The sequence below is a fragment of the Molothrus aeneus genome, chromosome 10 (genome assembly GCF_037042795.1).
Source record: "Molothrus aeneus isolate 106 chromosome 10, BPBGC_Maene_1.0, whole genome shotgun sequence".
Lineage (NCBI taxonomy): Eukaryota > Metazoa > Chordata > Aves > Passeriformes > Icteridae > Molothrus > Molothrus aeneus.
Window position 1 is genome coordinate 1,166,669 of NC_089655.1, and position 72,089 is coordinate 1,238,757.

Here is a 72,089-nt window from a genome sequence, read left to right on the forward strand (position 1 = left end):
CCAATTTTCATCCAGATATGTAAATAATCACATTTGGAGCACCACACTTGAGGCATCAAGTGAGAAGTTTTATTTCTTTCCAACACCAGTTCTGCTTTTCTTCAACACAAAACATCAGGAGGACAAAAAAAATACAGCACCTTCTTAGATTTCTGTAATAATGAGACACTTTCTAGGAAGAGCTTCAAATATTCCAGAGTGCACAAGAAGTGATTTGTTCTCAGTTATCTTCTTACAGGTTCTTAATCCACCCTGTGTACTCTGTTAGTCATGCAGGATTTCAGTCAAATTTTTGAAGCTAATCATAAGTTACAATTCAGCAAGGAAGTTCTGCTCTGATTCATGAGCTGCAGTGCTGCAGAAGCCTGCAGGTGTGATACAGGAACTGGGCTTGAATGAACAGCATAAAGAAGATAATGCAGGTCTGATTGATAGTGGTTTTTGAGAAAGGCAGTTACACTGAAAAGCAGTTATTGAACACATTCTCCCATGTAAAAGAAGGTGTGATAATTTTAAAAGAATGAGGTTGTAAAAAAGGGATGTGGCTGGATTTTCCAACAATCATTCCCCAGGTTTATAAAGAATGTTTTGAAATCATTCTGCACATCAGCCTTTCACAGCCTGCACTGTGAACACACTGCTTGTAGCTCAGAGCTGGATCCAGGAGATGGCCTGATGAATATTAAAGATACTGGAAAAATTTCAATTCCTGCCTTTTTGCAGAGGGGAAAGGAAGAAGTCAAAGTCCCCAGCACATGCTGAATGGTTGACACTGCCCATAAAGAGCTGAATCTCTGCCCAGAATGAGAAACCAAGCTGAACTGAGCTTGTTGTCAGGTTCAATACATTCCAATTTTCTCTCTGATGTTTTCCATTTTCACTGCTTTGTCTCTCTACCCCACTTAGCTCTCCCCAGAACTGCAAGTACTATTCCAATATAAAACAGATTGCTTAAATATTTCTGGCCCAAAGGAACCCAGAAAATTAGAGGATAAATTAAAGGAAAACAGATTCAGAAATATTACTCCTAAACAAAACAAGCCCCATAGAACAGCTTATGATGTTTTAGGAGTTAAGTGTATCTAATCAGACTGTTTGCCCTCAGAGCCTGACCCTGAATAAAATATTGGGAGTTTTGACCAAATGAGTGAAAGGAGGTTGATTTTTCTGGCTGAAAGCTTAAAAAGTCAGTGTTCCAAAGGGGAGGGAAGGGAATGTTTAAAGCTTTCTGCAAAACATCCCTCTTTAGTTGTCTCAAGTTGCACTCCTTAAAGCCACTTCTTGGCTTTTACTCTGAGGACTGAAGACAAACAGTAGGCTTCAGTGGAGTTCCATTAATAGCCAAACAAAAAACACTTTACTGAGAAAACATGCATTTCTGCAAGCAGCTGACCCAACAGCATCCTCTTTCCTACAGCTCTGCAGTTCTCCAGTGTGGAAATGGAATCTTTTTACAAAATTTCTGATGTTTAATAAGGGACAGTTTTATGAAGGACCCTTTCCCCCTGGAGGAGCATTGGGTAAGTCTATTTTCACCCCCTGACTACCTACTTGTGAACTCTGTTAACTTCTGCCTCACTCAAATTTTGCTGAGATTGGCCAGAATGTTCAAAAGTTATTGGGAAGGAGTTAGAGATGTAGCAAGAACATGTAAGTATATCAAATAATAAAAACAAACAAAACTAAAACCAACAACAACAAAACAAAACAAAACAAACCAAAACCAACCAAACAAACAAAACCACACCCACCTTGTAATTTCCAACAAACACTTAAGGTAGCTGGAAAATAGCTATGAAGGGAGTCAGCCAGGTCCCCTCACAGAATTCTTGGTCCACTGGTTAAACCCCTGTCTCAGACTCTGTGTATCAAGGTCCAGTCCCTTCCTCTGTCAAAATTTTCCTGTGACCATAATAAGTCATGTGGAAAAAGAACTCAAAAAGACAGAGGAACCTCAAATTTGGTTTTCCAGACTGAACGTTCTCATGCTTAAAACAGTAATTACATGTTGTCACAGAGTACATGGAGAGTGTTAGAACCTGAGTAGCAGCATGTTTGGCAGGCAACAAGTGCATCTAACCACTTCAAAATTGTTACAAGAAGATTTATCTGATAATCTTCTCCCCCTTACTGGACCGTTTCCTTAGGGGCTGTACTTTGGAATCCAGAGAAAACCCTCTCCTGAAGAAACCACCCATGTCTTAGAGCTTCCAACCTGTTGGTATGAAAACACAAGTGTCACCTCCAGAAGTGGCCACACTTTCACTGAAGATTTTTAGAAGTCTGCACCTAAGAAAGATGTAATAATTGACTCCCTGCACCCATTTTTTCCTCAAAGGGGTGGCAAAAGAAGGCAGATAGTGCCCCTACACTTCCTTGTGAGCACCGGCTAATGGCTAGAAAATTCATTCATGTTATAGCAAAACCAGATTTCCTCTTTTCCCTGAGAAAGGATTCATCCCATACTGTTGCACAGGCTGACCATTGCCCCTCATTACAGGAAGATAGTCCACCCCTACAATGTTTATAATCAGGAGAAAAAAAAATCAAAATAAATTAAGAAATAAAATCAAACTAATTTCCTATTCCCTTTACAGGCAATGAGCTGAGCCAAGGACATCAAGATTATGAACACAGAGTGATACATCTATTGAATAGCAAAGATTTAAGCCCCTGTGCCCTAAACTATAGGAAAGTGATTTAATCTTTCACTTGGGATCCATTCTCATGCATTACATGGCATTTAGAAGTTCATAGCAAGAGCAGTTGGAAGCTCTGTAGAACCCAGCACTCAAAAATACAGAGACAATAAATTGAATTACAGATTTGTTTCACCATTGTTTTGCCTTTTGTATAGATTTCAGACTGTTTAAAAAATACCATGTGAGCTGACAGAAAATGCTTGAGGTATAATAAATAACAGGGAAATCACCAGCTGGTTTTGATATTCAAAGGTACAGAATATTACTGAAATATGGCAAATGATTGAAACAGAATCAATTCAACTAAATTTCTGTTAATTCTGAATTAAAGAAAGATTTGAAGTCTCTTCCCTCAACCCCACAAGTCATGGTGACCTCTGAAAATGGAAGCCTCCCTCAGGGAAACAGGAGTGGGAAATTTCCCAGATGTCAGTCTACAAAGATGCTTCCTGAACTCTGACAGGCTTATTGCACATGTTCCCATGACACATTGGTGGAATTTGATTATTTTGTAACTAACTTCATGTCAAACTGCAGGAAAGCCCACTCAGATTGGTTTCTCACCTGCTAAACACAGTCTCTCCTCCTTCTGTCCATGTTAATTTACAGAGGGGTGAGCTCCCCTGACACAAAGGACATGGAATTCTGTCTGGGGGAGCACTGATAAGGAGTTCTAGGGAGTCACTGATATTTTCCAAGTCATGAGCACCTGGGGCCCTGTCTGTAGCCAAGAGCTGGAAACATTTGGATGTATGAGGGATGCACACAAGCTGTTACAAAGGGTGCCTCTGTAACACAGCAGCACCATTCCAGTGCTGCTGGCCTTCCCTCCCCTCCCACTACAGCAGCATTGCTGGGTTCTGCCAAGATGCAGAACCTGAGAAAAAGCAACACTGTGCTGTTTTTGTTCTTGTGAAGGGGAAGGAGAAAAAAATTAGCACTTTTTGAATGGATTAGGACTTGGAAGAGATTTAAGTCATGGAAGAGTGTCAGGAAATAAGAAAGTGGGGTCTCAAATCTAAACAGTCTTTAAGAAAGCTCAGCAAGAAAGAAGCATTAATAAATTAGAGTTTTAGTTATCCTCTTGGCATTGTAAGATTCTCAGAAAGCTTTCTGAAGAAATTTGTGATTTCAACAAAAGCTACATTACCTCTCCTCACTCTGCTTTATAGTAGGATGAGTTGTTTCTGCCTAACTTGAAACACTTAAATGCACTGTGCAAATGTAAGGCTGTATGTAAGCACATAAAATCACAGACAGAAATATGTTTTTTAGCCTATGTACTTTAAAAATTCTTCCTGTTGTCCAAGAAACTATCCACAAAGAAATGGAACAACCATTTAGCCTACAGGATAACTCATGCATGTTGTGCAAAGCCATTGTGTGCAGACCACTCAACATTTTGTGTATACTTCACAATTAATATACAAAAAAAATCTCTGCACAGGCAATGAGTCCTGGGGACTCATTGTGTGCAGACCACTCAACATTTTGTGCACACTTCACTATTAATATACAAAATATCTCTGCATAGGCAATGAGTTCTGGGGACTGAAGCTGTTGCACAACCCAGAGCAACTGCTCGGTTTGTAGCCACAAACGAGATTCTGCCTCTTTTTGTAATATAAGCATGGCTCTTAAAACCTACAAACTCAATGGTTGTAAATAGTTCAAACCACAAGAGAACCAATCAAATGCATCAGCAACCAGACAAGGTGCAACCTTCCCCAGCCTGGATCAGCACTCCTCAAAGCCATCAGGAAGTGTGTCTTGACCAGGACTCTGCCTCACAAGTTGGCTCTGGCATCTGCACTAGGGCTGTTCACTCCTCCCCCAGAGCTGTGTGGATGCCTACCCCTTTTCAGTCAGCCTCACAAAAGATCCCTGCAGAAAAAATACCAGAAAAAGTCCTATGAAAGGGTCTCTATCTGCCCCCTAATGCAAGTAATTGGCACCACAGGATAAATGCTACATACAGACAAGAGCAGAGACACTACAAATATGGAATATGTGTGGAAACAAAGCTCTCTAGCAATCCAACACATAACACAGTTAGTAGTGTTCAGTTTACATTTTGATGTTATATTTTTGTATAGCTATGCTGTCAAAAAACCTGATGTAGCTACTGCCCCAAATCTGCACATAGAAGAGAGGGCTTGCTGCTGCTGAGGCACCACCTGGTCCCATCATCATCATGGATCTCCTCTCTTTCTTCTTCAGAAGTCATATACTTCTGAAGAAAAACCAGCCAGTAAATATTGCCTTGACATTTGTTTTGATCTGTATGATCTGCCCATCAACTAAATGCCTACCATAGTAAGATTTGAATGCAGAAACAGAGAAACAAAGACTTATTGCACATTCTAAATTAACTAATACAGCCTTGTTACACCATTGGAACCAGCAGCATTTGAAGCTCAAATGTCTCAGTGCTTCCCTGCTTAAACCTAAAACCTTAAATCATATCACTTCTGCAGAATTCAATGTTTCTCTGCTTGGATCTGAACATTACAGTAGCTTTCTGCAAGGAATTAAATGGAAGGAACTATAGTTTTTATACCTGTTCTATTGTCTTGTTCCTATCCAGTAATACATTAGGCAAAAATATTTTTATTAGATGTGGCCAGATCAAATTTAAAATAAGTTCCACAACAACTTCAAAAACTCCATTATATTTGAAAAATGTTCCAAACCCCTACCCAATTCTTTACTTTTATAAAGTTCACATTTTCAGAGTTAAAATACATTCCAGTGCTCATCCAACACAAAAGATTAATGCAAGTCAGCGAAGAACAAGACAAGAAATTGCACCTGGAAATTAATCTAAAATAATTTTGAAACACTTGCAATTATCTAAAAGTGTACAGAGATAAACTGGCTAGCAATTACTAATGTATTGCTTCATGTAGTACTCCATGAGTAGCCCCTATAAATTTTCCCTTGTTGGATCTCCTGTTTTGGGGTACAACATCAATATTTACAAAGCTCCTGCTGCTAATAAACTATGAAAGAAACTGCATGGTACATAGCAGTGAATTCTCAAATCCTTCAGGAGAGATTTTGATCAATTTGTATTTTAAGCACATAAGAAGTTAACTAAAAATATCACAGACTTGTACTGAAATTTCTTACCTTGCAGAGTTCCAACAGCAGCCAGCATATCAGGTACACTGTCCGAGTGAGTTTCACTCTCATATACTGCTCAGGCAAACAGGTGAGGTACATTTGTCCCAAATCCAGCTCTTCACGGACAGCACAACTGCCAGCATTATTAGTATCTTCTTCCCCACCCTCTTGTCCTCCTTTCTCTTCTGCTGATGCACCCAAACATCTATTGAACTCCATTTTAAAAACGTCCGTCGTGTCACACCCCCAGGCCCCCTCCTTCTCCACAAAGCCCTGATCTTTCCAGAGACAACTCAGGAAAGTTTTCATTTCATATCAATAATGATATTCCCTGATCCTCCACAAGTATGTAGCCTTGTATTTAAGCCAACCCAGAAAGTTCAGGCTGTGGTAGAATAAACTTTCTTTAAACTGTATTGGCTTTTTGCCTTTCTCTTATTAAACAACCTCTTGCAAATGTGTGTACAGCTACAAGACAAATATAGCACCAGCTAGCCTTGTCATACAGCACAAGAATACTCCTGCTGCTGCCAAGAGAGAAGAGAAAGATCCCATTTATTTAAAGAGCAAGTCCTCAGCATCAGGACTTCAGTTCATTTCTTCATCAAAAGATGAAAAATCTGTTATCTTAGAAAACTTTTTTTTGTCAACTGTGTTTCCTCAGAACAAATTCCAATTCTGTAAAAGAAATTATGTTCTTACGGAGGAGGGGTTTTTAATTCCAGAGACTTGCAGCCACAGTAATTCATTGTTTGTGATATCACAGATGCCAAGCTTGTGAAGACTACAAATTTCAAAAGAAAAATGAGGTCTTGCAGATGGACTGGAGCCAAGACATTCTGAAATAATGAGCAGGCCTTCCATAGGCCAAAACATGAAGAAAATATGCAAGTGATCAACTAAGTAATTTTTAGTTAGACATTAAGCAGCTCATCTCTTCCTTGTGACAGCTCAAACTTGCACATTAAGAAAAATTTCAAAGACCTTTAGCCTACTCTTAGTTAAAAGACCTAAAAATTTAGGTTTAGCTGTTTCAATTATCAAAATTCAACAGCAGCAACAGCTAAAAGGCATGATTTTAATGAATTGGATTAACTTGACTGGTAACTTAATGCAAAAACTTACACTTTCTACAAATTATTTCTCCCACCATAGAGAGGAGTAAAGGAAGATATCAGTGTGGTTTGCTGAAGAATTAATCAAGAGTTCCAGAATCTTGGAACATTGCCCTTTTTAACACATAGAGGATCTAACACCCAAAGATTCCATCATCTTGGACCACCTTCAAGCATCTCATGGCAGTTATTCAGTAAATGCTTACAGTCTTTAATCAAATTAAACACCACCTTGACCTAATCTCAGTGTCTTTAATTGGGCTTCCTGGGTCATACATTTTATTATTAGAATGGGTGTTTCAGAAAACAAAAGGTAAAAACAAAATTGCTAGACACCCATATACAGTCTGTCCACAGGAAAAGGCAAATGAACTGCAGAAATCATGCATGTTTCTTTTGTCTGATATATTTTGCAAGGTATCTGGCTCACCTGGTTCCTCTGATGGGTACAGCTGCCACTCTTTCCCTCTTCATGCTCACACAAATTTGAGAAGGAGAAAATACAACGAATTGGAGAGCCAAACCTCCCTGAGATAGATTGCTAGGGCAAAGTGGAACATTGTTTCTCTTCCTGCAGGCAACCTTGAGTACAGGTGTTGAAGGCAAGCTGGCTCTAGCAACTGCAAAGGAGCTGGACAGCATCCCAGTGCTCACTCCTCCTGGCCACATCCCTCTGCTGTCAACAACATGAGCCTGCAATTCCCACACGGCGCTTACTCTGGTAACACAACTTGTGAGTAATCCTCAGCAGCACTCCCCACGTTTTCCCACCTGCAGGGGATTAGAGTTCCACTCCTGGACCCAAATGTCAGCAGGCAGGTTCCTTGTGTCCCTGCACAGGGACAAGCCAGCACTCCTCACCCCTAAGCCTGGAAGCAGAGTAGTTCAAGGGGAGGAAACCCCCACAGCTCCCGCCTGCTCTCCTGTCCCTAGGGGTGAGAAGATTACTACCATTGTTTGGAAGCAATTGTGGCCGTGCCAAAAGCCTGCTCACTGCTGCTGCCAATTTTAAACACAGATAAAGAACACTTGACACAGAAAATGATAGGAAAGGAGAAGTCAAACCAAAGAAATGTCAAGAAGCAGATGACTGAGGCATCTTATAAACTTGTAGAACATTGTCAGCTGAGAAAATTACAAGGGTGGAGGCAGATGAAAACTGCATATATTACTAAGGTATTTTCTCTTAGTCTGTTCCCAGAAGGACATGACTTTGCCACATACTGACACAGCCATTTAACTTTCATCTTTTGTTGCTTCCCAATTCTTTGATTCTGACCATGAAGAAGTTTCTGCATGAGATATTTTCAACCCTAGTATTTCTTCTCTAATCCTTGGCATTTGTGATGAGAATAATGAGATATGAACCAACAAAGACAAGTCTGCCTAAGCTATTTTCCGACCCTGGGAGTGCAATGGAATGACAGTTAAAATAAGATCCACTTACTACATCCTTCAGATAGTCAGCATTCACCTTCATTCCCAGCATTTCTATCCCAAGCAAAAGCCATGACAGCAGATCTCAACAATTTTAGGACAATAAATCACATAGACTTGGACCAAGTCTTAAGGGTCCATGATCTGGAATCCTTCAGGGGAGTTAAAAAGCAGTCTGCATGCAGTGTCCAGATACTGGGTTTACTTGTTTTCACAGTGTTCAGTACCTCAAATGGCTTCAAAACCTTAAGATAAAACAAGTATTCCAAATAGTAACTTTTTATTATTACTTGATGAGAAATTTTTGCAATTATGAAGAATTAATTTTAGCACCACACTGGGATAAGTATTTTTCCCTTCACAGCCTGTAGTCACAAGTCAAATTTTTGTTTTCTGTTGGACTTGATTCACATTTGGAAATAGCTTTTCTTGCCAGATACGATTACTGAGCAGCTCCCCCAGCTTTGTTAGGACAAAGTGCAGTACAGAAGAATGGGTCCAGCTTTTTTGTTTTGCTATTTTAAATTAAAAATTATTCATAGCAGAAGCATATTACACTCCAGAAGAGTTCATGTAAGCTCTTGGCAGCCAATACCCAGTTCTTTATTCAGTTCTGCTCAGCCTGAAGAACAGCTGCTTACAAGAGTTCTAGATAGGACTATATTTCCCTATCTCGAGATTTTTTAAAAATCTACTCTGCCCCTTTAAAGAAACAAACAACCCTCCCCACCCAAAAAAACCCACAACAAAAACCTGAACAAACAAACTAAAACAAAACCACTCAACCATTCAAACAAAAAACCCTAACAAAACCCCAGAGCACCTCACAGGTTTTATTTCTATTATCCTCTCTAAAAGGAGCTCTCTAAGCTCCTTTTGCAGAAAGTAACTTCTAAAATCCTCCTTGTTTTTGTAGCCATCCTGACTTATCCCTGGCCTGTTAAAAACCTTCAGTATTACTGTAGCATTCAGTAGCTACAGTCTGAGGTATTTAAGAGATCAAACATGTTTGACATTGAAACAGTCACAATTCCTTATTAATAACTGGAGGCAGTAGAGAGGAAGCCAAGAAATTTCAGAAGAATGGGATTTTCAAATGGCAAGCTGCTAAAAGCTAATGAATTGACATGTAAGGTAACAGATTCTTCAGACACAAGGGAACATGACACAAAGCAGTTGAGAAGCTGTTTCAGTTATGAAGAGCAAATGGTAACAGTATTGAGATGTCAGTTTACCTGATCATCTAGCTTAAGAAGTCAATCCACAAAAACAATTCACTAATTGTTTAAACTTTGTGCTTTCCCTGCCAGATTCTACAATGGTATATTTTTGAATTGGGGAAGAGCACACAGTACTGACATTACACTTCCAGCTCCACAGGCTCCAGCAATTTTAATTAAATCTCACAGCCCAGGAATGCAGTTAACCTTGACTTTACCCAGCTGACTGCTCAGCCCTGGTGTTCCCCCAGCAGGTTTGTATAGCTGAAACAGATATCTCAGGGTTGTGTATCATAGTAAAGCTCCAGTTCAGAATGATTTACAGTAAAGATCTAATTGCATGTAGAGTATCATTCGAGTTTATATGTACATAACCTATGTATATTTACACTACTTACCATGGGTATGTTGCTGATATAAGCAGGTTTTAGGTAACTGATGGTAACAGGCTCTATAATGCTCACTTGAATGGCCCACTGAAATGGCAATAAACAGCATTTTAAACTCCTATAAACTGTCCAGAATCTGTACAAATAAAACAGTGTATAGCCCATTTCAGTCCTATAATGAGTGATTATTCCTTTTATCAGACTTAGCTCTAGCAACAACAGTAGCAATCAGACACTTCTAAGCTGGCACTAATATAAATGGTGTCTAGAATATTTGCAAAAAATAACTCTAAATCATGCCACCTCTCACTGCAAGTTATTCTATCATTAGCGCAATGGAGATTTTTCTACTTGTTTGTGATTTTTTAACTGGAAGATATTTTTTTCATTAGTATGGTTTAGATACAGGGGGGAGACTAAGATAAATCCTTTCAAGAGAAGAGAGCTTAGGACAGGAATCAAAATGTAACCCTGTCCATTCCTGGTGAGGATTTCACTTCTTTATTAAGTGCCAGAGCCTTGTCCTTTCCTGCTCAGTGACCAGCCTCAGGTGCCCAGTGACCACAAGCCAAGTTTCAGAGCTGGCAGGGTAATGGTTCCCCTCCCACCACCAGAAAGAAGTTTCTTGAATCTGTATTTCAGAATATTCTATATTTCTACCACAACTGTGATGGTCAGAAATCTATTTAAAACAAGAGCCCTGGCTCCTCAAAAGTTGCTTGATTATGCAGAGGGAAGCATTAATACAGTATCTCTCTTGTTTGGAGGTACCAGTTTTATCATGAGCAGCACTGGTCCTCCATACACTTCCCAGTGTTTCTGCAGCAGCTTCATGGCTCTCTTGAACCTCCAGAACCTGTCATCCTCCAGTCTTGCCTGAATCCCCCCTCCCCTTTCATTACCCAACTTTTACATGCCTTAAGGAAACAGGATGCAGCTAACCTTCAGGGAAGCTGTTGTCTTTCCTGCCTTTTTCACTGCCTCTCGCTAAAAGATTTTGATTTGTTGCTATTTGTAGGGCTAAAGGCACTGGAGTTTTGAGTAAAAAACGCATTTTGGCTACCAGAAATCCTAAAAGGAGCTCCAGGGGAGTCCTAAGGAGAATATTTCAACTGTCTGAGAAATCCTCCCAAGAAAGTCAAGGACACATGATATTTGTGATTATTTTGAACTTCTAGCAATCCTGCAGTAGTGCTTACATTTATGCTTACATTTTAGCATCTAAGAAGGCAGAAAAGCCTCCCTAATCTGCACAGGGAAGAGATGCACTGTGGTATTTGATGGACTGTTTCCATCTGGCTGGACTATTTCCCAGCACACTACTCTGAGCTTTGTAGCACTTTATACTTATTCACAAATGCACAGGAGTATTTAGAGCTATTTCTTGCATGAGTTAGTCATTGCTGGCCATCCAGTAAAGCCTCCACTGGGATACAAAGAGCAGACATCTGTCTGCATGGAACTGAAGGTGTGACATGCAAAAGCACCCAAGATGGTGCTAGTTAACTATGCCCACATCAGTAAAGCTCCAGACTTAGATCAGGCTGTGCAAAATCCACTGAGAATTCAAAAAATCCACTGGAACTGACCTGGTAGCCAGCATGCCTGCAGATACATCAGCAATATCAGTGGGTGAAAAGCCAGGAGAGCAGATCTCCACACAGTGTTCTGGGGAATGTGCAGCCTTTGTGTGCATTGAAGCCACATTTGCTTTTCAATTAAGAGAAAAAACTGGGTGCCACGAAAGACACAAGGCTCTCTCAGATGAAAGCCTCTATGAGTTTAAACCATGTTTGCCTAAATGCAGATGACCAAAACTGCAGTTTATGTGAACAGCAGAAACCACATAAGCCTCAAAAAGCCAAACTGGGAAAACTTTTCAGAGAAAACAACCTTTTTTTAGCATATTCCGACACATGCTGCTTGAGATGGGTCAGCAATGTCCCAGGAACAGGAGTTCACTCTGTGCTTATACATTTGGTTCTTGTCCCAGCAAGTTTGGAGAAGTGTGAAAATGAAAACTGGCTGTGCTGAAAGTTAGCCAGGCTCCTCTGATCGTCAAGGAAGTTCAGCTCAGGTTTCAACCAGCAGCTTGTGGTTTGGCATGAAAGAGACTATTCTAGTTCATAGCAGGATGTAAACACCCTGGGCGAGTATCACTCTTCTTTGGAGACCTCTGGCCACCTGCTCAAGCATTCATCCTTACTCCAAACTTATTACAAGTGCCCTGGGATTTGGTGTGGAGGAGTGGCAGTAAATACATGTTTTCTGCACCAAGATAGCTTTGAAATTATTGCTATGTGTGCTGGGGGAGAGGGGGAAAGCAAGCACATTTTCAAACACGCTGCTGGACCTCTGCCCGAGGGCCTCATGCCCTTTTACCTCACATCTCCCAGCCTCTCCCACAGCCACCCCACACAGCCCTCATGCCCCAGCCAGAGCAGGGCCCTGAAGTTTGCTGGCAGATCCCCAGGATCTCTGAAAAACACATGTTCTCACAGAAAAACACACGCTGCTAGCACCCGAGATCCTAACCCCAGCCCAGCTCTCGTGGGGCAAACCCCCACCCCCCTCCTGAGGGGTTCCTGTGCAGCCTTCCAGAGGGGCTGTGGGGTGAACTCACTCCCCACTGATGTCCTGGGAATCACAGAATTAATAAAGTTGGAAAACACCTCTGAGATCTTTGAGTCCAACTCTGAGATCATTGAGTCCAACCTATGGCCTAACACCACCTTATCAACTCAACCATGGCCACATCCAGTCTTTCCTTAAACACCTTCAGGAGCAGACTCCACAAACTCTCAGGGAAGCCCATTACAACCCTTTCTGTGAAGAATTTCTTCCTAGTGTTTAATCTGAACCTCCAGCACAGCTTAAGGCGATGTCCTCTCATCCTGCCCCCTGTTCCCTGAGAGCAGGGCTGGCCCCCACCTGGCTACAACCCTGTGGTCAGGGAGCTGTGCAGAGCCACAAGGTCCCCCCTGAGCCCCCTTTTCTCCAGGAGAAACACCCCCAGCTCCTTCAGCTGCTCCTCATGGGACTTGTGCTCCAGCCCCTTCCCCAGCTCTATTCCCCTCTCTGGACTGGTCCCCTCAATGACCTTGCTGAATTCAGGGGCCCAGAATGGGACACAGCACACGAGGTGTGGCCTCATCACGGCCCTGGTCCTGCTGGCCACACCATTGCTGACACAGACCAGGTGCCACTGGCCTTCTTGGCCACCTGGGCACACCTGCGCTCATATTCAGCCACTATTGACCAGCACCCCAGGGCCCCTTCCTCTGGGCCACTCTCCAGCCTCTCTGTCCCCAGCCTGAAGTGCTGCAGGGGGCTGTTGTGGGAATGTGTGGCACTTGGCCATCTTGTACCTCATGCTGTTGACTTCAGCCCATCCATCCAGAGCATCCAGATCCTTCTTCAGAGCCTTCCTATCCTCCAGTGATGGAAGAGCCGAGTCCTCTCCCCCCGGTACTGCAGGGAGCTGCCTCCCCACAGCGCTGAGGGAGGTGGGACATGGCCCCACTCGGCTGCAGCTGGGACCCCGCTGTTCTCGCGGGAGCAGAAGGTCGGCACCCTCAGGCTCCTTCCCAGCCCATCCTCCAGGAACACCAATCCCTCCTGCTTAGTCCTCATGCATGATTTGGGGGCCTCGTGGGATGAGGTGGGTGTGAGCAGCGTCCTACCGAGGAGTGCTGTGAGGGACGGGCAGGCACAGGTACCATGAGGGACAGGCAGGTGAGCACAGGGGCCATGAGGGGCAGGGAACACAGGTACTGTGAGGGGCAGGGGGCACAGGTGCCATGAAGGACGGGCAGGTGAGCACAGGTGCCGTGAGGAGCAGGGGGCACAGGTGTCGTGAGGGGCAGGCAGGTGAGAAAAGGGCCATGAGGGGCAGGGAACACAGGTACTGTGAGGGGCAGGGGGCACAGGTGCCATGAAGGACAGGCAGGTGAGAAAAGGGCCATGAGGGGCAGGGGACACAGATGCCGTGAGGGGCAGGAGACACAGGTGCCGTGAGGGACGGGCAGGTGAGCACAGGTGCCTTGAGGGGCAGGGGGCACAGATGCCGTGAGGGGCAGGGGACACAGGTGCCGTGAGGGACGGGCAGGTGAGAAAAGGGCCATGAGGGGCAGGGGACACAGATGCCGTGAGGGGCAGGGGACACAGGTGCCGTGAGGGACAGGCAGGTGAGCACAGGGGCCATGAGGGACAGGGGGCACAGGTGCCGTGAGGGACGGGCAGGTGAGAAAAGGACCATGAGGGGCAGGGGACACAGGTGCCGTGAGGGACAGACAGGTGAACGCAGATGCCGTGAGAGGTGGGCGGGCTCAGGTGCCGAGCAGGTAAATCCCCGTGGTGGAACGGCCCTGGGTAGTTTGGTTCAAGGCTGCTCGAGGATCCGGGCCTGCCTTGGAGGAGCATCCCCGTGGGGAGGTGAGTAGTCAGGGGCGAGCTTTGCTCTCGACAGCGCGGCAGAGCCTCTCGAGTTACTGCGTTCAGAGCACACAGGTTCAGGTGTGTGCATCACATTACTGGGTGCCGTGATAGAAGCGGGACCTGGGGCACAAGCCGCTCAGCCGGAAACAGCTGGGGCTGTTTGGTTGTAGGAGGTGTGTGGCAGAGGCTGAAGCTGTTTGTGTGTGATCGGGTGAGCGCTCCGTGGGTGGGAGTCACGCATGTCAGAGAGCAGAGCAGGGCTCCGCAGCCCCCTTGTGCCAACACGTGCTCGGCCAGAAGGTACCGAAGAGCACCGTGGGCTGTTATCTGGCACATCCCTAGCACACCGCCTGGGGGTGTTTTGTGGTGTTTTGTCAATTTCTGCAATGACAGCAACATGCCTTTCTTTGCTCCACGTGTATTAAACAAGATGCTCCTTCTTAACACACCATCAACTGAGCCGTGTTCCTTTCATTATCATTGCCTTCCTCATTACTCCAGATGCACCTTCTAAAGGATCCCTATAGGAATATGTGAATTGGTACTTTCTTGCACTTGTATGACTGCTGGTGCATTTCAGGTTGTGCCAGCTTTCATTATATTGGTGCTCCATCATGGAAAAATTGGGCTCTTTCCTTCCCTTTCTGCAATTTTCTACTTAAGAGCATTAATGCAGGGTTACAATTTTGCTAACATTAAGCAAATTGTTAAAAGGACTTTAAAAGTCCTTGTAATTGAGTGACAGATGCTTATGACTGAATCAATTTAAATATTCAATCTAAGACTATCAGGATAAGACTACTAAGTATTTTGGTCTTGATATTCTGATTCTGTCATTGCTGATTGACTGATAAGGCAGTCCTATACAGAGGAGAAAAATTAGAGAAGTGAATTTTACCTCTTTATCCATTTGATATAGGCTGGGGATTTAAAGAAAATAAATTATTCATAAGCAGTAGGAGAGTTTTTTTTCTGAATAAAGAAATTGCAGAGTTGGAAAGAGTAATTCAATAATGTCATATGAAGCAATGATGTGATATTGACTAGAGACCAAACAACATTGAATCCAAGTGACTTTAATATGTAATGTAGAATATGGTAAGTAAAATATAATACATAAAGCATATGTACATTAGATATGACATATATGAAAAATAGTTAACAAAATAGGTTAAACAGCATATAAATGCATGTATCTTAGTTACATAATAACCCATGTTTGTACTGAAATTTTATTAATCTGCTACTCAGATTTTCAAAAGGTACTTGCTTGAGATTTCTTCCCTATTCTTGAACTTAAGTTTGCACAAATCCTTTTTTTAAGCATGTGTATACACACTTATTATTATAATATTTATATGTACCATGCATATACATTGTCAATCAAGAAGTTTTATTCTTTTCCTTAAGTAGAAGTCAGAATATGTAACATTGTTCTCTCTTAAATATTCCTCATTTTACCTGCAACTTTATTGTGCGTCCTGTGCATTTGCTGTAAAATGTCAGCATTTCCAATATCCTGCCACCAAATGCTCCAGCTTACTGAGAACAATGGAATATTGTGAGTGAGGCAAAGTATTGCTCTGGGGCTTGTGCTAAGTTCCCATCCCTTACATCTGACTGGGATACCTGACTGCCATTTTAATACTTTGCTTTTGGAAGGAGCACTTACCTGACAATTCATGTGGGTCTGGTACTTCTTCCTACACTTTTCCCAGACATTTTTACTAGTATGAGATTATTTGCACTGCAGTCTTTTAAAGGGGTGCATGCTCTCTCCACTCATAGCAGTACATATGGGTTTGTTAAGGGTACTCAGGTACCTGGTCTTTGTGCTGGGAATTCCAATGAATTCTGTATTAAAAGAAGGAATGTCAAGAACTGATGTCTTGAGAAGAATATAGTTATATTTTAAATAATTTTTCCAGAACAATTTTTTTACATTTTAATAAACCATAAGATGAGGGGAGGGGAAAACCCCTTTTTTCCTTTTTTGGAGGCTGTCTTCAGCATAAAGATATTGTTCTTTTAATTATTATTCTGATCTTTGTCTGGACACAACCAGTCACTGCTTCCAGTCTTGCAAAAACAGGACAAGAAGTAGGTGAACAGTTTCATACAAGCTGCTTTGAAGTTTTGTACCCACAAAAATCTGAAAAAGTCTTCATATTTTATCTTAATTTTCTGTTACATCCATTGAAAAGCTAAAAAAATCTAACACCAAAGGGGAATGACAGTGTGTTAGGCTGAATGCAGGCTGGAGAAAGCTGTTCTCACAGCTACATGCTGCATGAGAAATTGAATACTTTCATGCAGTGAATACTAAAAATTCACATTAATTTCACCAGCCTGTCTTCATTTGTTAGAGCTGTTGCTTGGGTAATATAACAAGTTTAATTTAAAGATTCTCCTTTAAACTCATGTACAGACAATCCTAGTAAACACCTTATTTAATATGACCTCGAGGAGGGAAATTTTCTCTTGGTTCTTTAAATGGAGATTAAGCCCCAAAGATTTTTGAGCTTTCCCCAACATTGCATCAGCAGCCATGCAGCTCCACAGGGAGGACTAGAACAGGCTACCCACAAGCATTTTTTCCATGGTGTGTAATGCAGATCCACAGTTGTTCTTTTGGCAGCAGGGATTGAACCCAGGACCTTAGAGTGTCAGGGTGCAAGTGTGAGGAGGCTGCACAGCGAGATCACTACCCTGGACTTCTGGAGAGCAGATTTTGGCCTCTTAAGGAGGGATCTGCTTGGTAGGATACCATGAGGTAAAGCCCTGGAGAGAAGAGGGGTCCAAGAAAGCTGGTTGATACTCAAGGATCATCTCCTCCAAGCTCAGGAGAAAGGCATCCCAAAAAAGAGGAAATGAGGTAAAAAGGCCAGGAAGCCTGCATGGATGAACAAGAAGATCCTGAACAAACACAAAAAAATAAGTTAATAAGAATGGAGGCAAGAACAGGTGGTCTGGTAGGAATACACAGAAATTGTCCTCACCAGCACTGTCCAAGCAGACAGAGATCAGGTGAGGAAAGCTAAAGCCCTGATAGAATTAAATCTGGTTAGGGACAGCAAGGGCACCAAGAATAGCTTCCACAGGTATGTCAGTGATAAAAGAAAGATTAAGGAACTAATGAGCCCTGTTTGGAAGGAAACATTAGACCTGGTTACTCAGGATGCAGAGAAAGATGAGTTACTCAGACTTTTTTTCATTGGTTTTCACCAACAGGCTCCGGCCACACTGGCTGAGCCACAGAAGGCAAAGGCAAGGTTGCAAAAATGAAGAGCTTTGCACTGTAGGAGATCAGGTTCAAGAACATCTAACCCACCTGAAGGTGCAAAGGTCCATGGAATCTGATGAGATTCATTTGCAGGTCCTAAGGGAAGTAGTGGAAGAAATGATGAGCCACTATCAATCATATTTGAGAAGTCACGGCAGTCCAGTGAAGTTCCCAATGACTGTAAAAGGGGAAACGTAACACCCATCCTTAAAAAGGGAAAAAAGGGAGACCCAGAGAACAACAGACCAGTCAATCTCACCTCTGTGCCCAGCAAGGTCATGGCACAGATCACTGTGGAAACTGTGCCAAAGCACATGGAAAACATTGGAAGTGACTGAGACAGCCAGTAAGACTTCACTGAGGGCAAATCATGCCTGACAAAGGGAAATATAGGTTGGATATTGGGAGAAAGCTTTTCACTGAAAGAGTGATAAAGTTCTGGGATGGCTGCCCAGGGAGGTGGTGGAGTCACCATCCCTGGGTGTGTTTAACAAAGCCTGGATGTGGCACTGGGTGCCAGGGTTTAGTTGAGCTGTTGGGGCTGGGCTGGACTTGATGTTCTTGAAGGTCTCTTCCAACCTGGTCATTCTGTGAAGTTTGGTGGTGTTACAGCACGAGTGGACAAGGGGAGAGCAAGTCACACCTACGTGAACCTGTGCAGAGCATTTGACACTGTCCCACGTGACATCCCTGGCTTTTAACTGGAAACTGGAAGGACCACTCAGTGGGTAAGGAAGTAGCTGGATGGTCACACTCAAAGTGTGGTGGTCAACAGCTTGATGTCCAATTGGAGAGTGACAAGTGACATTCCTCCAGCTGGCTTTGGGACTGACCCTGTTTAACCTCAGCAAGTTTGCCCATGACACCAAGGTATGTGGAACAATCAACTTGCTGGAGGGAAGGGGTGCTATCCAGAGGGACCTGGACAGGCTGTTTATGTCAATGCTGAACCTAGACACCGGAAGGTAAATAAAGTTGGACAAATCATTTGTTGTTCTGTGCCTGTAGGGTAGGAAAAATAATAGTCTCCACCACAATACTGTCTCCTTGCTATGTGGGAGCAAGATGACTTTTTCTTTCTGTTGCCTTTGTTTTCCTCCATGAAGTCAGTTACTCAACCTGAAATCCAGGGAAGAGATGTGCAGTGTGCTGCAAGGAGGAGAAATTCTGCCCATGGACCTTGAGGTCCTCTTGTCCTTCATTACAAGAGATGTTGGTGAGCTGAAGGAGGCTACTGTGGTAATTACAAAAGGGAAGGGATCACTTGTGTGAGGAACAGCTAGTTTTTGTACAGACTGTCTGTTGCTGGAATATTAAGCCCTATGTTTATTATTATTAGCTCAATTCTAATGTGTCACTTAGTATTCTAGGGAAAAATGCCTGTATGACAAACTCCTTGGCGTTTCAGGCTGTTGTAGGTTAAATGACAACTTCAAAGCAGTCTTCAGAAATAGTGTTGTGTGCCATGGAAGAGGGTCTTAGACCTTTATAATCTATCTTTTCAGGAGATTCTTGTGGTAAAATGAGTGCATTCTCAAAGTTGATTTGTGCTGGCAGTCTTGGAGTGTTGGAGAGAGAAGCTCTCCTCTTCATAAGTGTCAGGTAATACTGAGAAAGTTCCATAGCTAGGGGACATGATATCAATTTATAGCTTCCTAGTCCTGCTATATCATGCATTTTAAACCCAGATTCTGCAAAATGCAGACATCTCTTAAATACTGTGGTTATATATTCTTTACATTCTTAATGATCAAAGGTAGAAATTAACTTTTGACATCAAAATTCAGGCATCTAATCTAAGGTATTTTTACCTTGCTGCAGTTCCCAGCCTCATGTCCTTCTTTCACTTTTCCCCATGACAGCAAATCTCAGGGCAAAGGTACTGCCCCTAAATACTCTCCACAGCAGGATACTAACAAGGAGATTGTAAAGATCTCTATGATCACACCATGACCACAGGGGACCATTTAATCATCAGGTTTCAAAGCATAGGGGTTTTTTTCAATTTATTCTCAAAATATGAGACAGCCAAGACCAGGTTTGAACTGAGGTATGAAAATGACTGTTAAACTAACTCCAAGAATGCCACAAAAAAATGAAAACTGGATTAACAGCGTATCTTATCTTGTATTTGAGAACAGCTTTTCAATTAGAAAAGGAAGGCTTCATGTAAGGTTAAGTGCAGCTGTTATCATGGATATTAAAAACATGGTTTTGCTCATTTAAAATGGAATCAATTTATCTTTTTGATGGTGATTTTTACATATAATTCATTATTCTACTCACCACTTCTGCTATGATAAACACATATTTTTGAACAATAGAGGGCATACTATGTTTTGCTTCCTGATATTTTTGTTTGTTTAAAAAATACCTTTTCCTAGGCAGTATCTTGCCATACCAGTGTAATCTGCAGTCTAGAACCTTGTGGCTTGGTTGCCATAAAATATATAAAGCTTTTCTCTAAAATTAAAGAAAAATCAGTACAACAGAAAACTATTTTACCTCTTCACAGCAGCTTCCCAAATGAAAGCTTATTCTGCACATACCTGTATTTTAAAAATATATTGATATTTTCATTTGTTGTGTGGCATGATATGACAGAAATATGCTATAATTTTTTTTCTTAAACCTTATCATGGCATGAATTTTTTCAAAATCCTACTGAACTTGGGTTTGGTTTTGTTTTTAAAAAAGAGTATTAGTTACCAGCCATCTGCAACTATGGCTTCAGGGGTGTGTGGTTGTCCAGCATTCCTAACTGTGCCTGTCATTCTAACACACTGGCATGATTTTCTGCTGCAACACTTCTGGTGAGATCTCCAGAAAGAAATCCTTGTTGATTTTGGTCTTGATATAGCATCATGGAGCTGCCATGCTATGCTGTGTTGGGGGTACGTCCGTATCTACAAACAGATTCTTCAGTGTTGCACCTGCAATATAAGCAAAAACATCTTAAATGTTCGCATCTTTGTTTCAGGTTTTTATTTAAAATATATTGGGGAGTGAATGAAGGAAAACAACTAAAACCAGAAATAAAAACTAGCTACCACCAGAATGCAACCAGGGTCAGATTAGCTATGACATAAGAATTTTCTGTTGTTTAGACAAACTAGTCTAGAGTAACTTGTCAACTCTGCACCATATGCCATCTGCAGCTTCCTGCAAGTGTTTCCTTAGCAGGAGTTTTGTCATTAGGCTTCTGAATTTTCATGAGATAAGTAAAGCAACCCCCAAAGCCCTCACTATTTCTAAAAATGTGGTTATAGTTTTTCATTATTTTTTCCAGTGATGCAGTGTAATGGTTTCCCAGTCTTTTTGCAGAGGAATCTCACTTAAAGAACCAAAAGTGGAAAGCTACAATCAGTTCTGGTTTTGCATTCATATTCTCCTACCAACTTCAGCTTTCCCATTGCCCCTCTACCCAGCCCAGATCTCTCAGCTTTCCCTTCCTTTGTTGTTGTCCTGTTCCTTTCCTGTGACATCTCTGTCTCTGCTGCTGTCACAGGCAGCAGTGGCTCTAAAACAGAGCAAATACATTAGGACAGATCAATCTGTTTCTGGTGTCAGTTGTGTCCCCTTGCAGGCAGAGTCCTTTTCTCAAGCTCATCTAAATATTTCTCTTCATGGGTTGGAAGGCACTAATGTAAAGAAGTCCAGGTTGAATGAGGCAGTAGAGGGAAGAATATGCCTGCTCCTCCCCTGGATGGCTCCTGTTAAGCACCTGCCTAAGGAACTCCTAAAAATATTATCAGATCAGCTGAGACAGACCTCTCTGGTGTGTTGGGACTAACAGGCTCTCATGGATGCAATTCAGAGTATGGCTCTTGCTGCACTCCTGATTCCCTTGTGCCAGCTGCAACCTCTGCCCATTGTGAGGAGCAGGCTCCAGAGCTGTGACTGAGCAGTCTGACTGATGTACAGGGGGGAACTTGGTCACCAAAGCCATTTCTGTGTCAGTGGGAGCTTGCTCTTGCCCAATTATCAGTGAAAGCTCTGAAGCATGAAAATAGGGTTAGAAATTCAACTGATAAAAGTCACCCCAGAAAGCAGAAAAAATTTAAAATGTGCTGAGGTGGCTCACTTAAGTAAAAATAGTTATTGTACCTTTTCTATCTTTATATTTCATGTAACTGGAAATTTAAGACATCTTTGTACTCCTTCAATACTCAGAATATTACTCCTCAATGTTCTTACTCAGGAACTGGTGCTTATGGTCTCCTGTACATGACCAGCTTGTCAGTGTCCCTAGGCAGTAGCAGAAGTGACTCCCCGGTTTGTGCCGTGTCGCAGTGCTGGCAATAGCTGCATTCCTGCCTGCTCTGCTGACCCGGGCACGCTTCCCGAGCAAGGAGGAGGCCTGATCCTCTGAGAACCCCAAACACAAATACTGCAGCGGTATTTGGCAGGCCAGCGCAGGAATTCGTGATATTCTTAAGCTTGCTACAGTTTGTTTTCCTTGATCTGGGGGCTGTTTTTCCACGGGTGAGTGGGCAGCGATGAAGCAGTTTCCCCTCTGGCGCTGTTGGGGGGAGCGTGTCCGCCCCAGCGCTGAGCGGGCTCTCCCCGCGGGGCCCAAGCGCAGCGCTGCCGGCGGAGCACTGACCCCTCGCGGCTGAGCTCCGGCTCCATCCCCTGGCCTTGTCCCCTCTCTGAGGCTCTGCTGCAGCAGCCCCAGGCTGCTGGCTCCGAGCTGCAGCATTTTTATATAATAGATGGACTTTGTGATTGGGCTTCCCATGACAGGATTGATGAGGCCAGGTCAACTGCAGTGAGGAGTTTGTCAGGTTGACTCCCAGGTTGTACAATTTTTACAATTTTTTGCTTAGAGGAAGAGTTTCTTCACTGTGCCCAAGTCATTCAGGATGCTTGCCTAAAGTGAGGGGTTTGGCACCTGAAAGTCCCCATGTAACCTGAATGTCAGCAGTTCTTGAAAAATCAAAGAATATTAATCTGTCTGGACAAATGTTACGAAAATCTGCTAAATGCAAAGACCTTCAGCTGTTTGGATTGCTGTGCTTCCTTCTGTTGAGTGTACTCTGCGAAGCTCCCAGTGTGTGCCCTGTCATCAGAAAGGTGTTTCTGCCAGTTTGTTAAAACAATGTTGTTTGCAGATCTCTAAAGCCCCATCTGCTGTGAAAAATCATGCCAAAGCTCTGTCACTGTGGTGAAATAAATAACTGTCATCCATTTTACAGTGAGGCAAGTAAAAAACACGAGGTAGTCATGTGGTTATTCAAAATACTACAGGTCAGCATCGAAGTTGGTAAAGGACAGGGAATTTCTTAATGTGTGTTCTCTGCTCTGGGCCCCGGGACATGCTGCTACACAGCCCAGAGGACAAGGGCAGCAGACAGTGCAATGGCTCTGGTAGCAATTGTGGAAAATGTCCACCATGCAGGTCTTACCTAACAATCTGAATTGCAATGAATTCAAAACTCTGCCTGTAATCACTGAAAGTCTGAAAATATCTGTGAGCATCTTGGCCTTCACCGGAACACAGAAAGGATTTTGACAGTGCAGGTTCCGTGTTCAAGTGTCCTGTTTACAGCTGTGTCAGTGGGCACAGGTGAACACTGCTCTGGTCTCACAAAGCCCAACATGAAGGACTTTAATGATGTGCAGGTGTCCCGTTCCATGCAGCAGTGTCAGCTGGTGGGCACGAGGTGGCACAGCAGAACAGCAGTAGGGGGAAGAGGAGAGGCCGCAGCAGGGGCGTGGGAAGGTCTGGTGGCTGAATGTTCACATCCTGACTGTCTGGCAATTGCAGCCTGTAAGTTCCGATATCATCATCCCTACTAAGTCCCCAGAATGCCTGACTTTTTAGTATTTCCCAGGCAGCAGCACAGTCATTCCATCTGCAGATTCCATAGAGTTTGAGTGAATGTCAGTTCTTACTGGCATTATTAAATAACTCCGTTTCTGAGCTGCTCCCCTTTTATGATGTTTTCATGACATCTCCATTCTACCTGCAAATTAAAACTGTTTGTGATGTGTGATGTGATGTTCCAGCTCTCGGTTCCTTCCTCCTACAATCAAAAAACATTTGATGTTTTTTCTCTTTTTTTCTGGTGTGACATTTATCAGTTGAATTCATAAGCCTCGTTGTACAGACTTTGAACACTGGGCCTTTAAGGCCAGAAGGGATGTTTTGCAAGAACAATTGCATGTGTGCCTAAGTGCTTGTGTGCCAGTTTAAAAAATATTTGATGTAGCCTTTGCTAGAGAGAAGAGTGTCTTGGGAGTTATTAGTGTCAGGAGCAAGCTAGAATGTAGGGCCACTGTCCCCCTAAGGGCTTGAGATGCAGAATCTTGCATTGTAAGATTTCTCCTTCTCTCATCTGGGACAAAGATATGCCTGTTATGTCAGCCTGAGAATCAAGAGCGATTGGATGAGTGAAATTGAATGTGTATCTGATGGAAGATGGGACTAATATGGACTCTCCAAGCTGGAGAAAACCTGCTAATTGCAGTTGAAGAGAAACGGGAGAAGCTGATTCCAAGTCAAGAAGTCTGACCTGGAAGTTTAATGACAATATCAGTTAAGAGATTAATACAGACTTCATCTGTATTCCCTCCACCTCTGCCCCACCACCCCAAAAAAAAAAGCTGATTAACTTAGTAGACATTGGGAATGGGAAACTGAGGCAGGCCCTTTGCAAGAGCTGCCTCTACCATGAGGGAATGCCCTGAAGCATTCTTTGTCTAGCCTGGTCATTGAACTGCTGTAACCTTGATGCCAAGGTTATTTAATAGCCCTGCTATCATGCAGAGCTAATTGCCCTGGCTGGTTGTGTAGATTGACAGTTAGCTGGGAATTTTATGATGGAACAACTTTCAGATGGGGAATATACTGCCTTTCAAAAGTGTAAATATTATTTGTGAAAACTCAGTTTTACTGGAACAATAAAATATGCTTCCAGGAAAATAGAAAAAATGCTTCACTACCTAGAATATTTTACAGTAGAACAGAATTGATCATAATCAGCATGCACAGAACAGAAAGAAATTCTGTCTTAATGGTGTGCTGTCGAGATATGCAAAAACTCTCTTTCCACAAAAAAGTATTGTTTTAAAAACTGTAATCATGAATTGGCTGGATTTTTTTAAAAATTGAGGGGTTTTATTTTCCAGTAAGTTCAGTTTCAGGGCACGTACCATTTCAGAATGGCACCTTGAGCACACTACTGCACACTAACAAAAGCAAGTACTGTTATTTCTATTCAGAAATATTTATTCAGAAAAATTTCTATTTTGTAGGAAATTCCCAATACTACTAGGTTGGATTTCAATCCTGTTGAAGACTGACCACTCACATAGAAATATTGCAGCTGAGCTGGTGCTCTGTGAGCTCAGAGGATCTCTGTGTAAGGGACAGAGGACCCTTAACACAGGGTAATATTATATTATATCTCTGCACATTGTGCAGTTTTGTTTGCTTGTGGAACGCAGATTCTCAGTCTGTGTCAAAATGAGCTTTAGAAAAAATTTATTTCATGTTCCCTGTTCTCTTCCAACCTCTATATGCCACTCCAGAAGTCTTAAGAAGCCCAGGCAGTGTTTTCTAGGTAGAGTAGAGGTTCCCCCATGGCTCAAAGGCCAGGACTGTTCTACAGATTTTGTGCTGGCAGAGTTATGCACAGATCAGCACCTGGGGTGTGACCTGACAAATACTTATGTTGCCAGAAGTCACTTGTGCATAAAAACCAACTTGTCACTTCCAGGTAATCAAGATGTTATACTGTAAAAACCATTTTTTTGCTGTTATAAGCTGCATGTGCATTGAAATGCTGTGCCAGCGTAATATACTGCATAATATTATAATACATGATCCTGTGCTGACAGAGCATTCTGAGTGTGGACCTAGCCTGACTTGCTAGTTCCTTCTTTTCCTGAGTACACAATGGAAAAGGCACAGAAAGAAAATAAAGACAGAGCCCCTTTAACTGCTTCTTGCTGGAGAAACAGCCCTGTAATATACAAGTGCTCCTTGGTTGTTCTCTAGTTCGGAACAGTTTGTGTCTGACTCCATAACTCAATGAAAAACTGTAAATTTTAAACCACTCTAGCCACTTTTCCCTGTTTTCTTAACTACATCACATGTTGTTTGTCAGAAACCAGTGTTCTCTTCCCTCATTATTTCATTCTTTCTGTAAAACTTTGTATTACTTCAGACCCATCACAAAAAATTTCAGAGCAGAAAACTAGTTCAATTAAATATGTTATGAGCATGTGAACAAATGAAACCATCAGAATGTGATAAAATAACTGATGCATTGTATAGAAATTTCTCTTCATTTTTTTCTTCATCTCAAGTGGCTTGGATAACATCCTTCTGAAATGCTATGTCTGAGAGAAACAGTGTGTGAGCTCCCTGTTGTGCTTTGATAAATATGATCCCTGCAAGTTTAAATATCATCACATGCTTACTGCACTTGATTATGGGGGCAGGGACAGGCCTCAGAATCTCTAATTCCAAGCAAAGTTTGCTGCTCTGCTGTCTGCAGCTTGTTTCTGTCCTCATTGTCTGCTTCACAGCTCATGTTCAACCTCTGAGTCAAGGTCACAGTCTGAAAATCAATTTTCCATGCCTCCATTACGCCTTCCTCAACCTTATTTCTTTTCTTATCTCTCTCACTGAAAGAGCTGCCTACCCAGCTAAGGCTGGAGCATGGGACAAGTTCACATGTGCAAAATCTCAGCCAAATACGAAGCCTATAATGAAATAATCTGTAAATAATCTCTGCCCCAGCTATCGAGAGCCTTTCAGATTATTTATATTGGATAGTCATTTCAATCTCGTCAGTGCTGCATTGTGCTGCTCTTGATTGAAATGGTAATGAATGCAATACAGTCTCTCAAATGGTTCCGTTTTTTTAAAAAATGCATCATTTACAGGCAGTTAGCAGTGTTCCAATTGCATCTGGCTCACTGATTGCCAAGTACAAGCTGGCTGTGTCTGCAGGGCACAGTCAGTCTGGTTTGCAATGAACCCTATGTCATCTTTGTGTTTCACATCTATGGTGTATTTGCTGACTGGCTAGAGTTAGGGTCAGCAAACAAGCTCCCAGCATCCGAGAGTAAGTAGCAAACTGCTCCAAGTATGTTTGCAATTAATTGTTCTGAGCCAGCTCTTTTTCTTTTGCTGGTACAGCCCACTATCTTGCAAGTCACTGCACTGCTCTTTGACTCAAAATTCTCTGTCCTCATATGCAGGCTGTGTCTGCTTCTGTTTCATTCTGTGCATAAAATCCTTTTTTATATATGTCTAAGGCTGTAGCTCATGTTCTGTTTATATTACTTCTAAGGTATCAAAATTTGCCTTTCCTCTGGCCTTGATAAGCACAGTTTTGCCTGTTCATATCTACTCAGAATACTGTCATTCCAAATCAGTGTTTTTCTGTCTGATTATGCAAACCCAAACACGTGTTGCTTTGTGTATTTTCCCTCATTTATCCTATTCTGTAAGAGCCATGATTTGGTTGTTGACACCCCTTCCAAGGAATCTGAGGGCCAGTCTCAGCCTGTCAGTTGTTTCCTAGTCTACTTAAATACTGATTGGTGTTTATGATTAATCAACAATTAGAGTCTGCCCTCTCTCCTTGTTACACTTCCAATGAAGAAATGTAATGTTGTGTTCCATGGGACTTCTTGTGTTTGGAAGTCCATTCCTAAAGGTATGAAAACCTCGATGACACTTCAAATTCTAAAGGGCCAAAGGGTGCTCTCATTTTTCTTGTACTGTTCCATCTGTCTGTGTCTATTTATTTTGCATCGTCATTTCTAGACATCATTTCTAGTCCTTTGGAGTACAGCCCCAAAACTTGATCCTGATTTATACAGCATTTAACATGTGAGGAGGAGGGTAAATGGTAGGAAATCAGACATTCAGGTCTGGAATATGTGGTCATGGCAGCAACAGAAATGGTTACATGATCTTTACTCTCTGTTCCTGCAGAACTGAAATTGCAATTGACTTTTTTTTGCCTGAGGGTTTTCTATGGTCAACTTTGTGCTTAGAGCTTACAAAATCCTCCTCATTTTTACCTCTTAATGTATTCATAAGGCTAATTGTGTGTTTTGGTTGTAAACAACCATTATATAGGTCTGTATAAGTTTTTGCTAAGCTCCGCTGGAATGGAAATCTACATGAAGCAGTGATGTGACACACAGGGGAACAAGATTTATTTTCCATCTGGAACAATTCCAGATGTAAAATGAATGCTTCCACTCTCGGTAACAAATTAATATCACTTCCTCTTATTGAAGAAGGCTGGACAGCAATAAATAGAGCTAGAGAGAAATTGCCAAATATTACATAAAAATTTATTGGCTTCATTTTGAGCCATGATGAAATAAGGCAAATCCTTTACTTTTTCTGCCCTAAAACATGCTGGGTCATGCAGAGTTTAAACCTAAAGATGTAAAAATAAAATGGAACCATTTCCAGAAGATCAGCTGACTTGTTGACACTTTAGCAGGGGAGTAACCTTGATTGGGACAGCGTGTCATACTGGGGAAGGAACATTTTATTCCAGAAACACATGAGCAGGGTTCAATTTCTACCAGAACACCTCAGTCTGATAGAATGGGAAGGCCTGCAAAGATACCAGCAGCTGCTTGGTGCCAGAGTAACATGCACCTCTTCTTGGGAGAGGTCTAAAAGTTCATCTGTCTCTCTAGTATCAGTTCAGGAGTTTTCTGAACTTGAGAGGAGATGGTGCCTGCTCAGATTGGAGGAATCCTCCTGAAGAGGCTTCTTGACATGCTAATCTTTTCCAAAGAAGAAAACCATACTATTAGAGAAAATTACACTCTCAGAGGGATTTATTAGCAGACAAAAAAGCCTTGCTAAGTTCTTATTCTTGCAGGTGCTTGATTCACACATGGCAAGAAAGGTAGACCAAGGAAGCCATCCATGCACTGGGGCTTTCAAAACTGTTGTGGTGTTTAAGGAGCAATTCTCCAAAAATGCCTCAGTGGAAATAAAGCTAAAGAGATCAGGTGGAGATATCACAGACACATTTTATGGAAAATCCTTTCCTTAGGATTTTTTTCTCCTGAGAAGCTGAGAGGCCTCAGGAACAAAATGTAAACATTGATTATCTGCTGCTGTGGAATGCAACAGGCAGATCTGGGATTGGTCTCATGTGGTTGTTCCTAATTAATGGCCAATCACAGTCAGCTGGCTCGGACTCACTGTTATCATTCTTTCCTTTCGTTATCATTCTTTCCTTTTTTCTCTATTCTTAGCCAGCCTTCTGATGAAATCCTTTCTTCTATTCTTTTAGTATAGTTTTAATATAATATATATCATAAAATAATAGAACAAGCCTTCTGAAACATGGAGTCAGATCCTTGTCTCTTCCCTCATCCTAAGACCCCTGTAAACACCACCACATGGATTCATTAGATGGTGGGATCTGGTCCAGGCAGCCCAGGTGTGCTGCTTTTGGCAGGTATCCAAATTATAGCACCATCCAAACTGGTAAAAATTTGGCTCTGAGGGAAATAGTGCTGTCATCAGACCCTTGACCTGGGTCTGTGGTGCTTTGGAGAGAGTGCCTGTCCCAGCAGGTGGATTTGGATCCAGGTAGGGGAACAAACAGTACCTGAAGAGAGGGCTGAACTGGGGCACATCCTTTATGACCCCATCAGACCAGGCTGGCTGAAGCTTGTTCAGCTCCACTGGCACTGCTGAGAGGTCCCAGCTCTTTATCAGCCAGGGCAGCCTTGGCAGCTGGGCTTTATCTTTTTGGTCCTCAGAAAAGTCGGGCAGTGAGGACTCTACTGTGCAGTTTTCCTTTATGCTCCTGCCAGTTTAATTTGTTTCACTTGCAATAGGAATATTTTCTTCAGTTGACCCTCCCTCATCTGGTAACTGTGTTTCTAACCACAAGTCACATCTTTGACCTCCTAACAAAGAGCCAACACATTAAAAATGCATGAGGCCCTTGTGAGGGGGGCAGCTGAATGGCTGCATTAGCACCGAGGCTGAATTATTGATAGAAGGGGTGACTTTTACTTTCCTTTTAGCTATTGAATAATAGATTAAAAGCTGCTCAATAAGATTATTTTCATTATTCACATAAATTACTTGTTCAGTTAAGAAGAGTGAGGAGAACAAATGAAAAGCACCCTGGGGTGGCAAATACATTAGACTTAAAATGTTTATGTTCTAGAATAATTATTAATTTTAGATGAATTTTTAAATAAATGTTTTGATTTAACAGAAGTAATAAGGAATGTTTTGTAGAGTTTAGGAGATAGGAATAGACTTTTTAATTATACTCTCAGTAATACTTATGAATAGAGAACAACTAATGTCTCCTGTATTAGGTGGTGCCCATGCTAACCCAAATAAGAAGTGTTATTTAACAGTTGAAATTGCCAGACTAATACCTGCTCTGTAGAATTATGCTTTTATTGAATCCCTCCATTGTCCTGTACATGGTATGCCACACTGAGCTGTCACCATCTATGCAGTCCTAGAGAAATAATAGTTTGTCTGGTTTTGTTTTTCCTATTTAGTTTGGTGACAGTAAAAATACTGCCCATTAAATCTTTTCAGGGATCAATAATCTGTTGGCTTTCTACACAGCCTTTGGCTCTCCTGGTTGGTTATTGCTGTGGCCAGCAGGATTCTGCTGCAGATATCTTAAGTCAGACAATTCCTACAAGGAGGTATTAGATGTCATGGTTGCCTACAATTTGGAATAGAAAGTTACTGCTCCATTTCCACTTGTGCTACTCTCCTGCAGGGCTGAATGATGTTGGCTTTGAACTGGACAGCTCCTCTTCTGTCAGCTTTGAAATAATTTCAGCACAGACTCAGCAAGTATCAGGTAGGCTGGCTGGGCAGTTTTTTACTTACATCCCTGAGGCAACAATTTGAAAAAGAGGAAGAAAGAGCAAATTTCCTTTAACTGAAATAAAGAAAAATAATATATTACAGCTTCTAAGGAAAAGTAGAACTTTCAAAATAATGCATCTCCATTCTTCTGCTGGTATTTTATTAGCCAAAGAATCAAAAGTAACACAGCCACCAGTATTGCTTCATATAAGTACCACAAAATGTTATGATTTAGTCATGTTATGATTTAGGCACTGATTTAGAACCCACTCAAATCTCTGAAAAAATCCCATGGACTTGTGATAGTCTCTGCAACATCTGTTGATGGGAGCCATTCCGTTAAATACAGAAGCCAGGAGTGGATTTATGTGGAATTGTATCTGTTAGCAGGCACACAGGTCATTTTCCTTACAAACGCCTAGCTGACAGAGAATGAACAATTTCTATGCACCTCCCTGGATGACAGCCTCAACATCCAGCTCCAATCTCCACACATTTTCAGATCATGAGTTCTCTACAGGGATGGGAGAATTTGGTGAATTTTGTGATGCTGAAGATTGTCTGGTAAGAAGAGAAGGAAGGCAGTGGGAGTTCACTGTGAGTAGGCTGCTGAGTGACTATTCCAGGGTAAAGCAGAAATACGTACCACTGACCTACTTAGTGCTGAAAGTCTCCATATTCCATTATTGATGAACTGATCTACTTAATGCCCTCCTTGTTGCCTGCAGTTAGCTCAATAGCAGGATGATTTTGAATATTCCTCCATTTCTTTTATTCATGTAATTAGAATTTCCCTGTTTTATGGCCTGATTGTCTGATCCAATGGAATAGATAGAGCTGAAATATATAAGCTGAGTCAGCATTTTGGATCTGCTTTTAAAAGCTAAATTTAGGCACACAAGACTGTAAATTTTAGTCTTCATGAAGCACTGAAGGTGCTAAAGTCTTTGAGTGCTTTAAGCTTGCAGTTTAGAATGGATCCATTCTGGTAGAGTGTTTCTTAAAAGACAGTTTTGCAGGATTCTAAAGTATTGGCGTTGTATTTTTGCCCTTTTTTGGCATTGTTAGTCAAACTCCAGCAACAGATCAGGTTTTCCTTATTAAAGAAACTCAGTTGCCTCTGACAGGATAAAAAGGCAAATATTCTAGGAATTTCTCACTTTTAGTATGCATTAAAAAGATCTATTTTCAAAACTTGCTTTTAGGTTCAGTATATGTCATACATGTAACGAGAGAGATGCATATAAATTACATCTTAACTAGTATAAGTGACTCTCTTCACATTGCTGGAGGTGATTTAATTTTGGAAGTTAACTTCTTTTTTTAACTGTGAGGCTGTGGATCTGACAAACGTCGCTGTCAGCCATGCGTGGGGTAGGGAGAAGGGAAAAGGAACTCTTCCTGTGCTATGTTTAGCAGTGTTCATGACATAAATACAGCAATTGTCCTGGGCTGTAGTAAGTTCTGTAAGTTTTATGATGCTGTTATTTAGAACTGCCTGTATGGCTTTGTGGGTTTTATGCAATAGCAGTCTCTTATAGAAAAAAAGAAGGAAAAGCAGTGAGTCATCTAGGATGTGCCTTGGTAAACACCCCAGGGTAGGCAAAGTGCAAATGCCCAAATTACTTCCTTTGAGCTTTGTAACATCCAGGTTCCTGCCAGATTTAATTGTTTGCATTGCCAGTGATGGGGTACAACAGATCACAAGGGCTGTGAACAGTAGGGCAGATTTTGTGTAGAGAGATGAGCTCACTTCCCTTCTTCTAGAAGAGAAATGAGTGCCTCCTTCACACTCTGGTAGTCCTGAGTGCCACAGAACTTAAGCCATCCTTGGCTTTTCTGCCAGGTTAAAAGCTCATTTTAGCTAAGTTATTCTGCAAACCCTTCTATGGTTTAACATACTCCTCTTGGGACACGAGAAGCTTTCTCCTAATGCTAAAGGTTAAACACACCATTTCTGTGGGAAGTCTGGCAGGTCTTTTTGTCAACAGTTATTACCAGGAGTCTGGTATTGGAGCAACAGATCTTGGATCCAGGCAGACGTGCTTGGACAAAGATGAAGAACATGCAAGGTGCTACTGGGGTTACTGGTTCTGCTCTGAAAGCAGTCTTAGCCCCAAGGGAAGAAATGAAAAGATAGGAGCACAAGTGCAGCTGAGTTTTCTTCAGTAGCACTTGAACTATGCCCAGCACTGCACTGAATGAAGAAGACAGTATTTCTGTGTCATCTTTGCATTCTTCTTTTTCAGTCATCAGTGTAGGCTTCTCTGTGCTCTCTTGTTTCAGACCCTATAGAGTTGCTCTGCCAACTGGAAATTGGCCAGTATGAATGTGTGACAGAGATGTTGCCAGATTTTGATTATACTGTTGAATGTTTTTTCCTAGCCACCCAAGTATTCCCTTGCCACACTGAGTCTTTGAAGAGAGGATCCAGGGGATTTATGGTCCTTAATCAACCCTAAAAATCTGTCCTGTCACTTACTATCACCTTTACTGCCAGTTAACGTTGCTCACCCAGTGCTTTGTAAGAAAATATTGAATCACTGACCCGTTTTCATGTCACAACCCAGCACAGGATGTTTTGTAGCCCTTCCCCCCGTGTCCAAAAATTAGGACACGTTATATTGTAAACTTGCATGTCCATTAAATGATGTGAATATAGAATGGGTTGCACTCTCTGGGAAATTAGGTCCAAGGGTGCCCAGTTGCAACACAACCAGCTGAATATGGCATTCTTCTTGCTCCTGACCTTCTGGGGAAGGGAACTCTACTTGATAAAGCAGAGTACTTCCACAGCTATAATTTGTGTTTAGTAAGCATTTGTACTCCTGCAGATGAATCAGCTAAAAGGCCCCTACAGTGTAAAAGCCAATCTATGCAATATGCAACCATCCTGGTTTATTTAAAAGATGAAAAGTGGCTACTTAGACATCATCACTCAATCCTGTGTCTATTTCAAGTTTCCATTTGCATCCTCTTCAGAAAGTCACTTAAGAGGTTAAAAGGACACAGTAAGCAGGAGTAAGTTTTCTATATTTTATGGCCAAAATTTCTAAAAAAACTTGGAGAAGAAGAGAAGGTGATATCCTATGACACCTCAGTTCCACCAGTAGGTATCTTACTGCAATTCCTTCATATGTCAGAAACAGTGTGGCAGCAGGACCAGGGCAGTGATTGTCCCCCTGTGCTGGGCACTGCCAAGGCACCTCCAGTCCTGGGTTCAGTTTTGGACCTCTCACAACAAGACATTGAGGGGCTGGAGTGAGTCCAGAGAAGGGACCAGAGCTGGTGAAGGGGCTGGAGCACAAATCTGATAAGGAGTGGCTGAGGGGGCTCAGCCAGGAGAAAAGGAGGTGCAGAGGGACCTTCTTGCTCTCCAAAACTCCCTGACAGGAGTCTGTGTCTGTCTGTCATATCTGTCTGATCATAACTCTCTTCCTCTCTCATTTATGAGAACAGAATTACTCAGAAGTATTCTTGAATTATGGAAAGTGTGAGTTCAGCCTTGTGAATTACTAGGAAGAAATTCCAGAATCTTGTCATTTCGGGTTGTTTGGTTTTGGTTTTTTTCTACAAATTGAGTCTAAGCCTTCATACTTTGCTATTCTTTGAAGCAAACCTCATTGATATGATAGATGTTTTCCAAACTTGGAACTGTAATAAAAACAAAGATTTTGGTTTTAGTTAGCTCCCATGGCATAAACCACACAGGAGTTAGAGAAATTAGTGAAGGACTACATACAGTGTGCTTCATGCTGTTAGGTATTTATGTTCACAGAAATGCAGTTAAGAAATAATTCCAAATCATAAACTGATTCAGAGTTGCCACATTAGAAGTATTTGACAGTGGAGTGCAAACCAGAAATCAGTCCCGCCAGTGACCCGTTCCCATCTTGAGAAAATAGATTTGAAGAAAACCCTGACCTTTAGGCAAAATCAGATCTGTTGTTAGCCAGCCTTGATTGGTTGATGCTTTTCCCTAACATTGGGTTGAACTTCAGCATGGTTCAGTAGAAGGGAGTTTACCCTATTACTAATAACAATTTTATATGTTCAAACTTTCAAGAAGAGAGATCAAACAGTGGTCACAGGAAAGCAGAACTGAGTTTTTCTAAAGAATCAGAAATAGCACCACTGCCTAATAAAAACCCAATGGTCAAATCTCTACTTCTCAGTTAAACCTGGGCAAATGCTAGTTCTGCCAATTAATGAAAGGGAAATTTGAAAGCACTCCTGAAATATTGGCAAATTGTTCTAATAATAGGACTTTACCCATTATTTTTTCGATACTCTAATAATGGAACTGCACAAGTGGAAATGTGAAGAAAAGAATTAAAGTTACAGGTATGAACTTTTCTGGTTTTTTGGATGAACACACATTTTTTAATTCTCACTGAGATGGATTTTTCAGGTATACCTCAAAACCACAAATATTCTGTGTGTCAATAACTTAGTAGATTTTTCAGTTGATTATGCTGCTTTGGATATTTATGTTACTGTAGACTGAGTTACTAGCTCCTCTAAAAATTCATGAATCCCCTCTCAGAAAGCACAGTAAAACAAGGGTTTCAGCATTTGTGTCACTTATTAATAGTTAGGTCTTAACTGAGTTGAGGTTTTTCTTGCTGGGTGCTACAGAAGGCTGCCTTCATTAAGGATTTTTTTCCACCTCTGAAGTGGTTTGTACTGGGCCATTATTCCTCACTGCATTGTGCTCACTTTATATTTTTGTGCCTTCAGTCATAGCACCCAGAGGATTGCTGTGTGATACACGGAGTGATAAATTGCTGCCAGGGGGAGTTTATTGATCCCTGTGCTGTGAATGATTGCCATATGACGTCCTCATTTGGTAACAGAATACTTTCTGTAGATTTCCTGAGCTGAATAAATAAAATCAGGATTGAGACAACAATGCCTCTGGTCAGGCTGAAGGTGAGACACTCTCTCTGCTTCAAGGCAGAGACACAGGAAAGAGGAGAGCAGATGCACCAGTAGAACATGATCTCCAAGTCCCTTCCTGGGAGACCTTCCTAAAGTCTTGTGGCTTAGTGTCCAAACAACACACCAGCAAAGACAGAGGGAGGTGGATAACAAACTGTTCTCTCTGCAGCCTCTTTCCTGGGGCCAGGAAAGGTCTGCATCTCTCCCCTCCCTGCAGAAAGGAACCAGGGCTAAGAAAGCTGAAAGAGGAGGCAGAAGCAGGGCACAGCACAGGATTGTGAAGAGGTTGAGTCTGATGAATAGAAGGAAGAAAATTTGGCATCATATCCTGATGGAGGATGCTCAGGGTCTACAATTGCCTAAAGAAAGGGTTTTTTTTAAAAAGACTGTTTTTTCTGAACAGGGTTGTTACAGAGCAGTGAGGAAGTCAGTCTAAAACATATTTAGGATTCTTGTCCCTTTTTTTACTTAACAATAATTTGGCACCATAAAGGTGCAAATAAACTCCTCTATTCTAAATACATTCTCTCCCAATTTCTGTTAATTTTAAATATCTTTTTAATAGCATTTTTCAAAGCCTTCATGATTAATTAAGAAAAATAGTAAAAGAAGGTCAGTGGTAGTTTAGTAACCCACTAATTCTCGTAACTCAACATTAGGAGGTGGCAGTTCATTGCTAACAATGCTACTGTTGTCTCTGTCCTTCTAGGCAGAGAAGCAGAAAACATTTCCCAGCTAATTGGAAGCTATGTGCAGTGCTCTTTTTTAAGGCATGGATGGAGCATCCCATCAGAAATGCCAGTGGCCAACAGTGTAGTTATTAATAGAACCAGCCCCAGTGATGAAACAATTGGGCTGCTTGGAGCACTGGGACTGCTGGGCCCAGCCCAGCATGGAGAGCATAGCATGGCTGGGCACTGGAGCAGACTGAGAACAGGGAGTGTGAGAGGGCAGAGCAGGGCCTGTGCTCTGTAGGGAACAATGCTTCCCAGCAAATCCCTGCATGGAGTCAGAGGGAGCGGTGGATGTGCAGTGACAGCTCATGCTCCGTGATCCGTAGAGTGGGGATTAAGCAATGCACACACAGGGCTGGCCAAGGTGCCTCACGATGCAAATCCGTGGGAATGTGCTGTGTCTGGGGTCCTGCTCTCCCAGAACTTTGGCTTGTGCTTCTCAGCTGCTCTGGCAGGCCAGGCCAGATGGAAGCTCTTCCATGCAAAACATATTTGGTCCTACTGCAGCACTCTCACAAAAGCCCATATTTTCTTTGTTTTTTTTCACTATCCAGGTGTTCCTAGCCCACTGAAAAGCCCAAGTCATGGAGAGCTGTCAGAACTTGAAGAAATCAATGGAACCCAAAACCAGGTGTTTTGTTGGCTGAGGAGGACCGACTGTTTTATACACTGTGTGTGTGTCCTGGGCATGTGCAGGAAAGAGGTATGTGACCTTGAGAAGTCCAACCAAAGGGCCTGTAGCCAAATTGTGCTGCTAAGATCGTTGCCAACGTTTCACTGGTAGTTTTCCCAGGTACCAGTGCTTCATAAAAATCTTCATTGCCTTTTCTAAGGTTACATGGGTTGTAACCTTCCTGTAACTTCCTGCCCTTGTCAGCTCAGCTCAGTAACTGCAGCTCAGCACAGGGCTGGCCACCACCTCCAGTTCCAAATTCAGTCCATGGCCTCCTGGTTTGCCAAAAGGGCCAGCTGGTGTACAGCGTGCATCCTGCCCAAGCCAAGGGGTGCTGGCCTGCAGGGACTGTGTCCTCCCTTGGCTGCTTGCTCTCTGCTGGCTTGCCTGGTGCCCAGCACAGGTGAAGAGAAGCCCAGCTGTGCTGCTCTGGTTCTCTCCTGCCCTTAATCCCCAAGCCTGGTCTAAGGGACATTGGGCACTTTTAGAAAAGTAACTACTTTTTAAAAGTAGCTATTTTTACAATGCAATTCTACAGGAGTCTGGTTGTACCTTACAAGTATTTATCTCCAAGGATTGAAGTGTATCAAATAGGTAAATGTAATGATTTATTATTCACTGTTGACTTTCAGCATAAAGTTCATTGTGTTTCCTAGATGAAAAATTGTAATTTTAGTCTATCTGCAGCCAGATGATTTCTGTACATTTATTTGAGTTGCCTCACTTTCCATTCCTTTTGATAGACTGTAAGGTATTACATTAGATAAAGAAATGGAGAAAGTGGGATGTGGGTTGTTTTTAGGATTATGAGGTTTGTTTGTTTGTTGTTTTTGGGGTTTGTTTGCGGTTTTGCCTGTGTGGGCAACTGTCTGTAGAAAATCCAAAACACATCTGAGGTCATTTTGCTGTTCAGGATTAAGGCAATAATAGTATCCAATAACAGTTAATGCAGTTACAGATTTTTTCATTTTCTCTTTATCAAATCAAGGGAGACAGCACACCTCCTGACACAGGTCACATTTGAGTGCAGGGGAGAATCCACCCTGCTGGTCTGGGAAATAGAACACAGTGTGGCTCACATGAGCTTGTATGTGATGGCAATAAGTGAAATTGATTTCTGACAAAATCCCACAGGTACTGAGAGCAGTATCCTATCAGCTTCAATCAATAAAAATTGTTAATTGTGTTTACTGGTTGTTAGGCTAAAAGTGAGATGCAGGATTTGGCCTTACAAAAATACAGCTTCCCTAAAACACAGTTAAGGCACAGAGAGGAGCAGCAGGATGGGAACGGTGGTGTGGCAGACAGTGGTGACTGATAGGGGGTAAACCAAGGTAGAAAGAAGAATAGTTTAGTGGAAGGGGATTAGAAAAGTGGAACCTTTCTTTTTTTACCATGAAATCCAGAATTTTTGAAAGTACACTGCAGAGCAGTGGTTTGCCAGTTCATGGTTCTGAGGTTAGTACTGGTCTATAAAATTTTAAACCATGGCTGATTGAATAATTGAGGAAACAGAGAGAGAAAAATGGATTTTTTCAAGAAAACAAACAAAAAGTAGGAAAATGGGAGTGAAGTATCAACATTCAATATTCAGACTTAATTTTATTTAATTTCAGTTAAATGAAAGTTGCCTGGGCTCTGGACTTCTTTTCAAAGCCTGCTTTGTATTTGGATTATTTTTAATATTTAAGACCTTAATGGCTCTTTAATTGAGTAAGTTTGCAACATGCTGCAAGAGACACTAGACTTTCTTTAGAAACAGTAAACTGCCCCAGTATTTTATGTTTTCATGGGTAGAGGGCTATTTTATTGAACCACTGTGGGTCAAGGGCATTACAGTTTCTAGAGAGACTGGTGGGTATAGTTTATTTATCTTTAACAATACAAAATGTGAAGTTCAGAGATCAAGGGAGCAATAGAGAGAAATCTTCCTTTTAAGTGTCTGTTCATATATTTGTGTCCATAAAATCTCATAAAAATTTCACATTTCTATCATTCACATTATATGACCCTCAGCAACAAATGTCATTTTTAAAATAACCTCATCCATTCTTAATTTATGTTTCAAGGATTGCATTCAATCATACAGTTTAACTCTCATCACCTTTAATAAACACTAATGGGAAAACTGACATTCCTTTTTCTAGCAGAAAAATTATTAATTAGTTATAGTGCATGATTTTAATGTAAGACAGCTTTTGAATTTTGGAAAAAAAAAGCTGAGGGCATTTTTAAATTTGTAAGTATTATTCAAAATTTTACAGATTATAGTTGAGAGTACTTTTGAGAGCTGAGATGATTCAAGTACTATCTTATTACTGATTGAAGCTTTAAGAAATCTAGCCAAAAAAAGAGCCTTGCATTGCAACCCTGCTGTTTCCTGGCATCCTTTTGCTATCTCAGTAGCAAACCACTTCCAAAGAAATAATCACTCTTGCAATCCCACCTAACCAACCTTGTCCTGATCAGATGGACTCCCTGTAAAAACACACCGTTGTTATTTGGGAAGCAACAAACCTGGGGGTTTTGCAGGATGTGGTTTTTGGGTGGTTAGGCCACTATCTTAATTATAAATGGGTTTCAGGGAGTTGGTTGCTATAGCAACAGTCTATTTAGAGCTTTTTTCAGAGTGAAACCCTACTTGTCTGTATGTTCAAGAGAAGACAGAATGGCTAAGGAAGGAAATGGAGCTTTTATTTCTCCAAGAGCCATAAATTGCAGCATCCTCTATTTAAAGTACACAGATGGAAGAGCTGCTCCTTTTCCTCAGTGTTTTTTCTGCTGCTGAGAAGCCCCATTTGATGCTTGAGTAAAATACAACCTTCCCCTATTTCAGAAATGCAACTGCACCAGGGTTAATTAAGGCTAATACCCAATCAGATCTTTCCTAAAAGTGCAGCTGAAAGCAGAGGACACAATCTCCTTGAAAAGCTGGAGCTGTGAAAATTTCTGATGCAGCCTTGTGCCTCATGTCTCCTGCAGCAAATCAGGGTCCCTCTCCATCTGGCTGAAGTCAGATAAAATTTCTCTTCCCATTGATTTCTCTGCAGCTCCCTGGCTGCGTATCACAGACCCAAAGCCACCTTGACTTGATTTTCTACGCTCTGTTGGCTGTGAGGTGGAGAAACATAACAAAGGGGTTAAAGAGTGTCAAAATTCCTTAATCCTGCCTGGCCATAGATTGTGATCCTCCCACATCCTTCAGTGACTGCACCTGTGCAGTGTGAGCAAAGCACAGAACCCAAGTTCTGGGGGGTTAAGCAGAACCTGGCTGGCATTTGCAGGATTTGCCTCTGGAGGGGTTTCCAGGCTCTTCAGGGTGGGGAGAATTGTCTGGTAGGGGTAATGAGCTGCCAAGAATTGGCAGCTTCTCTCATATGGGAAAGGAAAAAGAGTTTTGAAGTGGGTTCAGTCTCCAGGAGGGGGCAGAAGGAATTTAAAGCATGTGATAGGGAAGGGTTGAGCCTGTCTGGAGCAAGGAAAATGGAAAGTTGTCATGGAAGGATAAGAAATGGAAAGAAAGAAATCAATTTGGAAAGGAAAGTATTGAAGTTGGAGAAGACTAGTGAAGAGGAGATGGAGAAAACCCCTTTCTTTGTTCTCTATAAGACAAAGAGGACCTTCCTTTTTATGGTTCTCCAGTAATCTATCCTGTATCTTGACCTGCAGACTGACAGTTTCTCCTTGGACAATATAATCACCCCAAGGTGGAGGATAGCTGATTGTGGGAAAAGAGAAATTGCTGGCTCTAGTATCTTGGTGTCATTTGTGCAGTTGTCATCCCTGGCTGACACTATTATTAAGTGCCACAAGATCTTTTAAGCTTTCCCGGAGCAGGTCTGCCACATGAATGTAGAGAGAAGCTCAGAATGTTGCCTTACTCCACAGGAAAACCCCAACATACAGCACTTCCTTGTGTCTCTCTCTCCTGAACTCTATTTCTGTCCAAAAACTGTGAATATCTTTCTGACCTTCAAATGTAAAAGAGATGCAGTCCCCATGATTTGAGTGACAGAAGAAACTTGCCACACCAGATGTGTACAGTCCAGTCTTCCTGCAAGAACTGACCCATAGGAGAGTTTACTTAAAGCAGGATAGCCTTCCATAAGACCTGATGGGGAACTGTGTTCATTTTGGGCATTTCATTAAAACAGTGCAGGCTCCCAGTGCTCCAGTGCTCATGACAATGGTCCTTTATGCCTTTCACTGGATGATGAATTTTTTTGATCTTTAATTAAGCCAGATTTAAAATTATCTGTTTGGGTTTGGGGTTTTCTTCTTGTTGTTTTTGGGTTGGGTTTGTTTGGTGGGGTTTTTTTTGGTTTGTTTTCTTTTTTTCTAGAAAAATGCAGAAAAGTCTATTGATGCTGGGGAATTCTGTGCTTTCCATCTCTTTAAACTGTGTCTTCATTTACAGAGACCCCAGACATAAGTACTGAGGCGTAGCCTCTGCCCTGAATCACAAAAAGTCTGTCATGTCCCCAGTGTTGCTAGACCACAAAAAGCACAGTGCCTGTTTTAGGAACAAATAGATGTCAGAAAAGGAGAACATTCAAAAGGAATATTTTTTAAATTTTGCAAAGCAAAGCGGATAAGTATGGCACAAAAGACACAAGATTGTAAGAGGTGCCTTAAAGACATTAAACTATGAAAGGTTCATAACAGAAATTAGAAGGCTTTGAAGTTCCTATGCTTAAGGGCATTTGGAAAAGGGAGCATTAAACCCAGACACCCAGAAGGAGCCAAGGTCTAGCTCAGACAGTGCTGGTTGCCAGAAGATAGGAGATTGATTATTTCAGGTTCCTAAATTCTCCATTTGCCCTGTTTCTGACACTTCTTTTCCAAACACATGCTGCAGCCCATTGGCAGAGGTAGAATGTAGAGTTTTCTGGAAGCCTCTGTTTCTGCCCCTCTGCATTCTCTGATGGAGGAAATGGAATGAAATATTTTATACTTGAGATCCAAAAAGCTGAGGTTTCCAGGCTCTTCATCCTACTTGTTTTTTACTTGCTGGCTTGTGAGTATAAATAAAGCCATTGGACTCTTCCAGCCATTCTCAAGGTGAGGATCTCCTTTGCATTGTGTTTCTCCATGGCTGTATTCCAGAGGGGGCCAGATTCTCTCCTGTATGAAAGAAGCAGCCTGCTCTGGATACAAAGCTTTCACTTTCCCCTTCTTCCCACTCTTATGCCTTCCTGACCTGAAGTGAAGCAGATTTTTTCAGAATGATAACAACTGATTCATTTAAACAAAAAGGGCCCAATTCCCTAATTCTATAGCCAAACTTCTGTAGCCCAAATCTGACTTATATTTTTGCACTTCAATGTCAGACAAGACACTAAGCCTCTGAATGAGCAGTTAGTGTGTTTGCATTCTGCCTTGACTTTTCCCCATTTCTCATACAGAGGCACTGTGTGTTTCACATGTCCTGGCCCTCAGACCATGCTGCTATTCTTTTTTTTTTTTTTTTTTTTTGTTTCCCTCCATTGTTATCCCCTTGGAAATCTCAAATTCAAGGTTGAAGGAGACTGGGAGACAACTTCTGCTCTCAGGATTAAATCTGGGAATCATTGCCCTAGCTTCAAATTCATGCTGGTGCAGTGAAGATGAGAATTTAGCTTTCTGTACTGTTGTCAACAGGGGGAAAATAGAGTCCCTCTAAGGCTGTATCCATGGAAACCATCCTGCTGCAATAGCGGGTAAAGCAGCAAATCAATTTCTTCAGTTTTAAAATGAAACACATTATAGTGCATCTGGCATTTAAGAGATTATCCATGCTGATAACTGTGGAAAAACCCTCCTCTAGCAAGTACACTGGCAAGAACATTTCTTCCCCCTGATAGAATTCTGATTTTGGGTAGAATGAGCATTGATGACAAAGTACCATGAAGACAGTGCAGTGAGACAGAGCCAAGTCCAGAAGCAACAGCATTTAATGAAGGAGAAAATCGTTTAATTTAGCATTTAGCCCAAGTATCTGGGCACATGGTGACTAAGATTCAAATGTATTAGCAGAGGCTGTGACCTGTCACCTCTGTCTCCCTGCTCTTTGCTTCCATGGTACCACGTGTGACAAACACAACGTTTGTACCTTGTGATGCATTGTGTGATCAGGAGTGTGTGTGCGTGGCTGGTGGGCTGTCAGATGAGATTTCAATACCCACTGCAACATGCTCTGGGTAACTGACTTTGTACAGGTGTGTATTTCAGAGCCAGAGGCATTTCCAGTGCAGAAGATGTGTTGGCTGTCTCTGTGCTGTATCCTTGTTACATTTCATCATGTGCAGCTTGAGACACCATCCTTTACTATGCCATGGAGGGAGCATGGAAATAGGAGGATTTCTTACAACAGACTTCAAAAGCTACCATACATTTTTCCTGCTGTGTGCACAGAGGTTCTGCCTTTATTTTTTCACCTGTTAAGGTATCTCTCTGACCATTTTGAGAAATAATACCCTACTTGAGCAGAAAAGTGCCTATTCACAGATGAGACTTCATTCTGTTTTTCTTTTTTACCAAATCCAAATATTGCAGTCTGCCTTCTCTATGCCTATCAGATAGAGAAATTATCTGCCTGGGAGAAATACAACCTTATTTAAGAGAGAGGGAGTGAAGCTGAAGCAGGAGGGAATAAAAAGCATTACAGGAATTGCCTAGACCAGGAGTAGCCCTTCAGCTGATGAGGATCAGATACACATTCCTCTGTCACTTTGCAGTGCCTAGGCTCTATTTTATCTGCTTCTGAATCTCAGTTCCTTGATAACAGCAATCACATATACAATACTGTCTTCTTTTATCCACATCTGCCCCATCTATTATAGCAATCCCTGTTTGATTGACAGTTATGTATTTTTTTCTGACCTGAGGGCAAGCTTATTGCAATGCACTCCTTTCAGGGCTATCACTGAAACACATCCAAAATCTTCAACTGGTGCATAATGTGGCAGTTCAGCATTTGAATGAAGTGAGCACATATTGTTGGGGGCACAAGAGGTTTTGTTGCTCTGTCACATCTACCAGTTAATGGAAGATGCAGCTCAAACCCCATTAAGTGGTAGAAATGGCTCAGTGGTCTGAAATGCTTCTGTTTGCAGAGAGTGTTTTGTTCTACATGTGTTCAATTGCTATGACATCCAGTGTTGTCTGTTTGGTCAGTTCCAGGGGTTTTAAGAGTCAGGAAAAGACCTCCCAATGCACTGCTTGAGGACTGTGCTTCCTTTCTGAAAATTAAGTTTCCTGATGAAAAACGTGTGGTTGAAAATCACAAATTTCTGCAGCTTGTTTTCTATGATTCATGAATGTACAGATCTAGGAATCCTCTCTGTATTCAGGGGTTGGATTGTGTTCACTTTTAAGTCCTAATCTTTAGATATTGAAGAATGAAAATTATGCTTTTCATTGCATTTTTTATCTGTAATTCTCACTTTCTACACAAGCCTTCCATATTCCCACGTGAGGAAGCCTGGGGTTCCTGGTGAGCTCAGATACAAAGTGTTTGCAGATTTCTCTCTAAAAGGCCAGGGAAGGGGGAAATGGAATAGGAGCTGTGACTGCCATTTCTTGTACCATTCTTCATCACAGTCCTGTGCTTGTCAAGTAGCAAAGCCCAAGAGACCAGGCATGGCCCAGGGGAACCCTGAACACCTTTTGGAGCAGAGAGATTTGGCTTGTTTGTTACTGTGGGTCCTGGGAGATGTTGAGATGGGCTGACAAAACCTGGATATTTTAATGGGTTTGATAAGGGCTTTTCCTCTGCCCTGCGACAAATGGCAAGACCTCATTCCCACCTCCTTCAGGTCAAACCTGGGAACCCATGGCAGGATCAGGGGCTGCATTTGATCTGAGGGACAAAGCAGGAGCCACCTCTGGATCTGTCACTTGTCTCCCAGCTCCTCTGTGTGGTATTTTAGAGCACTCTTTGTGCCTGAGCTCTCGCAGTTTGCACAGTCATGTCCAGCCTAGGAGTGTTTCTCGGGGCTGTCTGTCTCCATGGATTCTGAGGTGACACCATGTTTGTACACTGCCTCTCCTGCTCTACCACCCCCATGGCTGAGGCAAAGCCCCTGAGTCATTGTCACAAAGATTGAACATTTCTGGCAAACCTGCAGGCCATCTGTTATATGGGCAGGCAAGAGAATATCGGGTGGGAAAACCAGTCACGCACCAGTGTTTGGATCTGTCTCCACAGCCAGTTCTTTTAAATGACATTTTAACTATTGTCTAAATTATTTTTCTGTAAAAAATTTTAACAAATGGCTGCCTTGCTGTTAAATTATTCCTTAAAATGAGCCCAGTCCTCAAAGTCACTTTATGAATATAGAAATCCCACCTATATTCTAAAATTTCATTCATTTTACTGTTTGAGAAACCTTTATCAAAAATCAGCAGTTCCCTCTTGGAAAAAAAGCTTGAATTGCCTTTTCTCTGGGACTCAGGTGAAAGCATGACCTGGTCACATTCCTGCCATGGCAGGTATTATCAGTGCTGGCACGTGGTGGCACACAGCAGCTGCCACTTGATACAATGCAGAGAATGTGCCCCAGGTCCAGTAATGTCTCCTTGTGTTATGTCTTGCTCAGTGTAAAGTCTGTTACCACTCCTGACAGTCACACAGCTCCCTTCTCTGTTTCTATCATTCCACTCCTCAAAATTAGAATTCCTTTCCATTCCTAGCCTATATTCCTAGCAGTACCCTGTGGATTAATATTCATTGCAAAATAAAAATATCAGGCCAATGCATACATTGATCTGTTCTCCTAACCCCAAGCAGCTGTGCCTAGACCTGGTTCCATACATATACTAGCTGTAAGCACAAACCTTGCCTCATCTGTACTCAGTTTATAACTTCAGAAATATCTAAAAGAGATTAGTAGTTCTAAGGACTGTGGTGTGTCCTTGGATGGCAAGTTTTGCTAAAAATTCTGGTGACACAAGAAGGTGAGTTGCTAATCAGCAGAACCACCACAAATGCAGCATTGTTTACAACAAAAATGGAAAAAAACCCAAGACCACTTCATTCATTTGAGAAAAACCTAATTTACTGATGAACAGATTATAAGACCTAATTTACTGATGAACAGATTATAACATACAATGTGTTTGTTAAGGGTATGGAAGACTCTGGCCCTTAGCTTCATGCAGACTCCTGAAAAACATCCCTGTCTGCAATGGGAGACTTGTTAGTGGGCAAGGTCATTTGCACAATGGCATAAATAGAAAAGCAGGAGGCTGAATCTACTCCCAGAAAATGGAAGGAAATGTTTCTCTTGCCTCACACAGAGAGAAACACTGTCCTTTTTTGTTTGTGCTGCTTGGGAAGCCTTTAGAGATGACCAGAGAGCAGTCACACTGCTGTGAGCAGCTAGAGCCAAAGAAATGTTGTGTTCCCTCTATCCTTCTGTTCAATTGTGAGCTGTTCCTTGATTCTCTGTCCTGGCCCTTGTCTCCTCTTTGTGTTCCACCACCTCCAAAGGGGCCTTCTCAGAGGCCAAGGCTGGGTAGAGTCCAGCCAATCTGTCAGATTTGGCAGGGCACATGACAGAGAATTTACCCAGGTTTCATACTGCTACAACAAATTCCTCTCAGCAGCTGGAGGCCAGAGGATTTCTCAGCTGGCACAGAGTCAGAGCTCTGTACAGACAGTGCCTGCTCTGGCCTAAAGCCTCGTGTGACAGACAAACCTGAACCAGCACAATTGCCATGTGCTCCATCAGCTGTTTCTGATTTGCAGCAAAGGTGCTTCTTACCCCTCTTACAGGGCAGATTCTGGCTCTCCCTAGGCTATGTGAGTGTGGCTGAAGGATTTTCAAGTGCTTGAGGTGCAGCACAGAGCCTGTAATCCCTCTCTTGAGAAGCCTGTCAAGCCCTGCATGTGGAGAATGCCTTGGCTTCAGCTCTTGCTCTGCCATGGCACAGTTTGACCAGAGACAAACTGCACCTTCTGAAGAAACACTTCATGTTTGGAAGAGGGAGGACCATCCTTTTGGTGCACTTAGGAGCACCAGCACAGCACTGTAGCCTTTCCTTTGTGCTTGAGAGCACAGCACACTGTGCACCTGCAGGACAGGCCGTGTCTGCACTGTGATTTCACACTGCAGATCCCTGGCCCTCTCATGTGACCCCCAGCATAAACGACAGACCCTGGATCCCTCAGCCTCCTCTGCTGTTAAGTGTCCCTCTGTGAAAAGGGAACTGATTGAATTGTTTCACATTTAATTTTCCCTTCCCCTAAGCACTCACCTTCTCCATGCAGGGTGTCACTGGTGGTTCCTGGCTGTCACTGCTGTATCCCGGGCCACTGCCTCTAGGAGAGGGGACAGAGCAGTCCCTGCAGCCAGGCCATGGCAGGGGCTCTCTGCACAGTTCCAGGGCCCTGGGCTGCACTGCTTGGCCTCCTCAGGCTGCAGAGGGTCAGACAGACAGACAGCCGTGCTGTGTGAGCCCTGTGAGAAGGTACCAGCTATGTCTGGGCAGACAGAGTTAAAGAGAGGTAAAAATGTTGGTCTACTAAGAGTTGTGTCAGGGCCAGAGTCACTTGGACTGAGACCAAAGTCCTTTAAATAGGAGAGTGCTTGATTATTCAGCTGGGCATATTCAAAATTGATCTTGCTTTGAGTAACCTCATCTAGGACTTTTGCTCTACTTTTCTGATCTTCGGAGCAAATTTGCTCCCCATTTTGCTTTAAATGATAAGGACTGCTAGATTGGAAACTTGTGTCATAGTTGTATTGGTTTGTGCTAGGAATACTGGGATATTCTGGAATTTGAGCAAGGCAGTTGCATTCATTGTGCAACAATAACTTGTTTTTGTACTGAGACATCTTATGAATGATACTGTTCATTTCATTCCCAATGTATTTGTCTTCTAGGTGCTTGTTTTCATAGCTGATTTTTAATGATGCCACCTGTGTTACACAGTGCTCTAAGAGCTGCACTATGTTAGTGCTGCTCTCTGTTGGTGTGGGGCTCACGTAGCTCTGGAAGTGATTGAGGGTTAGAGGCTGCAGTGGTTTGTCACAGGAAACAGAGAGGGAGTGAAACATTGGTTTATTTCTGTCTTCCCTCTCAGGGGGATCTCGGAGTGAGGTCGCAGCAGTCTTGTAGGAGTAACATGATTCTACTTCATGATTATCATCTAATGAAGGACTTTCAGAGCTCTGGGGGCCACTCTCGCTGTCCAGCTTTTCTGGCAGTGGGTTTTTATCTCTGGATGTCTCACATCCCAGAGAAATTGCTACCTTCTCATTCTCAGTTGAAGATGTCTGCAGATTGTCTCTGTTAGCCTGTGATTGTGGTGCATAACTTGGTGATCTGGTGGTTTCCACAGTCCCAGGCACTGTAGATAAGTCCTTGTGGTGACTCCCTTCTCTTCCTTGGCAATCCAGATCAGATGTGTTCAGGCAGGAGTCCAGGCTGTGGTCTCTTCCAGCAATGTTTGCTGAAGAGGCCTGGGTTGCGTGTTTGCTTTCCCCCAAAGGCACACATAGGTTACATGTATTAGATTCACCCTTGCCTGGTGTCTCCTGCTGAGCTTCTGTGCTCCCTTTCTGCTCTGGACTGTGACTGGGCAGGATCAATGAATCATTAGATTTTTCTGGCTGTGACTGAGGACTCTGAAGAGAGTCAGGGGAGGAGATGAGTCCCGAGTGTTTTCGTAGCCAGTTTATTATCCCCATGGTCAGTGAAAGCTCAGTATCACACAGCTTTAGCAAACATTCTTTGCCTTTCCATGTGCTGTGGAAAAAACCCTGGCTAATGATGTCTAGAGTTGGTTGGGAAGCCATGTTCTCCTCAGCTCCAACATGAAAGCTGTAAATGGACAAAGGGATTTCAATGGCTTGCTCTGAAACACTTTCAGAGGCACACAAGTCATCATCAAGGATAGGGCTTACTTTGACTTCGTTTGGGTCATAGAAGAGCTCATAAAGGGCATCTCCACTGTAGCTGTCTCTTGGAAATCTACCTGGGACACCAGGGGTCTGAGCTTCCTTCAGTTCATCCTCTTGTCCGGGAGAGAATGAATCATAGTAGCCTTCATCACTCGTGGATGTGGATTCCTGGTTTTCACTTTTCGGTGTTTCTGTTTCTGTGGAGCTGGCTTTGGAATTGTCACCTTCTTTATCAGGTGACACCTGGGGGTCTGTGACCAGTACAGCAGCCTGACTTCTGTCCTTTTCTGCGTCAGAACCAGGTATCTTCAGTAACTTCTTTTCAAACAGAGCACTCTGATGCAGCCTTACTGATTTGTTGATGTTGTCCCAAAACTTTGCAAATTCCACTGTCTCATTCTGGCCAGGAGAGGCCAGCTGCTCCACCCCACCTTGGAAGGAGCCCATGCCAGGGCTGTCTTTGTGCTTGCTTCGCCTCAGCAGAAGGTCTTTGCTGTTCTCCAGCTCCAGGTGAGCAGAGCTCTCATCAGCAAAGATTTCCCCACAGCCAGTGAGGGAGTCAAAGCTCTTCAGGGAGGCAACATCTTCACACAGGGCATTGCAGTAGTCGTAGGAGGAGTCAGACTGCAGTTCACTGTCTGAGCAGTCCTGTGACAAGCAATCAGCTGCGCAAGCTTCTCCAGTTTTGAAAAGATACTTTGCAAGACGTCCAGACAACTCACTCTTGCAGCCTGGAGAGGACAGGTTCTTGTCCTTCTCCACCAGAAATGAGAGGCTGTCTGGTTTATTTTTTCTTATATGAAATATATCTCTGAGCCCTTTCTTAGATCTCTTGAGGGAAATCCTCTTCCTGGGAATGGTTTTTGCGACAGCTGGTACAAAAGGCATCTGTGGCACAAAGTTCCTGTAATCAATCATCTGACTGCTGCAAGCAGACTGGCTGGGGCTGACCACACACTCCTTCTTACTGCTGGAGCTGGACATCCCTGAAAAGCTGATGCTATTGACAAGTCGGGCCTTGCCCTTTGCAGCAAAACTCTCCTCGCAAGCCCTGCTGCTGGGGCTGCAGCTCTCTGCTTTGTCTGCCTCAGCAACGCAGTCGTGGGTTTTACTCTTCCTTACAAGCTTGTAGGAGGAGCCAGATGATTTTTCCAGGTTGTGACCACCAGTTCCACTCCTTGCTGCTCTGGTAGAAAATCTGTAGTTCTTGTGTGTGGCCAAACATGCCAGCTGGACTTCAGCCACACTTTGGTTCCCCTCCAGAGCTGCCTTTTTGTCTTTGCCCATCTCATCTTTGTTGGTGGGAGCTGCATGCACTGGTGGAACTTTCTCATGTTGCACACTGGATTTTATGAAGGTTTTTCCTCTCTTGAGCTCCATACTGCTTCCTCACATCTGTTTCTGTAAAGAAAACAGCAGAACACAACTATTGTGAGGTTGGTGGGTAGCACTTGTAAATTTTGAAAGCAACTAGAGAACAAAGGAAGGGTTTCTAACCAGCATAAAATTGAGTTTCTCTGCCATCAGACATTTCCATCATTGAGTCATGGTACTGCATGAGAAACAGACTGAGTGAAACTAAAGGTGTGTTGGCTGGAAGATTCAACGTGGAGAAAAGATTGCACATCATGGGTTGGTAGTTGAGGCTCACAGAACATTTTGTCTGATGGAAATAAACAGAATTGCATTGAGGATTATGACTTCAGGATGGCTTTTAACAAGGTAAAGGTCCTGTTCTGAAGGCATCAGTGAAAAGCAATGCCTGAGAAAGTTCAACATGCAAATGTGTGTATCTGGTAGGCAGCAGTTCATGGATCTGTACCTTAGAGGAGGACAAAAATCTTAAGTTGGCAAATCTCCTAAGAAAATGGATCAAACTTTCGACACACAATGCTCACTTTATATTAAAATAATCTTTATCTGTGAATAGAAAATCCATAAACCTTGGTACTACCCTGGAAGCATGCAGAGACTGAATTACTGATTTTGCTTCCCTCTGAGCGTAATATATAATTTTCTACACTGCTACTTTTATTGTCAAAAATCAAAAATACCACATTGAAAATCATTGTAAGTCATGACAAAAGCGTCATCTCCAATTTACAAAGACCAGAGTAGCACACAGAGGCATTGCCATATTCAGTCTGCACTGTGCATTGATTAGCTATTTCTAAAAATACTCTAGTATCTGTATCAATGCCAGTTCCAGGCTCTGCCTATATAATTTAGTATTGAACCTGTTTTTATATTTTCATAAATCTAATTATTCATTAATTATTTTAGCCATGTCACTGCCAGTTTTCTGGCAGTTCTTTCGTGGAAAGATCTGATCCCTTCCTGTCATGCATCAACTCGAATATTGAGTAAGTCAATGGATTTCCACAAAGGTAGGTCAGGGATGAGGCAAGCACTGCCTAAAAGCTGTTGGACCAATCAGATTTTTACTTGGTGGGAAACAGCACAGTAACTCCAAGTCCTGTTCTTGAAAGAACGTGCTTGGATCTCTCCCGAATGAAACCTCATTTAATGATTTATCTTGTTTTGAATTGGTTAGACATAATTAAACAATTGGAGACACTGAACAGGAGATCTTAAATTCAGCACCCAGCCTAGGCTTTGTACTCCAAAAATAGAACTTAAAGCAGTCTTCAGGCTATTTTGAACTATAACAGCTGTCTGTAGCCTCCAGAAGCTTTCCAGTTGCCAGCCTTGCTGGAACAGCCTCACTCTGACCATCACCTCACAAGATGCAGGACTGTGTATTTGGGAGCACTTCAGCAGGCAGATCAGTGACAGCCCCTTTCTTCGAGAAGCTGCAAACTAACAGGTGATTAGCAATGTTTACAAATAAATGTAGGTCAGTGACAGAAGGCAGAGAACATAAGGGCAAAGTGTGAATATTTGACATGCAGTGGAAACATGGTGGGTAGTGATAGATGGGCATCTATCAGTGTGATTGAGATGTTGGCACATTCATCTGCACTTGGCACTCCATGTGAGTGTTACAGAACAGTCTTAATGAAAGCCAGTAAACATTTTACAACCCTGTCAGGTATCTGGAGTTCACTGATGCTGCAGGAAACTTGTTTTGCATATTCAGAAATAGGTCACTGGGACACAATTACACTCCTCTTCTGAAAAGCAAGGTGTGATCGACAAGCAATGCAGCATGCAGAACTCCAGCAGGGTTGTGAAAACAATAAGAAAAAGCTGATGCAAGACCAGTTATTAATATCCCAAAAACAGAGTGTCTGACACCTCAGTCCTTTGCAAGTGCAGAAATAGGTACAGTGTCCCTGTGTCCCTGCTGCTGCCAGAAGCTCCTCAGAGGTCTGTGACTTTGGCAAGTGCCAGCCTTACAACAATGGGATGGGGGACTCTTTGTAGTCCTGCAGCTGTTTCTGCCTATTCTGAGCATTAAGCAAAGGTCATTTTGCAGGATATTGCATAGCTGGGAACTTTTGTGCAGATGCATTAAAAAGACTTTTAGGGATGGATTTATTTACTGTCAAGTATGAAACGTATTAAAGCTAAGAATTTAGGATGACATTGGATAATTTTTGGAATAAAGTAATATTTGATCTGAATTGTATCTCATTGATAAGAAACACAATAGATGACCAGTTTGATAACTGAGTCTCGAAACTTCAAGGCTTGTTCTCATGTCTTTTTTTTTTTTAATAGATTAGATGAACAGTTTTATCTTGAAAGCCAAAAAGGCCCAAGTAACACATTTACTGAGAATATCTCTAGTATAATAATGTAAGATACACTGATGGTAGCTGATGCTACCTTTTCAGTTTTTCTGATGAGGAAAAAAGTGTTAGGCGTTGTTTTGGTTTTGTGGGGATTTTGTGGTTTGGTTTGTTGGATTTGTTGTTTTTTTTAATCTACTATATATATATATAATCAACAAATTTGTGTTCTAATTATTTAATGTTACTATTTATTCCCATATATTCTATTTCTAACACTCCCCCAGGATTCATGCCAGACTTAGTATCTTGTTCATTGGGTCATCCCTCTTATTCTAAGACTGTCATATCTTTGTAAAACTTCCCCATTAAAAATGTTCTTTAAAATGAACAAAAGAAAGGGAGGACCTGCTCAGTCAACTCTTGGAGGGCTCCTCAGGACAGGCTACCAGAGTCTGCAGATTTTTTAAAACATTCATCTTAGATGCTGTTTTGTAACTTCCCATACTCTGAGTTCCTCTTCATACTCATGTGATGTAAACTATCAATGAACTTCTTTCCAAAAACAGACCAGAAACATTTATGTGATAATTTGCTCATTCTATATCTATTAATACTTTTAGCCCTTTTCATTGCAATCGATTATACCATGATACGGGATTTTTTGGGTCTCTGCAGGGACACAAGTTCTATCTCTAACCCCAGAAGCTGTACCAGTGAAGTTAGAAACAGATTAAATTGCTGTAAGGGAAAGTTATCCTCCAGTGGTTACATAAAGCTAAATCAAAATTCTATAAAAAATTATTACAGGCATTCAAAACATAGTACATTTTTCTGGGATTTCTTGACCCATGCACTCAGCTACACCAGTGCCTGTCTCTGCTCCTTTTCAATTACTCTTCTCTTGGACTTGCAGGATGTCACTTCTTCCTCAGGGATAAAAGATACATGAGGGTCTGATTTCCATCTTTGCAAAGGAAATACAATTTTCAACTAAAAGTCACTGTAAAGAACAGAAACTTGTGGAAACTAGCAGTCAGTGTACTGAGAGTTTCAATCCTTTCTTCATTAATAACAAAATGATTTTTTACTATCTGCAAAATTGCTTATGGAATGTGTTTAAATAGAGGGATCCTCAAATCTTACACTGGGCTACAGTTTAGTTGTCTTTTACAATAAGATTGGGTGCAGCAGCAACATTGAGGTTTCCCATCCACAGTAAACTACTTTTTATCTGGCTTGATCAGAGCAGCTGCTCACTTTTAGGATTCACAGGTGTCTAAGGCAGGCAATTAGACCCAGATTTGAGGCTGATTCTATAATGGGAGTAAGGTTTTCCTTTACATTTGGATAATATTGCTCATAAAATGCAGAATTACTTCATGCTCAAACATATACCACCTGGGCAGGGTGTGTCACAGCCTTTTCCTAAAACCAGGAGGTTTTACTGCAGATTCTGTGATTCATCTAAAAGTAAATTAAAGTTTTATAATGGAAACATGAACACTTTCCTGTGGGCTGAGGAGATTTGATTTTAGGACAATCAAAGCAATTGCTTCTGGATCTGGGTTATGAGGACCTGAGCAAAACCGAGTTAGGTAACTGTTCTGGTTAATAAGAGCCATATTCAGATGGCCTAAATCCCCCCTAAGCCCAGGCCAACACACAAAGGCCAAAGAGGGGCGCAATGGAGCCAGACATTCACTGGGAAAATGGGTGGAGGCAGGATTCAAACTCTGCAGGTGTTGCCTCTGCCATGTCAGCCAAAGAGAAAGGTCACATTTGCCTCTGCCCATGGCCCCAGCACTCTCTGCCAGCCATCCTCAAGTTTCCCTCTGTGATGGAACATGAGAGAACCTTGCTCTGGTTTTTGGCTGGGTCAAAGTTGCTGCATCTTTCTAGCTTATAACTCAGTAGAAAGGTTTGTTCATGCTATCTTCCAAGAAAAGGTAAAACATCAGTCCTCTTGCATGTAATTCTAGGAATACCATCCTACTGGGAAAGTAGAAGTAACTGTTTCAGGGAGGTTGCATGGATAGAAATAACACCATTACAAGGAGGAAATTTAAAATCTCCATCTTTGGCAAGTTTGGCTCAAATATAATTTTGCTCAAGTAGGAAAAAATGTAATTGAGGTTCATTTATTTCAAAATCTCATCAGTGATCCAGCTTGGACCGCTCTTGCTTGCTTGTTTGATGTGTAATTTATATATAATCCTCTCTCTTGGAGATAGAAATAGGTAAAATTCAGAATATACTGGTTTTGAAGGGGAGATAGGAGTGTTCTTTCTTTACATTTATATCACTGTCAGTGAAGCATCACACTAGCAATGGCTCACAATTGGCAGATGTGGAGATGGTGCCTTGCTGTCTCTTGCTAAGCAGAGTTCTGCATGTCACTTGGCACCTGAATTTCACCTCCCTCCAAGCATTTGCCTTTTATTAAAAGAGAAAAGTTGATAAACACTGAATAGTCTTTCAAGATTTTTAATGCAAAAATAAGGGAAAACCTCTCTTTGTACTGCTTTTGTGGTTTTGGATACAAGTTTGGAGTGAGTCCAAAATCCCTTTTCCACAAGTGGCTTCATATCAATCAGACTTAAGATGCTGAGTATCAGAGGCACCTTTGAAAACGTTACCCTGCTTTTCCATCAGAAATCATAGTATAATTAAATTTCCTGAAAGCATCTCTCTGGTTTGGGTATGTGGACATGCATTAAGATTCAAATCCATGCATTTTAAGATGAAAATTTTAACAAATATTTCTTGATAAATCGTGTAATGGGAAAGAACACAGAAGAACAGAGCACTCTGAGAGGCTCTCCTGATTCTTAGCCTCAGGAGGATTTTTACTGGCCACCAGTTGGAAGTCCTAAAATGCAAAAAACAAGCAAGCATGAGGTGGTGAAAGCCACAGCTACTTTTAAAGTCAGTGAACAACACTCATTTTAATCTTTAGTATCTAATCAATTAGCAGTGCATAAGGAACAGCTGGTGTTCCCTGTAAAGCGTGTGGTGGGGGGAGATTTTTGGAATAAGACTGTTTATTTACAGGCAAAAATACTAACTCTCTATGTGAGAAGATGAAAGTTAATAATGGGAATACTTACTAATAATCATGAACATATATTTCATTCTGTTAATTTGATTTTTAATTGCAAAGCAGAATACGGCTTCCTTGCCAGAGGGTAGTGATATTCTCACTGCAGTTATTGTAACACTGTTTCTACTGAGCAAATAAACATAACAGCTCTTCTGGTGAAAAGCAAAGAGGATTTTAAAGCAGAGCTCACCTTCTCCCTTAAAGTGATTACCCTGCTACCATCTCATCTCCATTAGAAAGCAGAAAAGAACAGGGTGGAAAGGACGGAGGATGTAATCAGGGACAGTCGTGATTCAGGGAACAGCAGAATGTTTCTTTTTAAAGGCGCCTGTGTGACACACAAACCTGCATTGAGATCATGCCTCTCCTTAGGAGTACTCCTCTCATCACCCTTAGTGGCTGGATCTTATCATTCCCCTTAATCATTTGTCTCTCTTGGGTAACCCAGGATGCCTAAATATTTGCATATACATTTAGGTCAGGCACTGGCTTTCTCATGAAGAACCAGCAAAAACCACATTAGTGTGTTTTTAATTCAACCCTCATTCCACTGAGCACACAAAGTAAAATCTTACACTCCCCAGCAGAATACTAGAAAGATGTGCAGTTAAATGCTTAATCTTATTAGCAATGTGCTATAGGGAAGTCTGAACCTTCCTTTAAGCCCTGACAACTGTTTTGTGGAGCTCAGGATTTTTCATAGTAAAATTAACCACGTTTCTACTCCCAGCACACTGTCCTGCCGCGTGCTGACAGGAGTGATCCCTGGGGGCAGAGCAGCACCCACAGCATCCCTCAGCATCCTTCAGCCCCAGGTGAGGCACCCAGTGCTTTCCCCAGCCCCATCTGGGCACCCACAGCATCCCCCAGCCCCATCTGGGCACCCACAGCATCCCCCAGCCCCATCTAGGACACCCACAGCATCCCCCAGCCCCATCTAGGACACCCACAGCATCCCCCAGCCCCATCTAGGACACCCACAGCATCTCCCAGCCCCATCTGGGGCACCCACAGCATCCCCCAGCCCCATCTGGGCACCCACAGCATCCCCCAACCACACATGGGGTGTGGGCAGGGCAGAAGGAGGCTGAGCCCATGACAAAAGGATGCTCCTTCTCTGACAAAATCTCTGCACCCCTCTCTCAGTTTTCTTCTATACCTGAGGCTGAAAGAAACGTAACTGGCTCAAAATGTTCCAATTACATCATGCAAAAGGGCAGCCAGCTCTAAGTCCTGCGCAGGGAGCTTTCCAGTCATCACTGTACTGCTAAGAGAAGGCAGCAGAGCAGAAATTTCCACTGCATACCTGAGAAGGAAACAGCTTTTCTTTTCTTGCCCTGACCAGCAGCCTGTTGGTAGCAGACAGCAAAGTGTTAACACTTTGCTTTGGCTGTCCTCAGTAATTTATTGCTTTAAAAGGAGATACAATGTGCATTTTTATAAATACAGGCACAGACTTGCCAGATGTATGGAAAAAGAAGTAAAAAGCAATGCTTCAAAAACAAGCAGTCATCCCAAAATAATACTCACTCAGAGTCACTGTGTCAGAGCAAAAGAAATGCCATTGCACCAGAGCAAACGAGGCAGATCACAAAAATGCTACTCACCATGTTTTATCAGTGAGCAGAAATCCTCTGTCTCCTAGCCTTGCTCCTGAAGCTGCTCTTTATCCAGAGCTCCTGTGATGCTTTTCAGATTCTGAGGGGCTGGACCACTGCTGCTCTCCAGTGTTACTCTCCACCCCCTGTCTTTTCCTCCTCCTTCTTCCTCCATCCCCACCCCCTCATTCCTCCAGCTTGTAGCTTTTTCATACCTCACATAGATTCTAAGCTTCCACATGGAGCTTGATATAGGAAAGATGCTTATTTCAGCCATCTGCTTGGTGCCATGGAAATGCCTCCTTTGCTTTAGGAATAAAAGCAATGAGATAAGCCTGGGAGTTTCTGAGCCAGCATTTTGGTTCCTCTCCATATGACTGCTTATTGAATAGGGAGGAATACATCCAAATTAATTTCATGTCTCATGTGTTGTTTTGTTTCAGACCAGGATTCAGGAAAAGTGATCTGAATATGTTTTGGTTCATGTGATGCTTCACTGGCAGTGTATGCAGGCTATTGGAATGTGCCACCTTTTGTAGAGTTTGAGTAAAAGCTGAAGTTAGAAGGGATTTTGTGTGGAAGCAAAGTGGTATAAGGGGAAAGAGTGATTATTTCAGCTGCCCAAGGCTGGAGTGCCTGGTATTAACCTCATAATGCCTTCAACAAAAATCATTTACCAAATTCTCCTTTCAGTCTAACTTCTGCTTCAGTGTGCAGCAAAGGCAACATTTGATGGTACAACATCATTCTTTCTTATATACACGAGTTTATTACCATCACAAACACCAGGGCTCTAATTTCACAGAAGTGTAAAGCTGGCATCCTTCCCCCAGCCCTCTCCACTTGAAGGGCTCCCAATCTGATCACAGCTTGATTGTTCCATTGATTCCTGTCTAAGTCCTTTACCTCAGCCTCTCCAGCCTCCTGCTCGCAGAAACATCTCTGCTGGGGGCAGGAGAGGAGCCTCCTACAAGCCAGAGTGGATGCTATGAAGCAGTGGCTTCATCCACTTCAGCAGCTCTGCTGTGAGTTCAGAGCTGCACTCAGGATTACCCAGCAGCTGTTGAGGACTGGTGTGTCTGCAGGGGAGCTGCCTCTGAGGCAGGGGCTACTTCACTGCTGCTCTAAGGCAGCAAACAGGCAGCTCTTGGATGGCTGAGACAGACAAGTCCAGTCCCTGGAGGCATTCAGGAAATCTCCAGCTCTGCATGGACTGAATATGAGCATTCCCTCGCAACTGGAGCAGGTGCAGCAGTCAGAGAGCCAATCTCTACTGTCCCCACATCACAGCAGAAAGGGAACAAAAGCCTTCACCTGTTCTCATCTTCCTTTTCATTGTGTGCTTTTGCTGAATCTTGGAGACGGGAGGAAAGGAGCTTGAACTTTTGTGCTGTCTAAGCTTCTAAAGCTGGAAAATCAGCCTGTTAACTTCAAAGCCTGCAAAACAGAGTGTTCCTGCTCTGAATGTCAGGCAGCAAGCCACTCAGGTGTTCCTAATGGTAGAGACTGGAAAATTACACCCTGGGGGGAAAACCCTGGGTTAAATCCAACCTGCAACATGTAGAAAGCCTTAGTGTGACTTCACCAAGAGACTGGAGGGAGGAAGGAACAGGCTGTGGGTGAGTCCTAGCAGTTCTGGCAAGTAGGTTAAGAACTATTGTGAGAATAAATACATTAATTAGAAATAGATTTGATGGGTTGTATTCTGCATGAGATATTTGTTTTTAATATAGGAGGAAGCCTTTCTTCATGAGGGGTATATGAAGCCACCAAATTTTCAGGTGGTACGTCATTGCTCTGTAGTGATGCTGCTTTTGAGAGCCTCCCCTCTGTTTTGGAAAGAGGAGGCCTATAAAATGCTGAAGACCATCTTTGCTCCAAGTAACACCAAGGCTTGTTAGAAGTGCTGACAGAGACATGAGAATCGATGAGAGGTCCCAGCAGTCACCTGTGCCCAGGTGGCCAAGAAGGCCAATGGAATCCTGGCTTTATCAGCAATAGTGTGGCCAGCAGGAGCAGGGCAGTGACCCTCCCCCTGTGGCACTGGTGGGGCCACACCTCAAGTACTGATTTTGGGCCCCCCACCTCAATAAAAATGGTGAGAGGGAGGTGGTGTCCAGAGAGGGGAATGGAGCTGGGGAAGGGGCTGGAGCACAAGTCCTGTGAGGAGCAGCTGAAGGAGCTGGGGGTGTTTAGCCTGGAGAAAAGGGGGCTCAGGGGGACCTTCTCACTCTCTACAACTCCCCAAGAGGAGGCTGCAGCCAGGTGGGGGCTGGGCCCTGCTCCCAGATAAAAGGGATGGGACAGGACAGGGGGAAATGGCCTCAAGCTGTGCCAGGGAAGGGTTCAGACTAGATATTAGGAAAAACTTCTTCACCAAAAGGGCAGTCAAGCACAGGAGCAGGCTGCCCAGGGCACTGCTGGAGTCCCCATCCCTGGAGAGTTCAAAAAGCATGCAGATGTGGCACTTGGGGATACAGTTTAGCCATGAGCATCATGGTGGTGCTGGGTTATCACTTGGTCTGGATGGTCTTACAGGTCTTTTCCAGCCTTAATGATTCTGTGATTCTGGTGCTGATCCCAGGCTGGTGTTGGTATTGTCTGAGCAAAACTAGAAGCTTAGGTTTCTTATTTGAAAGTTATTCATACATACAATTTCTGAGCTGGGTTTCTGAACTCTGAAGTGTAGGCATTAAAGATAAAGGCATCAGAAAAGGTATACCCAAATATGCCATGTGAAGAAGGATGTAGGCAACCAAAAACACTTAAAATTACATTTAAAGCCTACTTTATATTCAAACCAAGCACAATAAAACAAAGATTTGGAGAAAATAGCCCGGGCAGGGAGGAGCTCTTAGCTCCAACACTGTTCAGGTAATTTCCACACATGCAGTCTCCAGAACAACCTGTTGCTGCTCCTCAGGACCTGGGAAAGCTCTCATGTAGTGTTCCCATTTCTAACAAATGGCAGCTGCTGTCCCTGAGCTGGAGAAGTGAGAGGGGATCACTCTAGACCTGGATGAGGTACCCAAAACTGTTCTTGGAGATGCATGTAAAGCATCTTCTGTGATGAGAGATCTCCAGGTTTTAGGATGTTTACTTTGGACAGAAATTTCCAGCTTTAGAGGCTTTTATTTCCCTTCCTCATGGGAAGTAGCTTAAATCCATCAGCCATCCATGGCCACAGCTGTCCATGGGCATCACCTGCACGGACCTAAATCATGCTGTCACTGCACACTGGTGAATGCACAGGATGCTGAATAGCAGCTGATCCATGGTAGCCCTAATGCATTGCAGTAGAGCATTTTTTACTTCCTAAATAGTCCTCAACTTGCAGTTCCTTCAACTATCCTTTTCTGCTATCACTGCATTTCAGGCTATTTCACCAGAGCTGTTGATCAGCTTGGCTCAGAATGTTGGCAATTGGAGAACCTAATGGTCCTCTCTGATTAATTCTGATTCATTCAGTCTGTCCAGAATTGTTCAGGGCATCAGTGGGCATAAAAGGGAAGGGAAATCAAAAAGCTGTAAATGAGGGGCCCGTGGCACAGCTGCCATCTGTCAGCAGATGCACACAGCCCTTGGCATGGCGAGTGGGAAGAGGGACTGAGGAATGCACAGTCCCTGCTGAGGAAAGAGTGGGGTGCCAGGGATCCTTGGGGAAAGGAGGAGGAAAATCCTCATGAGGGGCAGTATGGAAACACAGGGAGGGAGTTGTTAGATGAACCAGGCCCAGCCTCCCAGAACATGGAAGCCTGAGTCTCCTCATGGTGGGTTGGAAATGTTTGCATCCAGTGATTACAGACAACTATTAGCATAAACAACTCACAAAAAGCAATCTATAAAATTTTTTTAATTTTCTGCCACAGAGGAAAGTAGCAAATTCTTTAAACCTGAGACTCAGAACTAAAGTGTTTGCTGAACAAGCTCCATTTGTTTCCAAGGAATTGCTTACAGACTGAATTTGATCCAGACTATTTCCTGCCAGTGAACTAATGAAGAGTCTAACATCCCCAATCTGCTAACATCAGGTTAAACTTAATTATTCATGGATTCTTATCAGTATTTCTTGGGTTTGCATGTTGAAGAGAATTGGTAATGGGATATGGAGCTTTTTCTGTCCAGATTGCTAGCAGGAGCCTGCCCTAGGTTGAAGGGAGCAATCCTTGCTATTTATCTGACTGCTTCCCAGGGCTTTCATTAACTTAATTGCCACTCTCTTCTCAGTTGCTTGGTGAGCTGGTGTATGCTGCAAATTTTAGAATCATGAATTGCTGTTAATGACATCAGTACTTAGCAAAGGAAATGAAAAGATTCTTATCCACAGATTTCTGCAAGGGAAAACTCAGCCTCAACATCTCCTGCTTGTCTTCCCTGTCAGGCACTGACATTTCCATATTTGCAGCCAAGGGGATGATGAGGGTCACAAGAGCAAATTATGGCATTAAAAATCTTGGCTGTGCTGCCTCCCAGCACCAGTAATGATGCCATCAGAGGCAGGAAGGAGTGCCCAGTGCCTCCAGAATGGGACTGATCACAGTCTCATTATTGGTATCCTGGGGACTGTGGCTGACTGATTGTAAACTGCTGGTTACCCCAAAGGACTTAAAGGGCTTTTGAGGAAAAAAAGAAAGTATTGAAGACATTTCTCCAGCTGCTTGTGTTCGAGTCATGGCTTCCCTTAAACTTTCTGCTTTAAACAAAAAGCTCTTGAGTAATAAATATTGTCTATTTGTCTATAAAATCAATGTGGAAAAATTATCTGCATTATATGCTATGAAGAACTATGTCAAAAGAATTGTTTCACCAAATCATGAAAAACTCCAAGGCCCTAGAGACCAGGGACAACACCTGGGAGAGACACCTGGAACCTGACTACAGAAATGTTAAATACAGGGCACGTTTTCAGGAGCTTTTCCCTTCCAGCTATGCCTGTGTGTCATAGACATCTGTCCAGATGAGGCAAGAATACCTCCAGTTTATTGAACTGCATTAACAGGCACTGCTGTCTGAAAGGCAAAATAAGTATTCAGCATAAAGCATGAGAAGGGTGAAATGTGCTATTCCACAACCATCCCAGTGCAACCTACAAGCAAAATTTTCTCAGCTCTGCTGAGGAAGATGCTGTTGTGATGCCTTGAGGGAAGGTTATAGGAAATATTTTATTACTGTTTTGTGAGACTTGGTTTCCCTGCTTAATTTTATATTGCTGTCTGCCTGAATACATCAAATACTCTGAAGACTTTGTTAAAGACTCAGTCAGGAAGCTGAAAAAAGAGAGATATAAGTGTAAGTAGCCATAGATACACAGCTTCAAATAGCAGATACAGTCCATCAGTGAGGCAGCAACTCTCCCAGTGGCTCTCATGGGACAGCCTTTCAAACTATAAAGTTGGGATCAAAGGAGGCCTAAAAGCAAAACTGCTTAAATAAGAGAGAAGTGAGCAGTCAGACAAAGTTAGTGAGGGTGAATGCAATACACAGCAGGCTCAGGTCCAAATGCAGGGACATTGGCACACTGAGCTGTGAGCAGGACAGGCTGCTGCTCCCTTTCACTGCTTTGATTTCATATCCCAGTGAAATAAATCATCATGTGTTGCACAGAAGCTGCCTTGCTCCTACTGCAGAAGATATACCTGTGACAGGGTCTTGTAAAGGAGTCCTCGTGGCTGGTATGGAGGCCAAGAACCAAATCATAAGCATGTTCTGAGGGAAGAAACATCTCAGCTTAGTGCAGGTGGTTGGTCCTTGAGGAAAAGGAGCACCACAGCCAGTTTGTGAACTGTGAGAAGTGACCCTATGCTGTCTGTAAAATCCCACTGCTCTGCCAGGCACTATTTAAATGCAGGCAAACAAAGAACATTTGGAAGATGGATGAGAGATGAAGCCTTTGAAATTGCCAGCAGTGCAGTTGGTAACAATGTTGTTAGCAATGCTTCTGCTTGATTTACTCAGTGGAACTCACATTTTGGAAATAAATCTGTGTGCTTGATTTATGTTGTTAGTAGCAATGTCATGGCCAGATTTCATTTTGAAGTGGCAAGTTGTAAATCTTAGAAAAGAATAAAGCACACAGTTTTAAATGCAGTTTGCTAGCAGACCTAGAGATAGTGTTGGCAGTGTTGGTTGCTCTTGTTCTCCTGCCTTCCACATCCTGGGTGGTAGTGGCCAACTGCAGAATCTTTCTGCCTCTGCTGCCTGAGCTGCCACCACAGCTGGAAGGTGAAACCTCTGACTGTGCTCCTCAAAATCATCAAACACTGTCTGTGGTAGAGTATGGCATTTCAAGCAAGGCTCTTATGCTAGTGAAATATGACCATTAATACATTCTTGCAGTAACAGTAAAGAAAGCAGTAAAACTGAAAGGACTCAGCATCTGACTAAATGCTCCATTAATGGATTATGACTATTGACAATGCCAAGGTCATCACTTGGTTTGCAGTTACACTAATTACCAGCAGGTTTTAAAATATGATATTTTATGTGTCTTGTAGCTGGCAGGCTATTTAGAGAGGGATGATTTGCTTAGTACTATTCTTTGGGTTTATCCTTCCATGGTTCTGGCTGCTGCCCTCAGTCTGCAACAAAACAATCTCTCACAGGGGTTTGATTTTTCACAGAGGGGTTATTAATGTTTCTGAGGCAGCTGATAGGCCTAGGCAGGCCTCAAGCATTTTAATCTGTTACATGTTTCAGAAGCCATTTTTGAGGCAGCAGTCGAGTGCCAGTGCAGGGCTGGGAGATGGGAACAGAGGTTGGAAGGACAGACAGCCAGGAGCCAAGCCTGCTGGGGCCATGCAAGTGGGGCTGTGTCAGTGGGGTGGATGCTCTGTTCTTTGTTGCTGTGTGTTGAGGAGGGTGGGAAGCCTGTAAAATAAGGACACTTTGATTTGGGAAAAGAGATTCAGAAATTATTCTTGAGCTTTAATACAGAGGTTATAGAATCATAGAATGGTTTGGGTTGGAAAGTACCTTAAAGATCATCTCATTCAGCCTCCCTGCCATGGTCAGGACATCTCTCACTAGACCAGATTGCTCAAAGGCCCATACAACATGCTCTTGGAGAGGGCAATTTCTTGCCCTAAAATGCACTTACAGAACCTGCACCTTTGAAAAAAAATCGTTTATTCTTAATACTCCTGTTTCTGGTTTGAAACGCCTTACAGGAAGTGCAACTTTTCTTGAAAATCAGACACTTTAAGGTGCTTCAAAGCCCTTTATATGTTGGGATTTTGCTGTGTAAAAAGAAAAGGCAGCAGGTGACTGATGAGTTTGCAGAGCTTGAGTGGGAGGTGTGTGAGAGTGAAGTGGGGAGTGCTGCTGGCTGCACAGTTACAGCTGTGAAGTCATTTGGAGCTTGGCAGTGTCTCAAAGAGCCTGGTTCTTTCAGAGCTGACAGAGTGGTATCCCAAAGTGGACAGAAGCCAGTCACAAAATGAGTTAACTTCTTCCTCAGCTCATTAAATGAGTTGCCCAGTGAAGAATGAAGTCTGGGTTCACACGTAGGTACCTGTGCTGTCACAGAAATGGTATGAGGCTGACAGACCTTGATTTCCTCATTTGTTGCTTTGGTTTGAAATTCTGTACAAGAAATTGTTGCTGTATCCTCTCACTTGGTGGGGAGGGGATCTGTGGTGAACACCCTGCAAACGAGAGGAGTGCCAGCTGCAGGAGGCAGCTTTCCCTGCCTCTGGCTCTTTTACAGGTGCTTTCCCTGATGCCAGCATGGATCAGACCCAGGTCAGTCTGCTCCAGATTGGGAAGCATTGCCCCAGTAATTAGAAATTGCTAAAATAACAAGGTGCTGCAATGCCTGAGTAGTGGAAGAAGCCAGGCACTATGCAGAGAAGCGTGAGTCAGGGAGGAGGCCAGCTCTGAGCTGCTGTGATCTTCCCACAAGTGCTGCAGCCTGTGGCAGTGAGGGAGGAGTGGGAGCCAGCAGGGCAGGAATCACCTGCTTTCCCATCAGGTGAGTCTGTGTGCCTGGCTTCATGCTCCCAGGACACTCTGAGCAGAGCTTCTAGATTCTCTGACAATAGTATTGTTTTCCTCATCCCATAAAGGTCTTTTTTCAGGTATGAGAAGTTGTGAATTTTTTGCCCGATCTACCTGATGTGTGCTGCTGTTTCCAGGTGAAATGTCTGATGTAGTTCTGATTGTTGAGGTGCTGGCCTGTCACATCCCTTCAGTGTCCAAGCTGAAGTAAAGAAGAAGTAAATAGTCAATGTCAGCTGTCATGGAATGAAATAATTGGTTGCACAGCAATAAAGAGTTTTTAAAGGAATATTTATCTTAGTATTATGGCTTCTTCTTAGCTTAACTTCCAGATCAGAAAGATTTATGAAATCTTGTTCTTTGTACCTGCCTACTTGCCTCTCCCTTTGAATACTTCTACATCTATTAGCCAGGTTTAGCCTAACTTGACATAGTGAGAGAGGCCTCAGAAAATACAGCCTTTATTTAAAGGTTTTATTAAACTAAGTAGAGACAGGCTGTGTAATGTGCTCTATGGGGGGAAAAAGGCTGGAAAAGAAACTTCAATTTAATTGAAAATCAGAAAAGCTGCACTGCTGGCAGGTAAACATCTTAGCAAAAGCAGTTGATTAACAAGGTCCCAGAAAAGAAGGCTTTGTTACAGTGCTTGAATTATTACTTCATATGCAAATCAGAGAGGGGGAAAACCTGTTTGTTAAGCAGCAATGCTTTTATAAGGTATAATGTAGTAGTAAATAAAACATGAGAAAATGGCAAAAATCTAATTAGGAGCTATTTTCCCATGCTTTTGGAAAATCTAATTGTTTTCCAGATTCACTGTGGGATTTTTAGGTAACCGTGCAGGTGCTGTTCTCACCCTCCTCACTGCACCAGATGGGGGAATTAATGCAAAGGGACACCAGTATTTCCTGGGTTATCACAGTCATTTGACCAGAGAATCTGACTCAGAACATTCAATATTTCTGTGAAAAATTACTGAGTCCCAGCCAGCACCTCTGTGTGATTAATTCAATCCAACACCAGAGATGGAGTGCTACAGATAAACTAATGCCTTTCTTCTGCATCACTGTGCTGCCTGAGAGTGTCACTGAGCCTTTCTGCACTTGTACTAATGAGAACAAAAACTGAAACTGAGGGGTTGGGAGGGGGTGTCTTGTTGTTGTTTCCTTTTTTTGAGCAAAGCTTCCCAAAGTCATCCGTCAAAAGAAATTAATTTTAGGGAATTCACACATTTGCAGCACAGAATCCTGCAGTGAGAGAGGCTCAATTCCTTGTTCCACAGGCTCTCCTGGGGATGCTCCAGTGGCTCAGCAGGAAAGCATTCCACCTGGAGAGAAAAACTCATAAAATGCATTTCTGAGATGTAACAGCCAAAGATGTCTTTGTTCAGGCTGGTGTGAAACGTTGCCTGTGCCTGGGCTGCTGTTGCACACAGAGGCTTCCCACTAGATGGCCCTGCACATCCAACATTGGAAGTGTGTCCATGAGCACACGGAAATAAATTCTTGGATTTGAATTTCACTGAGTGTTGACAACAAACCATCTTTTCCACAATCTGCACAGAGCAAGCTCAAGTCATCTAAAGTCCTGAAACTGGGCAGCCTTCCTACATTAAAATACCATGAGATTTTTTTTACTGTCAGCCTGTACCCTGAATATATATATGCTTAAAATCCTGCCTTCTCCTATGTGGGAGACATAAAAGTGACTGTTAAATGTGCTTTTCATCCCCATATAACAACTGAGACCTGAGACTTTAGGCTGTGAGACCCTCATGTATGTGTCCATGAACAAAAGAGAGAGCAGTGATATTCCATCCTGCTCAGTTGGCTTCTTGCACCTGTTCTGCTTAAAATATTTACATCTGGCAGGGTTTCCTAGAGAGGAAAAACACAGAATTAGACTTTCAGAGGATGTAAACTAGCATTATTAACATTTAAAGAACTGCAATAAACAACCTCAGTGTTGATCAAGGAATTTTGTGAGAGATCTTTTCTGATTCGGATTCAGCCTATGACAGGCCCACAGGAGGCTGGTTTTGGAGGCATCTTCCTTGGAGTGTGCCAGAGAATACTTCCTTGTATTTGCTCCTCCAAGACCCTGCTGTTTGTCCAAATTACACCTTCCTTGCATTTTGCTGATGCTGCCTAGCATTAAATTGCTGGATGCTTGACACAAGTCTCATCTTCCTGCCAGGAGCCCTGAGCTGCCTTTTCAGTGCTCCTTATTCCCAGAGGACAACTCACAGCCCATTAGGGGCTCACAACCACTACAAAGCTGGCTACAGGCTGAGGGGGGTGTATAGCACAGAATGTCTAATTCTGCTGCTCTGCAGGTGCTTACAAAGGGAATTGCACTAAGGAGCTGACCAGGAGTTCATGTGAAACGGGTCCTTGTGCTGACTTGGTGCTTTGTGCACAAATGGCAACTCACAGCACCCGCAGCAATCACACAGCAATTTAAGAGATGAAAACAGGCCTGAGGAAGAGACAGAGGATGAGGTGTTGCAGGTTTGGAAGGACATGAAAGCAAAAGCCTTCCTTCTCATTTGTGAGGTGACCTGTAGACTTCAGGTCTTAAATGGCTGCAAAATATGAAATAGGTTCAGGCCAATTTGAAGTAATGAGTTGCTTGGCAGGAAAAGGGCAAACAGTGGTGTGGGGTACCACCAAGTGCAGCTGGCAATGAGGAAATTAAAACTGCTTTTACGTGTGGTTGGCATTCAAGCTGTGCTCAGTGGGGTTAAAAGTTGAAATTAAGTGATCATGCCTAAGACAAACAAAAGAAGAAAACATAACCTAAAGTATGCCTTTGTGAGTAGGCAGAACTGGGAGGGAAAGTAGCATTCACTGGGAAAGAAATGCAGCAGGTTAACAAGAATGAGAGCAAATATTGCTGTGGGCCCTGGTGAGTGCTCTGTGTTTCACTACATTGCCTTCAAGGGGCTGGAATCAGTTTTCCTTGCTGAGAAAGGTGGTGTTGCTAAATGGTATTATGATAACGTAATGAGAAATCAGAGCAGCTAAGTCTTGACAAGGCATCCATCTCAAGTTAATTAAAATAGAGAAGTGATCCCATGGTGCCAAGGGAAATAGTAAAAGCACAGATGGGGAGATTTGATTGCTTACTGAGGATTAGTGTGAGTAGTGCAGAGGTCTTAAAAGGACAAAGGGACAATCTGGACAACCTCAAGGCTGGAAACAGAAGCTGAGAATAGATGCAGGCATGTGAATTGCAGATAGAATAATTTTAAGGGCTACTACTGGTGTGGATTTGTGAAGGGAAAGGCAAGCTTTAGGGTTAACCCAACATTTGTAATGATGGAGTTGGGTCTGTGGTGAAGTGTACTTGTACAGAGTCTTGGCTTGTCATAACAAATGTCAGCACACTCATACTGTAGCAGTGCCAAAGCCAGGCCAGGTCTGTTAAACAAACCACAAATTGTGCCCAGTCCAAGCCAGGCTGGCCTGCCCATTTCAGTGTTTCCAGATAGATGTGGTTCCAAGAGCACCTCAGCACACCAAGGTGCCAGGCACAGCTCTGCTGGGGCCCAGCAGCCAGAGGGTTTGTGCTCTGGCCTGCAGGGGGAATGCAGGTAGCAGGGGACAGGTAAGAGTGGCTTTCCTGTGCCACTGCCAGCAGCCATGACCCACCCATGTCCAGTCCCACAAGGGATCAGAGTGCAGAAATGGAACTGGATCAGCTGGAGGTGCCTTCCATGCTCTGCCTGCTCAGAGCACACTGAATTACACAGCCACAATTTCTCTCTCCTTCTCTGTGCATCCTCTCATGGTTGGGCTGGTTCCTGCACAGATTGCAGGGCACAGTACATGGGGTATTGCATTGCTGCTGTTGTTATTGCACTGCATGGAGACACAGGAGGCCTGGGCTGATCAGCTCCTAGGACAGGATTGCACAGAAAAGCCCTTCCCTCCACCACCCCCTCCACCCAAAATAATCCCCAAGACCCAACCAAGGAGAAGATCAGAGCAGGAATGGTATTTCCATGAGAAGAGGAAAGGTATAGTCTGGAGGCAGAAAAAAGGGAAATTCCAGAGCAGATAAAAATGCATAAAAATTTCTAGATTAGGAGGGGTCTTCTGAAAAATAAATAAGGCACACGAGTGTGGGAACATGTTTCTTCCCAGTGTTCAGCTGATTAGATGTTGCTTAAGCTCTGGAGGTCTCTCCATCAGGCTGGAGGTCTTCTTGTGCCTAAAAAAGGAACAGAGGCTGCTTATTCCTAAGACTACTATATTAATTGAAAATAAAATCAGTAAATTACTCAGCAGTTCAGAGCAGCTTTTCTTGGGCCATTTGCTGAAATCAGTCCCAATTATGCATAAATTATCAGAGAAGGTGGTCATTTATAGCATGCTAAAAACAGAAAGGACAGCATGAAGGGTGGGTAGGAGGAGCTAACTCTCTTCCAGTTCATTTACAAAAACAAATCCCTTTTTATAATTCTGTATCCCTGCAGACACCCTGTGAGGCTCCAAGGACCCCATTTTGAGTCTGACAAAGAGGGAGTTAACTCACTGCAAGCTGTTCTCCAAGAGGCTGAAAGGCTTTGCCTGCTGCTGGAGAAAGTCCCCAAGCTGGTGTTTATTGATGGTTAATAATGGGACAGACTTCTCTCTATTTTGGGAACAGAAAGAGAGGGCTTGGAATCTTGCCAGTAAACAGCTTGGGGTGTATCCTCAGGGGCCCCTGCCTTCCTCTGGTCTGTCCTTCCATGCCTTTCTCTCCCTTCAGGGCTGGGGTCTCTGCTTCTGTGATGCTTTTGGCAGTGTCAAGGTGAGACACTGGCTGTGAAACAGAGTGCAGACCACGGAGCAGGCAGCTCCTGTGTCAGCCCAAGCACACAGCTGGGGTTCAAGAGCTCCTGACCTGTGTAAAAAGCCTGTATTCGTTGCTGAAAGAACTGGGGTTGTCCAGCCTGGAGAAGAGAAGGCTCCAGGAAGACCCTATAAATCCTTCCAGCGTCCAGAGGAATTCAAAGTGGAATTATGGACAGTGATGTGCAGGACAGGGCCCTGAGCAACCTGGTCTAGTGGAAGGTGTCCCTGCCCATGGCAGGGGGGTTAGATGGTCTTGAAGATTCCTTCCAACCCAAACCATTCTTTGATTCTGTGAGACTGGTGGTGCAGATTTGAGGCTGTGGGAGCAGGGGGGCTCCCCTTACACTGACCCCTCAGCCTCCCAGGCTGCCAAGAGCAGAAACAGCCCAGACATGTGATGGCTTCAACTAAAAGTGGGGCTCAGTGCTGCACATCAGAAACTGCCTCACAGAGGGTCTGAAGAGGTTCACAAATAGGCATTGTGGGAGGCTACCAGGGCAGAGAGCTGGGGATGACAAGAGGTACTGTGTGTCTCATTTTCACCATCATTCCACCCTCCAATACCAGGCAGGAGAGAGAAATAAGTAGAGAAGCGGTCTCAGCTTAGGAATTGATGTGGAAGAAATTGGCATGATACTTGGCAGGAAATGAAGAGGCACAAGTGGCAGGGGTTGAGGTGGTGTCCTGGGGGATGGCACACATAATTCCACAGCTGTGGATGGCACACATAATTCCCTCTGTGCTGGAGCTGGCACGGATGTCCCTGTGCTGGTTTGAACACAGCTCAGGCAAGATCCAAATTCATGAGACTGTTATGGGCTTCCCAGGAAAAGCAGGTGTTTGAAAGGGAGAGGGGTCCTGGGGTAGCTGGTATCAGGGTGACCACCAGAACATCTGATGGTGGCAGTGCTTCCAGGAATGAGAGCTGCACAGGAGTGTGTGCCCCTGAACAGCCCCAGAGCATCACTGCAGGATTTCAGTGAGAGACTGGAGCACTTCTGATGTGGTTCAGCTCACAGCTTGTTTAACTGGCTCATTAAAAAGGGTTGCTAATTCATTGAAGTTTTCTTCCTGTATATGTTGCCTTGAAGATTTTGTGATCTCTAGCAGTTCTGTGCATGTTTGTATTTCCCTTAGTTGCTATCCATTGTGCTGGGCTGGCATTGAAATGTTTTCCTTGGAGCAAGAGACTGCTGCTTTCTGGGAGGAAAAAACAGCTCAATTAAAAGGACCTAGGAATTCCTGAGAAAATGCTGAGAATGGATTAGAAAAATAGTCTGGTTTCTAGTCTAGTCTAGTTTCTAGTCTAGTTTCCAGTAGCTATAAATGTAATGAACTCTTGCAAGACAAACATTTGTCTGTGAACAGCTGAGCTACCTCTGAGATACCTGGAGACAGCTGGGAGCTGCTTTTGGCTCCAGGACCTGCTTAGGATAATAGTAAAGGAAAAGAGAGGATCTCTTCTCTGGTGCTTCTCATGAATATCTTTTAATGAACAGGAATTTGAATTGGAGAAGAAAGAAACAAATAATTAAACTAGAAATGAAATTAACTGTGTATTTTAGTGAAGATCTCAGCTTGCTGTTCTGTCCATGGTTCAAACTCTCCCTGTTGTGAGCTGCAACTCTGCCAGCTTGGTGAGAAGTTCTGGGCATACCAGGGGGTGATGTGCCCTCCTCTTTGTGCCTGTGGAGGTCACCAGCAGAGTAAGACTGATGTGGGCTTACGTAACAGTAGTAAAGTGACATCTTGCTCTCCCCCCTGCACTCCCCCCCAAAAAAAAATCTTTTAAAACATCTCTTTTTTTAATCAGTTTGGAACATTTGTGTTTGTACTCCTACCCTAACAGTGTTTTCCTATCATAAAGTCTGACCCTCCAGTGTGAGAGGACAGGGAATTGCTATGGAAATGAGTGGGAGCAGTACAAAGCCATTGTTAGAACAACAAGGCAGAGACAGGTCTCATGTGGAGAAAATCTCATTTTTAAGCACCTGTGCTGGATAAATAACAAAGGAGCTGCTGGGAAGGGACAACAGAGCTGGTGAATGGCACTGTGTGT

At 42.9% G+C, this 72,089-nt stretch overlaps 1 protein-coding gene across 1 annotated transcript; it reads right to left on the reverse strand.

Annotated features, from left to right (window-relative positions):
- Positions 1 to 15,486: 15,486 nt before the first annotated feature.
- Positions 15,487 to 57,291, reverse strand: AMER3 (APC membrane recruitment protein 3). The gene is made up of 3 exons (XM_066556509.1): positions 57,204 to 57,291; positions 47,150 to 50,199; positions 15,487 to 20,642 (listed from the first exon to the last, which is right to left on the reverse strand). The coding sequence occupies exon 2, from the start codon at positions 50,176 to 50,178 to the stop codon at positions 47,167 to 47,169; it is 3,012 nt and encodes a 1,003-aa protein (XP_066412606.1). The 5' UTR covers positions 50,179 to 50,199; positions 57,204 to 57,291; the 3' UTR covers positions 15,487 to 20,642; positions 47,150 to 47,166.
- Positions 57,292 to 72,089: the final 14,798 nt, after the last annotated feature.

Coding starts and splice junctions, on each gene's coding strand:
- AMER3 (XM_066556509.1), bottom strand. CDS start 50,178: ATGGAGCTCAAGAGAGGAAAAACCTTCATAAAATCCAGTGTGCAACAT.